The sequence below is a fragment of the Drosophila busckii genome, chromosome 2R (assembly GCF_011750605.1).
Source record: "Drosophila busckii strain San Diego stock center, stock number 13000-0081.31 chromosome 2R, ASM1175060v1, whole genome shotgun sequence".
NCBI lineage: Eukaryota > Metazoa > Arthropoda > Insecta > Diptera > Drosophilidae > Drosophila > Drosophila busckii.
The window spans coordinates 23800243-23867187 of record NC_046605.1 but is presented as its reverse complement, the minus strand read 5'-3'; the positions used below and the strand labels follow the sequence as shown (position 1 = coordinate 23867187).

The following is a 66945-nucleotide window of genomic DNA, read 5'->3' as shown; positions in this document are numbered from 1 at the left end:
ATGATAAAGGTTTTAACGCTGAAACAATCTTCAACATCTGAAACAAGGATAAGAAGCCTCAACCGCTCTTCAAGGAAGAACTGGAGCCAGACAACAATTCTCTTAAAAAAATGAAGTATGTACAAACTTCAGTTTCTACCGCATTGTAGAATCACTGTAGAAGAACCACATAAACGCAACGGCCCTGTTCAATGTATGAATTGTCAAGAATTCGGTCACACACAGTTATACTGCACACTCCGCCCGGTGTGCGTAGTTTGTGGACAGCTTCACGACTCCGCACACCGCCCAGCAAGCAAAGACGATTCTTGTACTAAGAGATGCAGCAATTGCGGTGGTAATCACACAGCTAACTAAAGAGGTTGCCAATTATATTAAGGAGTTAAAAAGGCGAATCCACCAGCGAGTCACCACGCCGCGCTCTGCAATGTACGGCTGTACACCATCTAAATCACACCCAGACTCTTCTTCTCGTCGGCAACCAGATCGTCGCTTGGCTCCGGATCCTCAACAAGGAAAAATTTGACATTTCCTGTGCGCTTTAAAATCAGGATTGGAGTCCACTGCGCCAAATATTGCACCCAAAAAGCACCTAACTCTGAGATATATATGGCAAACCATTACCAGCCTATGGAACACCAAAAATAACCTTTGAGGCACTTCTCTAGCCTGCAACAAAGCATTATGGAGTTCATGTCCTTCATGCGGACAACTATGCAAGATTTAATGCGTAATCAGAATCTCTTGATACAAATGTTAGTATCACATCAGTCCAAATAATCAATGGCTACTCTTCGTATATCCACGTGGAATGCTAATGGCGTTTCACAGCATAAACTTGAGTTATCTCAATTCTTGCTCGACAAACACATTTGACGTCATGCTATTGTCAGAAACACATCTGACCAACAAATATAACTTCAATTTAAGAGGCTACACAATTCTATGCAACAAACCATCCCGATGGCAAGGCACACGGTGGACTGGGTATCCTGATCAGAAAACCCGTATCAAGCGATCACCGTTACAAGGAGCTCGCAGAAAATTATTTACAAGCCACAACATAAAGAATAAAACTGGATAGTGGTAAACAACTTACTCTAACCGCAGTATATTGCCCCCCTCGTTTCACCATAACTGAAGGAGAGTCATGCAGTTCTTCGACCCACTAGGAGACCATTTCATGCAGCAGAAGACTACAATGCAAAGCACACACACTGGGGAAAGCAGTGGAAAGGAAATCAGCTCTATAATGCAATTATAAAAGCCAGCAACAAGCTCGACTACGTTTCCCCTGTAGACACATGACTGGTCCAACAGACCCAATAAACGGGACCTTATAGACTTCGCAAGTACCAAAAATATACCTCCAATTTGATCAGTGCGATAGTCTCTCAGATTCTTATCTGGACACTCCCACTCGTCCTATTAATTTACTCAGTATCCGTAACTATAATCAACCGCTTAATGACTTCCACAAACCAATGGGAAATGTTAGGAAATATATAAGCTCACACATTACGCTAAATCCTGTACTTAACGTTAAAGATGATATCGACAGCCTTATCAAAACACTAGAGTCCAAACAAACTCACTGTGGACAACTCTATGCCCACGAACAGAAACTGTGATGCCTATAAGAAACCAACTAAGCGGCTGGGCCCGCAGTGATAAAGACAGAGCCAAAACAGCAGGACACCTTGAAAATGTGTTTCAGCCAAGTCCTGCCACAAATTCATTCACAATACCAACATTAACAAGTGACTCTCAGCTTCAACAAGAGCTAATGGAATTTTGCCCAAACGAAATCGCACACATCCTCAAAAATCAGTTGAACCCAAAAAAACTCTTTGAAAAATGCTTGCTGACTCGGGTAAATCCATATCTAAGAATCCATAACAAAAACTCATCACATAAATTTGGGTTTCGTGAAAAACACGGCTCTATCGAGCAGGTTAATCGCATAACATCTGAAATAAGAAGCGCATTCGAAAACCGAGAATATTGCACTGCAATATTCTTAGATGTATCCCAAGCATTCGATAGAGTCTGGCTAGAAGGACTAACGCATAGATCAGAGCAACGCTTCCTAATATAGCACGCAAATTATTAGAGTACGTACTATATGACAGGAAAGTTGCGAGTGAGATGCTATTCTTGCTAGTCCCAGAGTCTGGAAGTCCATAGGCAGCGTACTTGACCACACTTATAGGTCCTTTACACAGCAGATATTTCCAACAAGGTAGAACGACTAACAAATCTACTTTTGCTGAAGAATACAGCATCTCAGCGTTCGAGGGTTGCCCTATGCAAGAGCAGCGCAACGGTCTTCATTTGTCGAAGTGGAGAAAGGCCTCTGGAACTGGCGAATAAAAAGTAACGAACAAAAAAAGCAACATGTAGATTTACCTAACAGGCAAAATTGTCCACCGTTCACACTAAACAATTCCGCACTCCCGCAAGCCAAACGGAAGTGACGTATCTTGAGACACTCGAAGAAGACTCACATGGCGTAGGCACATCGAAGCAAAGAGAACGAACTAAAACTTAAAGCCAATAGCCTCCACTGGGTTATCAACGCTCGGTCTTCTCTCAGCCTTGAATATCAGGTACCTGCCTCTACATCCCACTTAAGCCCATCTGACCTTTATGGCTCCCAACTATGGGGACGCCAGCAAAGCAATATAGATATGTGTCCAGAGAGTCCATGCAAAAACCTATAGAAACTATTCACCGGGAACCGTGGTACGTTCGAAACGAAAACATACACAAAAGCACTTATTATTCAACCAGTCAGAGATGTAATAGCTGAACACAAGGTAAATTACTACAGCAAGCTTTCTCGCTTCCTAATCACCTCGCGCGACGACTAACAAGGTCTTGTTCTGCCACTCCCGTCTGCGTCGTAACGACCTACCAACCAGCGATAGAATCTAGGAAAGTGCAATCCTAAAACAGTTTAGAGAAACTGTTAGATAATGTTTAGTTATAAGATTTGTATACTTATTGTTAGTCTCAATTTAAGATAAGATTCAATAAAAAGTTAAAAAAAAAAAAAAAAGTTCGTTGCTTGTCTGATCCTTGTCTGATCCTTAGATTCGTAGTGTTCTCATCTTCCGTGCTTGAGGTGCTGAACGGCCAAGTACTTTTCGTTTTGGAGACATTGTTGAATAAAACTGTGTATAAACAATGTAGATACACAATTCTTTATTGTACACAATTTTATTCACCAATTTTAAAATAACGTTGTAAACTGAATTGTAACTGTTCAATGAAAAAGATTTAATAATGGTAAGCTTTCCTCAAATTTTTTTTGCGGCTCATTTTACATTAGAATGGCGGTTGAATGAAGTCTCATTAAAAACCTTTCTTAACTCAGGCACAACAAATTTGCTTTATATCATCACATGCTCAAATGCAGGGGCGTCCAAGCCCTTTGCTCAGTGTGCTCCTTTGTTTTTGTAATTGCCGTTGAGTATAGGAAGAGCAAATGCATGTATATACGTGCTCCGGCCATATGCCAATGCAAAATACACAAACAATTTTTCATATTTTTTCTTGTCTCGTGCGAGCAGAGCGGCAACAATTTCATGTGTTTCTTGTTGTGTCGAAAAATTTTTTGCGAACTTTGTTGCTTTGGCGAAATGTGTGCTCTTAAAAAAAAAAAAACAGCAAAAAGGAAACAGATTGCACTGGATACACGAAATTAGCGTTGCCTGCGCAAACTTTGAAGAAGTAGATGATGCCTAATTTCTTTTCAGTACACTATGGTCCCAAAGTCGATTTTTTTGGGCATAAAGTCGAAATTTCAATTTTTGACTTTTTGCTTATGCAATCTTAAAGTAAATACATGGCTTAAAACAAAAAAAAAAATTATTTTCTTTCACATGATTTTAGGTTTTGTCACAATTAAATATTTTTGCGTCAATTAAAGTAATTTAACAATGTAAAATGAAGATAAAGGTATGTATTATCTATTTTGAATAGTATTTTAATGGGAAGTTCTAGTTTTTTAGTTGTGTATGCGTGTATTGCTTATGTGGTTTTGTGTAAAAAACTTAAATTCGTTCTCTACTTTTCGCAGTGTATAACTAACAAGCTGAGGCTTACTGAGAAAATCTTATAACGTACGTTTGTTCTTATAAGTATCGTATTTCACCGTGCACTAATAGTTTTTCGCCCTTTTCGAGAAAAACTCACATGTAGCAGGTGAATTTTTAACCGAAAATTGTTGAAAATTAGTACTATGTGCGCGGTGAATTGGCGTTTTCCAACAATAGAAATTATAAAAATTTAAATTTAAAAGAAAATACAAAATTCTAAAATATTCTAAATAAAGTCATGCCAAATTTCAAGTCCCTAGCTTTATTAGTAGACTTTATGCCAAAAATAAATCGACTTTGGGACCATAGTGCAGTGTATAAAATAAAATTGAGTTAACGGGATCTATACTTTGTTAGTGTTTTCTTATCAGTGTATTGGTGATATGCTCTTCCCTATCCAGCATTTGGACGGCCCTGCTCGAATGCATAGTTTACAACTCTATAAGTAACTAACAAATAAACAGTCATAAATAAAAAAAATATACATATATATATATATATAAATATATATAAAATCATTTGTTTTGTAAATTAAAACCGTTACAGTCCCTACTAGATCTGTAAGAATATCGATGCGAAAATCCATTAGTCGATGTTCTTATTTTCAATGTATAGTAAATCAATTTCATCCAGAGGGCAGAGACGGGTGTAACTTTTTAAGCACCATAGCACCCACAAATCATGGGTATGAGTATGTACCCTCACACAACACAGGGGCATAAGCGCATACTCACATACACAAGACAAGGCATGTACCAGTAAAATCCCGAAAGTCAAGGCCAAAGTAAAGTGCCGATTGCTCACAAAATACGATCGGCTGTTAAAAACAAAAGCGAGAAATAATCTCGCTTGCTGTCTCGCTCTGTCTGCACTGGCAGCGGCGCCGACGCGACAACAGGTAGTGAAACAGAAGCACAGAAAAATTGTATGACCTTTTTTGCGAATTTCTTCACATCCATTTTTGAAAGTTTGTATATACCAACCAGAGAACGGAAATTGTGGCACTTTTTAATCACAATGGTGGCACACACAAAAATCAAGGTGAGGACCATACAGCGACAATGACAAACTCGGCGAAAAAATACGCGAACTGACACAACAAAAATTGCTTGTGGGCGCACAAAGCAGCGCCACAAACACACGGAGAGATCCGAGAAAAGGGTCCGTTGTGTTTTTAGCCACAACGAAGCAAGCGCAAAGGAAATGTTCGCGAGGTCGATCGGCTGGCATATAAGCATAAGCGAGAAACAATATCGCTTGCTGTCTCGCTCTGTCTGCATTGGCAGCGACGCCGACGCGACAGCAGGTAGCGAAACAGAACCACGCAGAAATATTTTGACATTTTTCTTGTATTTTGCTTCGGGAAAGAATTGCCTGCGCACAAAATGCTGCTGAAATCATTTTTATACGCACAAGTAATTGCATTGTGGTCTGATCCAAATTTCGCTTGTGCTGTGGCAGTACTACCATGGGTGTACGCGTTGTGTTTTTAGTGGTGTGTGCACTCTTGCCGTTCTCTGGTCTGAAACCTAAAAGTGCCAGATCGAAACTAAATTGTTCCGCTGGTATGGTAGCTCTAAACAAGTGTATTGGTATGGTAACTTTCACACGTGTTTCTAAATTTGGCGGTGATTGTGGTGTCTCAAAGTGTGCGAAAATAAATTGTGCAAAATGGACAAGTAAGTAAAGAAATCATGTACATTTACTCTACCAAAGACTTAAAAAAAAACTGAATATGATTGGTCTCAGAATGACTTAAATTACCAAGTAAGCCTTAGCTGTTAAGTTGTTTCATTGAAGAAAAATATTTTGTTATGTTTTTTTATTTTTATATTATTATTTATTATTTTAAAAAAAGTAAAAATCTAAATAAATAATAAATACAAATGTCGGCTCTTTTTATTCAAAATTGCTCATTAAAACTTAGGCAATGATGTGTGCAACCCTGGTTTGATTTCGGCAATTAGTCTTCGGGTCGCGACTTCAGCACGAAACTTCACGAAGTATGCCTGGGGCTCAATCGTACAAAAATTTTATTCAACAAGTTTTTAGTCGATTAGACGCCTCTATGTTATGTAGCATACAACTTGTATGCTTAGTGGTAGTACCACACACCAGACATTTGCGGCACCTAACATTTGCGCTACAATATTAATGTTCATTAAAAAATCCACAGTTAGTGTAAGTGTAATATGGAATTATTTTTTTTTTTTTCTTATTTTGCATATTTGTTACATTACTTAACATCAATATTTTCTTAACTTTTATTGTTCGTCATTTCTTATGAATAAGCATTTTACTATACAAATAAATTTTAAAAGAAATAATCTAAGTTGAAAGAATGAATTTGTCAGAAATCGATTTTCTTCTGCCCAATTATAATAATTCTTCATACAGATCAAAAGATTCATAGACATATGTGTCTGGGCGTAGGGAACTTTTTGGACACTCGACAGGCGGCTTTAAAGGTGCATGCTCTTGAGGCGGGATATTGTATTTATTTGATTCTGTCAGCCGAAGTGTTGCCTTTTTCAAGTGTCGATAGTAAGCTTCATATTCAGTAACAGTGCTCTTTGAATCGGAACTTCTGCTAAAATTATTTATATAAACAAGAAATTCTAAATAAATTAATATACGTTTCTCACCGTAACCCTCCGTTAGGACGTTTGTCATCATCTTTACACACAAAACTTATTCTGGGTGAGTTTGTAGATGGACGCAACAGCTGTTTACTCTTTAGGAGCCAAGTTGGTCGTAGCCAGAGTGCAACGTACATTGTGAACATTCCTAATATTGCAAATAAAAAAATACCGCCTAGGGTAACACTTATAATTAAGAAACAGTTGTCCTTAACCCAACTCAACTGTTTTTGTGTACAGATCCCAGTATAGTATGACGGACAGTTGAATGGCGAAGTATAATCGTTATCTATCATTAAACAAAAAACATAGGCAGTATTACAGTCCAAGTGTTCTATAGGCACTGTTATCTCTCCCTCGGTAGTAGCCGCGATCGTTTCCATGTTGACAAAGTTAATTTTATTTGGATTAGAAAAGTATAGAAGTTGAAAATCTTCGCTTCGAATCTGTGATAGAATTATATAGGTAATTTTCGTATCATTATTATATACAATGCTAATATATGCATCGTAAGATACAGATGAATTCATAAACGTTTCCTTGTCAGAATTAATACAGATTAAATAGTTCTGAAGATTATGATAAATTGATTCTGTCGTTGTTGTAATTGCTGTAGAATTTTCTTCACTTGAACCATATGGGGATCGGGTTGTTAAAGTAATGTCGCTTATTTCGTTTTGAGATGTTGGAGTCGTTTCCGTCGATGTAGTCAAAAATCCAGGTGTGTTAGCTTTTGCCATTTGTGAAGTAATTTGATAATTATTACTTATAAAGTATTTTATTGTAGTGTCAATTATACCATTGTCATGTGTGTTAATTTTGTTTTCAAAATAATGTACATTAAAAAATTTTATTAAGTTTTTCCCAGGCAATATGCTAGCTGATATTTTAAAATTATTAAACTGAGTCGTAAGAGTTTGACTACATTTGCAATTCAATCCAACTAAATACATGCCCTTTCCATTATTTATTAATGTGAAAAGACCTTGTTTACTACACATTTTTGAAATATCTCCGAACGAACGAAATTTATCAAGACTCTTAACAACAAAGTTAGTGTCCATTATCCTTATTTTACAATCTGGAAAATGTTTTTGCTTTAGAACAGTAATATTGCTTTTAACATAGCTTCCTTTGCAAATAATAGTTTTTATTGGATATTCAATAGCAAAAGCGGCATTCGAGTTGCCTTTTTTTTTTTTATGGTTATTGGAAAAATTGTTCTTCTGTAAAGTACAGTAAAGCATCAACCATTGATCAAATGTAAAATAATGATCGTCCCTCAGCTTCAATGTGTTATTTTGAATTGTTAAATTCACTTTATTTTTATCCATGTCATTTGACATTGCCGATCTATTTGAGAAGTTTACATTGCACATTATCAATAGTACGGCGAATCCAATTGTCGTTGGTATAATAATATACTTTACCCACCGAATTCTCCGTGGTTGATAAAGCTTTTCAAATTTTTTTGCATTCTCTTCAGTATTAAGATCGAAAGATTTTGATTGAAACATGTGTGTAATTTTAGCGTTGGCAGTTAAATGTGAACAAATATTATTCAACTTTTCTGATAAGCTTTTTTGTATATACTTTACACTTACAAACAAAAGCTCGTTATGTTCACCTGAACACCTGAATGGAACCTTCCATTCTGTTAATAGTGATATAATTATTTTGAATATCGCTGTGCATTGTAAAAAACACTATTCAAAAAGATCGAAAAAGAAATGTAGAGTAAATTAATTAAATTTTCAAATTTTGAAATTCGTCAATCTTAGTTATTGTTCCTATATTCTGTTGACTAATGTTATTATTGTATAATTAGTCTTATTTATTGTATTTATAACAACATCAGAATAACTCATACCATTCTGCTAAGCTAACGTCATATTTAGGTATATATATGCATTTAGGTGTGAATAAATCTAAAACCCTCTCCGCCCCTCACCTCTCCTTTGTTTTTTATATACCTTACTTTGACTTTTTTGTGTAATACATTATAAATAAGAGGTGGTTGAAAAAACAAAAAAGATGTTATTATCAGAGAGTTGATCAATGTGTTATGTAACAGGAGGAAGGAGGCTTGGGCTCGCAACCTATAAAAAAGATAATACTCAGTATTTCTACTAGGTGCTCTCGGTATACGAGCTGAGTCACTTACGTCAGCTCATGTCGTGTCTGTCCGTTCTAGTACTTGGAGTAGATTGGCTATTATATCACGTAAACATAATACCGCCTTGATAGCCAAATTTTTGGTGTTTGTTAGTGCTTCTAAATCCACGGAACTCTACGCTTCTTATTTTTTAATTTCCTCTCCCCGTCGCCCTGCTCAAATCTAGAACCTAAAACTGATATAAGGCAGTAAATAGCAATCTTTTAAAAGTCTGAAACTAAATCACAATAATTTGCTTAGTACATGATCGACAGATTTTCTCAGAATGATTCAAACAAATACCTTTGGATATGTAACATTTCAATTTTCTCAATATAAACGAGCGGGGTGCACGTACTGAGCCATACAAATCGACGCTGCCGGACGCAGCGGCCCGGTGTCGCTGCTGACCGCTACATCGACCAGGCTGCTGCATACCGCGGTCGCTGTTTTTGTGTGTGTTCATTGAGTGCCATGCGTTATTGGTGCATTCTCGCATGGCCTAGTTACCAAAAATGTGTTTATTCCCTCATCACAAACAAAGTATTCAGAATCACCAATTGACACTAAATTATGATATAACCAAAATCTGCTTGTTTTTTTTCTTGCGCATTCAGTGAAACACATATAAATTAGGAAAAGTTATATATAAAAGTTTTTTGATGTCATGGTATATTGTGATCTAACTTAAATTATTACTGTTAGCACAACATAATGACTTCCCAAAGATGAAAGTGTCACAAAGCTCGTATGAAATAGCCTCGCAATGCAAGAAATGTCTGAAAGTCCCAATGCCATTCGTGTAAAGTGGACAGCGTTTAAAGACTCTCGAGGCGGCTTCACACACCAGACCCGACTCGACTCACGTACACATCCAAGCCAAAACCCAAAATGGGTCAAGGCGTTAACTAAATGCACTTTGAACTAGGTTTCAGATCGCGGGAGTAAAAGCAGCCACACATAGCACTCAAACAAACACATCTAACAAATTACGCTAAGAAACACGCGCTGAACGGACGTCACAGCTACGAGTTATTCGCCCGTAAGGCCGTCCAACACCGTCGGTCTTGTTATGAGTGGGGGCCTGATTGAAGCACAAAGCATTGTTGCTCTCTTTGCTTTGGCTCTCGTCGCTTTGTCAAGCTATCGTGCAGCGCTCTCGGGTGTCTTATATTAAAATTGAAATGTCAATAGATTCCTAAGTTTTTTTATCCGATCGTTCCCTAAAAATTTTCACAATCCCCGGGTTCGCAGAATACTCTTATGATAGTCAATTTTGTAGATTTATTTTTTTTAATGAGATTTCTGTGACTTATCGTTTTTTTCGATTTGCGGGGGAGGGGAGGAAATAAAAAAAATAATAGATAAAGTGCGTAGCTGCTTGTTGACTCAGTAGGCGCCCATGTACTCCACCAAATTTGGGTCTCTAGACGTCGTTCTGTCGTGTAGTTCTGAGAGTGATAACACGCACTCATACTCCGCGAGCAGGCCGGGAGGAGGAAGTTATCGGTACATGCCGACAGACGGACACATGCTGTATATGACGTCGAGGCTCGTCGAGCTGATCAAGTAATATATATACTTGTATAGGGTCTGCCCCCCACCGCCTGCGCTTTCTCTTTTTTTTTCCCTTGTTTACCAATTACATTGCTCAGTAGAGACTACGTTCACTAGATCCCTTTTTCCATTATTTACAAAAATGTCAAAGTGTATAAAAATAATGAAGGCACCATTAAGTTTTACTGAATAAATATTGGTACCGAACGAATTAATAATGGTCAAATAATTTCATGCATAATTATTCAAATAGACTTAAATCAGGTTTATTTATACAAAACATATATAGTGTTATATACCAAAGTGAAGATAAAATAATAACCTTTAATGATGTATATACTTGCATATAAAATTTCCACTATTAAAAATTAGAAGTCATTGAAAATGGCACACTTCAAAATATCGTTACCGTACGAATTAATAGTGGTTTGGGCTCGTATTAAGCCCTCTTCATCTCTTCGTCTCTCTAGCTGTCTGGCGTCCGTGCTAGTTGTTTAGACATTATTACATCATTGCCCAGATACACCAAATTAGGTTTTGTAAATACTTCCTGATTGATAGTATAACGCTTTTAATTTTTAATGTAGAACACCGTCTCTCCCCGCAGTAAAAAATTCTTTTATCAATTTTCCATATTGCTGACTGGCTTCCATAAAAACTTTCCTGTCGACGGTAGAGCGAAAATGTATTGTCACATGTAGGATGTTAAAATTGTAAATATAAACTAAATAGCAAAAGGGAAAGCAACTGGTCTAGGTAGTTTATCCAGACGGGTGACGGATGATCGCTGTACAGCAGAGCCCATATTGTAAGTTACTAGAACAAATTATTAAATAGCGTGAATGATCAACGAGAGATAACTATATTGCATGACGCTGCCGATGCCAGGGCAGACCAACTTCAAAAGCGAAGCAAACATCGCAATATCTTATATTATTCTAACGAAATGCTGCAAACGTTTTATTTTATGACTTTATTACTTAGTAAAGCAATATTTTAATAGTAATAATTATTGACCGCTAACAAACGTGTATACATAAATAATAAATAATTATTTTAGTATTCAATAGCAAAATTACTTTTTTTTCAGTATTCCTCACGATACCTTCCGGAGTTTGTTTGACACCCAAGCAATAACTGTCGGCTGTCCATCAGCAACCCGTGCAAAAATTGTCGGCTGAGATGTGTGTGGGGCTGCCCGCGGTGTGGACGCTGACGCTGTTCATAACTTTTGTCACCTGATTTGTGTGTTTACACTAGCGTTGTTGTCGCTCGCAGTCTCTTTCGACGATCGCCACATCTGTCTTGCCGCGCAGCTCTTTATGCACTTTGACATTTTTGTAAAAAATGGAACAAGGGTATCATAAAGATTTGCAAATGTATGTAACAGGGAGAATGAGGCGTGGCAGACCCCATAAAGATTATATATTCTTGATCAGCAAGACAAACTGAGTCGATATAGCCATGTCCGTCTATTTGGGTGCGTGTTTCTCAGCAACTATAAGAGCTATATATACTATAGAGCAACCAAATTTGGAATGTAGGTGATCCAGGACACTACGCTTTTTTTTTTTTTTTAATTTCCTCCCTTTAGAAAAAAATCTTTAAAAATCTGAAATAAATCACAAAATTGCCTAGTCATGCTTTCGACCGGTTGTGCAAATCGGATCGGATAAATAACATAGGAATTATTTATATTTAAATTTTCAATATATGTAGAGCGGCAAACCTTTATTTGAGGTTGCTCTCATATGTGTGTATTCACGACAAAGGTTAAATGAATGCCTCCCGCAAGCTCACTAACAAGAACAAATGGTCAACGACATGGAGCAATTATGATCTCCTTCTTCGAAGCACTCACTGTGGAGAGCTGTATAGAGTTGGCATAGGCTTACCAACAGAAACCGTGAAGCCTATAAAAAACCCAATAGGTGGCTTGGCCCACTGTGATGAAGACAGAGCCAGAACACTTGCAGAACATGTTGCAAATGTGTTCCTGCCACAAATGGATTTACACTACCAAATTTAACAAATGACTCTTAGCATTCACCAAAGCGAAATCGCCCAGCTCTTCGATGCCATCATCAAGCTTGACCAATTCTCAGAGAGATGGAAAAAGTCAATAATAATAATGATACCCAGAAACCTTTTATCATGTCTATCAAAACTCTTCGAAAAAAAATGTGCAGACGCGGATAAATCCAGAACCATGTCGCATAACATCAATTTGGGTCTCGTGCAAAACATCGAAAATTGCACTGCAATAATTTTAGATGTATCTCAAGCATTCGATAGAGTTTGGTTAGATGGTCTAACGGATAAGATCAGAGCAACGATTCCTATTAATACACACAGGAAATTCTGTCTGACCCGAAAGTGATCGAAGTGACGTATCTTTGAGTACACTTCGAGAGAAGACTCACAGATGTAGGCACATTGAAGCCAAGAGAACACAATTCAAACTAAAAGCCAATTGTCTCCATTGGCTTATCAATGCTCGGTCCGTTTTTAGTCTTCAATATAAAGACCTGTTCTACTATTCCGTACTTAAGCCCAATTTAGGGATAGCTTCACATTCTTTTACGTTTATTATAAACTCTTCAACGTCCTTACCGTCAGCAACCTACTCCTCGAATAGCCGACGTATTGACAATGCTACATGGATCTCGCTGGTTCACCACCATTTATTTACAAAGTACCTACTGGAAAATAGAAATGGAGGCAGGACGTCAACAAAAGTTAGCGTTCGCTGTCCGATTACTGTCACTTGCGCGATCGTCTACGACCCAAAAACGGGGGTGATGCTCATCAATAAAATGGGGAAGCCCATGACGTTAGCGAAAGTTAGAAAAACGATAGAGAAACCAAAGGCCCGTTACTACTGGATTTGACAAAGCGCTGACGTGTTGCGCGGTGTCGAGTATGTTGTGCTCGCAAAGAAAAACTCAAGGCATATAAAAGCTTCAGTAACCATTAGGTACGTAGGTACCTTCGCATTTATTTTTTGATTTTCTACCTCTTTTAAAAATTTGAAAATACCGATTTAAAAATAAAACAAACGTTTTACTTCCACAATATGTAACGGTAAAATTTAAAGTTCACTATACACAATACCAAATTTATGAATCTAGTTTTTATAGTCTCCGAGCTCTTGTTGCTCATACAAACAGACGGATAGACATAGCTCTCTTGCTGATCAAGAATAGCAAAGGCGTAAAACTCGCAGTCACAGATACGACCATCAACAAAGGTATCGTGTTGGCATTATACGAGGTGGGTTTTTAGTGGATGTAACCCCATATAACTAATAGGAGGAATCTCGGAACTTGTTCCGCCTTTTTGTATCTTTTTCAAGATTTTCAACCCTCCTGCGAACAAAAAAAAAAAAGTAAATAATCTGCCACTCTTCCGTCTTCCTGTTACATACACATTTGCACAACATCATGATTCCCATTTTCAATGTCCTACAATTGCGTAGTGTTACTTTGTATCCATGAGCAAAAAAGCTTTGATATTTTTATTGGAGCGTGATGCGAATTTTGTGAATGGTAAAGAAAACGTGCCGCATTTGCACGTAAAGCAAAAATTTCTAAAACATTAAAAAGCTTAGACGCCCCAACGTCTTTTCCCTCTTATTAGCTCTAAAAGCTTTGTCGAGCTTGAGTGCCTGTTTGAGCTTAAGCTCTTGGTTGAGCTCTTATTGTCATTGGTGAACTGGTCTTGACTGCAATCACTTCTTGCGCTCTTTTACTATCGCATGATTCATTTGGCCATTCCCCGTTTGAGATCGGTTCAGCTCAGCCTCGGTTGCTTGCACTGTCTTTTCTGTGCGATTGAATGAATTCATATACATATACCCATGCATGTCCACCGAGTGTTTCAGTTTGGTGCTTAAACGTGTTGCGCGTGCTTCGAATCGTTGTGCAGCGCATTCGTGAAATCGCAATTCGGCCAAGTTGTCAAATCTGACCGCATAATACACATACAGTCAAATACTATAATTAAAACCAATCATTCAAAGTCCTTCTGCAGAAAAATACTCTAGGTTAATTTAGACAATCGCGCCTTAATAAAAACATTAATTTAAAAAGTGCGTGCCCCCCGTCGCATATACATATGTACATAGAAAAATTGTTTTAAGGCAAAATATAAATCTTCAAAAAGTAGTCAAAATGTTAGCCAAATGGACCATATCGAATTGGGAGTTTAATCGTCTAATTGGAGTTATTGTTGTTGCATTTATTTTGGACTCAACAGTAGTTCAAGCTGTGCGCATAGGTGCTCCACAACAAAAGCAACGTATTAAAGGTAAGCACTTGCTATATTGACATTAATTTAAGTTATTTGTGAAAACGATCATAAATGGTGAAAATTTTATTTTTGATAAAAATAATATTAATAACACACGGTAATTTTGTTTTATTTGTGCAACATAAAATGTTCTGTGTGTGTGTGTTTTTTTTTAATTATAACCATGGCAGAATGGCCTTGTGTATGGTCCAAAGACCACTTTCATTTTTCAGGTAGGGAAATCAAAGGTATACACACAATATGCATGAATCGGATTTAAATGTACATACATGTACATATATACAACAAAATAATACACATCTATACATACATCGGTGCGTTGTTTAAACATATTTACTTTTTAGTACTCTTTATATAAAATGCAAGCTAACGAGTATAACAAGTTATTAATTGTTCAACACGCATGCTCCAAGTGTTAATAACACGATTTATTTGAGTATTTCAAGCACTGCATTTATCCGCTACTTTCCATTTATTATAGTAGGATTGACATGGAATTCCATGGAAATTGAAAAAACTACAGTATCAAGGCTTAAAACGTTTATAGAATACATCGAATAAATACATACATACATTTCAAGTAAGAAGCAATACCAATTATACACAAAAGAAAATAAACCTAAAATTTTTATTAATCCATAATTTGATTTCACATCGACTTAATTTTTCTTGCATAATTGAAATCTTAGCTGATATATTTACTTTTAATATTGTTTAATATTGTAATGAAAAACATATATGTACATATAAAAACTAAAATGAATGTAAATATTAGTTTTTATCAAATGATCTTGGTAACTAACTAGCACAAAAAGAACAATTGAAATGTAGTAATATTCGTGCTTGTACGAATATAATATGTATAAATTTAAATATTTTCAATAAATGCACAGATTATATAGAGTGTTACTTGTCGTGGTAGATTAAAGTAAGTTAGCTAAAAAATCATTGTATGCATACATAATGTACATATGTATGTATGTAGATTATTTTTCATATACAAGTATCTTGTCCATAAACGACATAGTTTTTGCGGTTGTACTGGACACACCCCAAAATCACATTGCAACGTCGACCGAACTAAAACTAAAACTGCATGTTTGGCGATGGCGGTGCAACAAAATCCCAACCAAAGCAATATGGATATAATTGCTATAAAACAAAAATAAAACCCAAATAGTAAAAGCAATTTACTCGAATTTCCTGTATGGCGACACACTAGAAAACATTCGAAATACGGATATCTGTAGTTAAGCACTTAATATCTCCTATGTAAAGCTGCAATACACATATGTACATACATGCATATACATCCATATTTACATAAATTTGTATTTGTTTAATACAGATTAAAATATAGGAAGAAGGAAGAAAATATTATATATGTTATATATGTTTTAAGCTGATTTTCATTGAATGATATAATATACATATAGAACAAAAATCGAATCTATAATCTTTGGCTTAATTAATTGAAAAATCTGAATGAATTGGATCAATATTTAATGCATGTAATTTAAATTTGTATTATACGGTTGATAAAAATGGAAAATAATGTCAATAATGTAATAATGTTAGTATATATAGTTTAATGTTGTCCAAAAGCGAGTTTTAATACTAGTTACGTTTTGTTTAATGATGGTAATTAAATATAAATTAGGACAAAAGGTTTTCATAAGATTATAGCGACTGATCAGTAGCTTCTATTAACATTGGATATAACATATATGCTTAATTACATTAAAAAAAAAACCTACATATATTAAGTAACTAAAATAATTGCATATATACTACGTATATATGTATGTATCTGTTCGTCTATATATACATATATATTTTGTATGTGCTTGTACTATTTGTGACTATATTTGCCCAATTCAAATTCCAATGGCAAACCCGTTGAACCCGTTGCAAAATCACAATCTGTATCTTGCGCTCGGATATGCAGAGATACATATTTCAATTTTGTGCACAAGCAAACACAAATGTCACGTTCGAAGATTGCGAATATTTTGTGAGCGAATTTTGCGAAAATATGTAAATATGTTTTTATGTGTTTGAATAATGCTAAAATTTAAATTTGCACACACCATTTGTAATCCAAATCACCATCACCATCACCACCATCAAGACAACAAAGTAAAACTCACTTCAATGTTATAAAACTTTGCATTTGTATTTGATTTTCGTAATTCCGATTATTCTTAGTCTAATTTTTTATAAATCGAATTAAGATCCTTTACTAAGCATAAGATAGTTTGTGCCTGTAAAGATTTTAGGGAATGTTTGTTAAGCACAAAACAATGTTACCATTCCATCAATATAATGGCGTTATCAAAAGCATTGCCTTTTCATGTAGGTTTTAATGTAGGTCAAAAATTTGTAAATTTATTTTTTTCTATTTTGAAAAAAAAACACCAATTTTTACCTTTTTCATAAATAATGAATTCATTTTATGCAAACAGATACATATATATGTATTTTAATTTGCCAGTGTCAATTTAATTAGCATTGCAAAGCGTTTGCGAATTTCTTTGCAAAAATCAAACGTAAATTAGTTGCTCTTGCCGCCACCTTATTTTACTGGTGAAGCAACTCTCTTGTGTTTCAAATCTAACCAATAAATTGTGTCAAGACAGCTTAATATGCTTTGCAAAAAGTCGCTCTTAACCTTGATAGATGTCTAAATGATGCAAAAATGCAACCTTAAATAAAAGTTTCTTCTTATGATTATTTTTATTTTCGGAAGGCGGTAGCTACAGTCACAATAACTTATGAATATATGTACATAAATTGATGTATTTAGCGTGATTAAATTTCACCTGCCTTTATAAGAGTCCGTTAGAGGGAAGTTCACACAAATCCATTTATGTAAGTGACAGACGTTCAATGTGTCAAGCTACATTTAATTCTTGGCAACGCAAATAATTTGGGTCAAATATAATACTACGACAATCGCGTTAAAAATATAACCCACAAAACATACATATGTACAATCACATAGATTTGAAGTTGTGTACTCACTGGTTTTGCTATGTGCATGGTCTTAAATTTGTATGTAGTTAATGCTATGTATCTTTGTAGACATGTTTTTAGCTTGTATGTAAGTGTTCAAGCAAAATGGAACAGAAAACTTGTTGAGGCAACAAGCAAAAGCGGCAACCAAATAATGTTTGTATTGGCAAAAACTTTGTTGCAAACAAGCTTTGGCTATAAAGTCGACCGCAACCGTCGTGGCGAGTTCGCAAATAAAACACAGCAGAGATCCAAGTAACCGTAATCACAATTCACTTTGCCTTTGTATCTACTTATACCCATGTACATAGCGATATACGTGAGTTTGTTAGTACATATACATACATACATACAAACATAAATACATTACTACTATTACTAGTACATGAGAGATTCGCTAAAAATACTAGACTCGAAATGCAATTTTTTCATTGCTTTCACAGAGTATAGTGTGCAGATCTGTATAGTACGATGGAAATGGTTTTAAACTGGAAACATTAATAAAAAGTGCAAGTATATTCAACGTGTAGTAATCGCTACCGCTACCGCTATCGTAATATATATATATATATATATATATATATATATATATATATACATTTTTTGCAATTCGTTATAATAGTTAATAGCTTACAAATTTGAACTTTCTGAAATTAATTGTAGGATTTGCCTATATATATATATTTTATGGCTCATACGCAAATTGGAAAGTAACAGCTTTCATATTTATATAGTCATACTAGTCAAATAACCGTCGTGTTCCGTGTACCCATACGGCTAAAGTTGTATGAAATTTTTACAATTAAATAATATCATAAAATAGAGTGAGGCCAAGCACATAAAACATCAGAAAAATTTTAGAAATTGACACTATATCTACTATACTTACAATCAATCCTCAGATTACACTCGTACTACGTACTTGGAGCTGTGAGACAATTTCTTTAAGCAAAATATACAATTTAATGAATTTTTGTTTATTATGAACAAAATTTATCTTTTATATCTACTAAACATGTTTGACTTTGTACATTTTGTCATCGAGCTTGTGCACTTAAGATCATTTCAGTTTATTTAATTCTTACATCATGATGTGTGGCATCGTATTTGGGTGATACTCACCATTGTCTCGCGTACGTGTATTCATCTAATTGAATTGAATGGAAGGGCATTTTAAGCAATTTATAGCAAATGGAACACCTGCCAGCTGCCAACAAGGCGATAGAACCAGTTTCTGCTGGTGATAGTTTTCGAGTTACTGTTGCAGCCATAATTGATCTCGTTACCAAGAGCTGCAACCCAGATTGATTCGTATGCTCATTCTGATGTCTTTTGGAAAGACCTAACCTGGCTTTGTAGCGTAATCGTTAATCAAGGTTTGCTTCAAAATGATTTAAAGATATGAACATGCGTAGATTGCTGTTTGGTCTAAATCGATAAAGACCAAGTCATTCAACGGGTTCATTTGTCTTATTTCTATTTAATTTATTATTGTTGCTTAACAAGAAAACTGCTTTAACTGGATTTCTGAAGTCGAATGTCAATTGAAAGATACATACAAGCATTGCTTCTTACCGACATGTCTATATGACGCTTGTATGCAGGCACGTCTGTTCATTTCATTTGGTCGGTTAGTGGCCAGAATCACAAATACGTGTCGTTGGCACCGGCACCGTATTTAGGCCATAGTATTAATCTTAGTTTTTAACTTGTTTTAATGAAAAGTTCGACTACTAGAAGTTGGTTTCGTCACAAGACTTGAATGCAATTGCAATTGAAATTTTTATTTTCAGTATTAAATATGAGTATAAATTAAAATGTTCACAAAAAACATAATATTTAGACATTTAAGGCATGTCTTAGTAAAAAGAAAAATTTTTGCATTTGCCTACCATATATCTATGGCTATGCACACTTCTATTTGGGCACTTAGTTCAAACCAGTTAAGTAACATATTGCTAAATGATTGATTGTCCTGAACATACATGTATGTAGATACATACGCACACACATTCATACATACATACTGTCTACACAGTACTCTTTTAATTAAACATGGCACCATGACACTTAAGTAAACGCTTGTTAGCCGTATCTTGACAAAGTAAATTGAGATTCTTCAACTTAAATGCGAACTAACTTAAATGCCACTAAAGGATGTGAAAAAATCTATGAAGCTTTGGGTGAAAAGCTGATGAAATTGATGCATGTGGAATTTTATCCATTGAACTTTTTTGCACTATAGGAAACTATATTTAATTTTTGGACACTAAAATTATGATTTGTGTTTTTGCGCTTATACAGACATACGGGCATGGTTCAATCGAATCCGTTTGTACTATTTATTAAGAATAAATATATTAACATTATAAAGTCGCCGTCTCCTGTTTATGCTGCAGATCTTAAGAATAGCTCATATACTATATACTTCATTTTATAACCAATGCCTACCAACTAATAGCCTTCAATAATTTGAAAATAAACTTGAGTTCAGTGAAAGGTAAAGTTGACTTACTTTTATTTGCATTTAAGCAGTTACAAAATTTTATGAACGAGAAAAAGAAATCAGAAAGTTTCTATTTACTATCTATTGATATAATGAAACGCAAAAAAAATCTATCCTTTCCCTTTCACTCTGCGGGTTATACCATATGTGTCTTGTTACTTGAAAATATAATCCGTATATTCTGTTTATTTTATAAATATGCAGTAAAAGTAGTAGTAAATATAAAATAAACTATATGCATATTATGTAACGAAAAAGAGCGAATAATGCGAAAATTATTAAAGAGAGCGGTGCTATTAGTGAAGCGCACCAGCATGGATCAGCATCAGCAATATGGAAAATAATAAAATCAAAATTAAAGAATGTACACTTTGACTAGGACAGCACTCACAAGCACAAAACAGTTAAAGTGTCACAGCTCGTTTTCGCTGTAGCTTTAGCAGCAACGATTGTACGGCGCGTTAGCAAGCACACCCCGCTGTTCATATTGAAAGTTGAAATGTGAATAATTGAAACAAAAAGTTTGTTGCTTTAGCTCTTTTAGTTGCTGAGTTTCTGTTGCTCATACATACATGCAGCTGGAATAGACATCTAATTACTGAACCATGCGTCGACACAGTTATCGAGTTTTATTATTTATTTACAGTACTTGAAATACTTGTTTAATTTTGGTATACAAACATTTTTGGTGCAACTTTGTGCATATGAACGGAACACCAGCTACCATTGACATAATCGTTCCATAAAATTGTTAACTACATGCTTAGGTAGTACAAAGTGTAAAAAAATAACAACAATAACAGACAAACGAAAACAATGAATTGCATTTCAGTCTTGTAATGCGGAAGGCAACCAGCAATATTCCTAAAGGCATTTGGTCACTTAGTGAAAGGTATATCACATCCATACATAATATTACATTACATTACAATTACATATCATTTTAACAGTAAAATCATATATATGTATGTTTGAAATACTTATATTGAATCATCATAAGCTGTTGCTCCCTCTATATTGAAGCTATGTCAAATTTTCAAGCCCTGAACTTGACTTGTTGAGCGCTGCAATATAATGGATATACATACATACAATATGAAAACATACATAAGTATGTAAATTTCTTGTTATGATCTGCATTGTGTCTGGTTTTGATGATTTATTCAGCTTAAGGCAAAAAACAGACCAAGAAACTAAGAGAAAGCCCCAATCTAACATACAAAATAATTTCGCTTTGATCACGCAACGCTATATGATTATACAATTTTTTGACATAAATTCGTACAATTCAATTCATTCATATTGAGCGCTCTGTACCTCGTCCAAACTATAGTTTTTCCAACATACATATAATGAACAAGTGGACAAATTAAAGTTGGTCGCCACCAACTTTTAGATACACTTTGACTAGGGCGTCGCAGCAAACACACTCATGCACTCATGAACACATATACACAAAACAGTGGACGCGTCACAGCTGCATCGGCAGCGACGATTGTATGGCGCGTCAGCACGTGCACCTCGCTGTCTATATTGAAAATTGAAAATGTAAATAATGCCTAAGTATTTATCCTATCATTCTGAAAATTTTATCCGATCGGTCGAAAACATGAAACATTAATATGAGGTCTGCCACGTCTCCTTCTCCCGTTACAACATTTGCCAACTCATATACCTTTTCCATTTACAAAAATGTCAAAGTGTATAAAAATACTTGCCTAAGCCCAAATTTTGGAATATTATTTGTACGAATTTTAAAGAGAGCAATTAATTCGAGAGTAAATTATATCCATAAGATAATTACATACTTTTATATTTATCTATATCTATATCTATATCTATATCTATATCTATATCTATATCATATCATATCATATCATATCATATCATACTTGAATATATAATATCTATATCTATATCTAATATCTATATCTATATCTATATCTATATCTATATCTATATCTATATCTATATCTAAATCTTTATGTCCACAAAATGTTGTATTTATGTACATATGTACATATACCACACCCACAATAAGGTAAACTCACATACTTTCACATAAACAGTGAATGCATAAATATTTAAAATGGCAATTGTATCAAATCCTTCTCAGTATTCAAATAGAAGGCATTCAATCAACTTTGGTTGTCGCTGAAGTGAGACAGAAGGTCGTGACTTTCAATTATTAAAGCATTTGCTTTAGTAACCAGAAATTGCCTCCTGCTCACATTGCCCTTCTAATTTACAATTGATCATAATTTTAGGCAAATTTGCATAATAATTTAAATAAAGTTTGTAGATACAAATATTATTGTTATGTTATATTATTGTTTTTTTTTTTTTTTAACTTATTATATCTTTGTACTCAACAAGATATTTATAATTCTAATTACAAAAGTTTAATAAAAACATTTACCAAAAAAATTTATTTTCATAAGAATTATTAGAATTTATTGCATTGAATAATTTTTAAAAATAATAATACCTAGTTATCAGCATATGTCGCTTTATTTCAATAGTACTAAGTAAAATATTAGATAGCGACTTGTCTGCGTTTTAACAACTGTGAATAGTATTCATACATACAGTCATATTCATACAATAATACACATACATGTATGTATGTGCGAAAGCTTTAAAACGAAGTGAAAGTGAAACTCAATCAAACACCGCGGTAAAGTCACAACAAGCTTTAAGCCAGAGTTTAAGTGTGAGAGCGAACGCAACTATCTTAACGTCGATTGACCTTGCCGCTGCTACGACATTAGACGAAGTTTTCAACAGTATATACATACGAATAAAATATGCTCGTAGTAATAGTAAAATAAATAACTGTAAAATTTCCTAAAAAGGCAGTTAATAGGCAACACTATTGCCAACCATTGTGCAACACACAGCGGAATTATGAGCACAATTATACTACAACTTTAGTCTATATCGCCGCCAATTGACTGGAACATGAACGGATTTCTCTTGATGAAAACTAAGTGACCGTAACCCAAACTGGCGAGGACTAAGCTTAACCCACCGCATATTATTTTAAATTAATCAAAAATTAAGTATAATATGTATAACGAATGCCTAACTCCTAGACGGCATAAAACAAAGTAAATCAAATAACACGAAATAAAAAAAATAGACGATTGTCTAATTAACTTTCACTTTGCCAGTTTACAAATCTATTAAAATCTATGAAAGATTAAAATTAAAGCCTTTCTTAGAGTCGGAATTAATGCCAGTCACAACATAAACTACATAGCTTTGTACACACGTGACCTGAAATAAGGAGCAGCAAAATTAATTTAAGTGCTTAATTGAAGCAAAATCCAAATTTATGAATTTTCAGTACATCAGACTATACAAATTGTATGTGAAACTGACGCACGTAACATGTACTTGCATACTTTCTACGCAAGATATCTATAATATTTTACCCAACAACATCTGAAAAGAAAACAAAAACGAAACTGAAAAAAATAGTACAACGCCATGATACTCACGATAGTTAAACTTAATATGAAAATCTGCTGCCAACAAAGTCAGTGCAAAAAGTAATGGAAACAGTTAATTAAAAATAAAAGCATGTAAGCATTTTTATGCATACAAAACAAGCATATATGAACTAGTGGAGTATATGACAATTGAGGTATGTGCATTGACGAGATCTGACTAGATGATAACATCGAACACCATTTGATTAACTTATAAGACCCTCTTTATATTTATAATATGTACTGCGTATCAAAATGTAATTAAACCCCATAACTCAGAACAAGTTGAAAGTATCCACTGTATTTTACAGTTTTCTTGAATTGTTTATAGTTGGCGGTATAGTCAATTAATTTATTGCTCCATTTGCTTAACATGTTGGTTCAGTGTCGCTAATTATCCGGCTGGTAAATTTTTTTGTTTTTTTGTGAAAGTGACTCAGATTAAAAATCTGAGGGAAACTAGTCGACTAAGCTATGTAAGTGTTTTTATTTTATAGTATGTATGCCAAATATACCATTGCACACACGTGCAGCTGTTACGAAATTATTTTATTTTCTATTTCTTCTGTAGTTACTGTTTTATTTTATTTTTGTTTGCTGTTGTTGCCTGTATTTCAACTGGCGCCGCTCTATTAGCGCATCGTAAATATGTTTGAAATTAAAGTTTTGTTAATGCATACGAAATTTTCATATTCGTTATGCACCTATCATTGAAATTAATTGCTTGTACTATTGTAAAGAGACCAACGAATAAGAAGTGGTTAAGCTACTAAAATCTGGTTTAGATGGCAGGCAGAAATAAGTTGGAGATAACGTCTCTAGCCTACATACATACTTATCAATAACAAGTGGACAAATTAAAGTTGGGCGTTACCAACTTTTAGATACACTTTGACAAGGGCATCGCAGCAAACACATGCATGCACTCATGAACTCATACGCACAAAACAGCGGACACGTCACAGCTGGTCTCTGTAGCGTCAGCAGCGACGTTTGCGCCATACAAACCAGAGAACGGCAGGGGTGGCACTTTTTTGACACCATGGTGGCATTCGCAAATCATGGGTGTGGGTAAATACGCGCGCAAGCAAAACAGATGCATAAGCCTTTTACTCATATACACCAGACAAGCCTGGGTACTTGCAAGTGCCGAAAAATAAGGGCAAAAGAAAAATGTGCGCGCTCACAAAATACGATCGGCAGGAATATAAGAATAGCGAGAAAAAATCTCGCTTGCTGTCTCGCTCTGTCTGCTCTGGGAGCCGCGCCGACGCAACAGCAGGTAGCGAAAGAGTCGCGCATATTAGGTAAGCAAAAAATTGTATGACCTCTTTTTTGTGTTTCCTCACATTCATTTTCGAGCCCACGCAAAAGGCTTGTAAAGGCTTACGAAATATTGTCGGGCAGCAACAGCCGCAAATTCGGCTGCTTGTGTGGGTAACACCTGTGTGGGGTGGTTGCACTCATTGGGTTGGGTACACTCATGCCGTTCTCTCATACAAACGTCAGCACGTGCACCTCGCTGTCTATATTGAAAATTTAAATGTAAATAATTCCTAAGCTATTTATGCAATCGTTCTGAATTTTTTTTACAATCGGTCGAGAGCATGACTAGGCAATTTTGTGACTTTTAAAGATTTGCGGGGGAGGGGGGAGGAAATAAAAAGCGTAGTGTTCTGGATATAGGAGCACCTACATACCAAATTGGTTGCTCTAGCTCTTATAGTCTGGCTGGAAAACACGCACTCATACAGACGGACAGACGGACATGGCTATATCGAATCAGCTTGTCGATCTGATCAAGAATATATATACTTTATGGGGTCTGCTACGCCTTCTTCTCCCTGTTACATACATTTGCAAAACTTCATGATACCCTTTTTCCATTTTTTAAAAGAATGTCAAAGTGTATAAAAATGTATCGATCCGCTCTAGATTTGTTTGAGTACGAAAAAAGCGCCCAGGAAAATAAGATAATAAGAACTAATGAAAAGGATTGGAGACAAAAAATATAAACTAGAAAATTTTAGAATATATATAGGAGCTCCTAGATACAAAATTTGGTTCCTCTAGCTTTTATAGTTTCTGAGAAACAGGCACTCATAGAGACGGACGGACAGGCGGACATGGCTATAACGAGTCAGAGACGGTAGCGAGGATGATGGCCGCATGAAAAGGTGTCAAGCTAGACGTAGTGGACATAATAATGATGCCGTTCTTGCTGAAGGTGATGGTAGTCATCCTTAGGGTCATGCAGACGGAGCACGCAATAAAGCCGACTGGAAAGTCCTGCATGTTGCCAAGTAAGAGTGTTAGGGGCAGCATATGGTAATCCAAATCAACAAAGGGGCCGCTAATCTGTTGTATCAAAGATCCGGAAAAATTGCGTTGACGCCTTTTTGCATTTGTGTGTTGGAATAAATTATGTTATGTTCCTTTTTTCAGGGGCTAAACCCGTCGGATAGGGTTGTAGTTTTTTCTTCGTCAGTTATTTTACACAATAGCTCAATGATAAATGCACTATTCGTAATATTAGCAGTGTGTATCGGAATACTTAAACAAAAGGAAACTGTAAATTTTGAATAGTAGTATTTTTTATGCATTACATTATAAATTACATAGGTATTGCTGAAAATAAATAGGTTTTTAGCCATAATGTGAATGATTTGATAAGCAGATCGACCTGTGGTATGTGTAGCTTAATCAGCTCTAAGAGGGTTTATGTTTCCCCTAATTACTGGTGAATTTAGTTCGATATATAATATATTGTTTGATTCAGATATAAACTATTGTTTCGTTTTTATACATTTTGTCATTTTTATAAGAGATGGAAAAGATATCAATTCATGGAGATTAAAATATATATAGAAGAAAACGTGGCTGGCTCCAAAAAGTATAAATATTAGGGATTAGCAAGACAAATTGTTTTAATTTAACTGCTGGATTTCGCGATGTTGTGGGCAGCGTTGATATATTAAATATATTATACAAGAGGTTCTTTCGTGAAATCTCACGAAAGAACCTCTTGTATAATATATAATCCATCCCAATTTCTTTCCGTCTTACATTAGTTTTAGTCATTGCATTAAATCCATTAAGTTACAAAATAATAATTGGAAATGGAAGTGGAAATGTGTATTTACTTGAATTCATAGATAATGTATTGATATATTGATGATTGTTAATTTCCTTACGAGATTTTTTGGCTATTCGTTATCTTTTGAAATTTCGATAACTTTAATTTTCGATCATTTTACAATAATTAAATAAAATAATGAATACTTACTACTCATTTAGTAATCATATGGAATCAAAATAGAATTTATTTCACTTATTCAATTATTATTGCATTATCGCATATCGCATGTTCAGCACACGTGCAGTGAAAGCAACATACTTACTATGTGCATACATACATGTATGTATGTATGTATGCATGTATGTATGTATATATCCAATTAAATGTAATTTGGCTTTACAGCTTCACCAACTCTATCACTAAGCATACAACATGTATGCTTAGTGACTCTATACAACAATATTGCATGCATCAGGATATGTATGAATATGTTGAGCATACGTACATTAATACTTGGCAACTAAAATGCCAATTAAAACGAAACGGTAATTTTTTATGTACAAATTTCATTAAGTTCTAGTTAAAGCATATACAAATAAGAGCTTTGCACTTAATTAGTTATTCTACATAAGCAACTTTACGGATTGCGTCATTTTGGATCTGATTGAACTTTTGCGATTGTAAAAACACGAGCGCAACCCCAAACACAAAAAGAAAAACTAATAACACACATAGAGTCATGAATATGTATGTATGTATTTTATATATATGCATATGTACCACATTTAAACATACATACATAGATATGTATTTAGCACAATAAATAAAACCGTCCAATTTGGACTTCATTTTAAACTGAGCTGTGCACGTTTTTTTTTTTTTTTTTATTATTATTTTTATGAAGGGGTTATACCCCAACAGAGTCTAAAAATTAATTGAAAACCTTTAAGCTCGAACATGAACACAATGCAAACAATACTTACGAATTTATTGTTATTATTTCTGATGTTTGTTGTCGATTATTCTCTTTGCAGACAAGCAACCGGATCAAACGTCCGCCGGGTCTTACTGGCAACAGCACGTTGCCGCTCCCAGCAGTTCGACGCCCTTCGACTCACCCTTTTACTCAGCAACGCATGGCCTTGTGCAGACATACCCATCGCTTGCGGCAGGCATTCCACGCCCAGTACCCCTCAACACCAATAGTTTAGGTAGCGGAACACCCGTCAACAGCAACCCGTCACTGACCGCTGGAAGCGGTTATCTTAACTCTCGTGGAACTCTGCCCAGTTCCGCTCGATACCCAGCTAATAAAATTAGCGGTACTGTAGTCGAACCTAATCCCAAGTCACCCTTTCGCCACTTGGACTTTTCCACAAGCGCAACCGCTGAGCTGCGTCGCAATCCTGCACTATCCGCACCCGATGAGTGTGCACGTGCCTGCCGAGAGGGCGAACCTCCTAGGATCTGTTATTACCACTTCACCTTGGAGTACTATACTGTGCTAGGGGCGTAAGTATAATCGCATAAATAGGCATCCTTAAAATAGACTTCCATCTGTACATCAGATAAAGAAAACGATCATTAACCTTAACATGTAGTGCATCGAAAATCATCTATTCCAATGAGGATATGTTTCATATACCAGTATGTATATAATTCAATTTACAGACTATTGAACGCCCACTTAAGCTGAGTTTCTACGATCTGAGAAAAAATTAAAAATAATATATGTATAATTTCCAATTGCAAAATTAACAAATACCCCATAGAGTATATTAATTCTTGATCAGTAAGACAAACTGAGTCGATATCCATGGTCGTCTAACATGTACATACATATGTTTGAGCAACTGATTCTCTGCAACTATAGGAGCTGAAAAAAAAAAACATGAATAAAATCAAAGCAAAGCAAAAAAAAAAAAATTGCTTCCCTTCCCTGTAATGGTTTATTCATTTGTATGCATGCAGTACGTACCAGAGAACGGCAATTGTGGCACTTTTTAAGCACAATGGTGGCACACACAAAAAACAAGTGCGAGACCATACGCGAACAATGACAACTCGGGAGAATATACGCACACGGACACAACAAAAAATTGCTTGTGCGGCGGCGCACAAGCAGCGCACAAAACACCCAGAGAGATCCGAGAAAGAGCCTCACTTGATTCACTTGATCTAAAGAAGAAATACAGCACATCGTGAAATTGCAATTTTGTTTTGCCAAGCTCCCACGTTCAGAATTACTCTGACTTTTAGTCAAACTGTCAGGCATTGGCAGCGACGGCGACGCGACAGCAGGTAGCGAAACAGAAGCACGCAGAAATATTTTGACCCTTTTCTTGTGTTTTGCTTCGGGTAAGAATTGCCTGCGCACAAAATGCTGCTGAAATCATTTTTTATACGCACAAGTAATTGCATTGTGGTCTGATCCACAATTTTGCTTGTGTGTGGCAGTACTACCATGGTGTACGTAAAGGCATCCTTTTTAGTGGTGTGTGCACTCTTGCCGTTCTCTGGTACGTACTATACAAGTACATACACATTTATATACATACATATATGTTTTTATTTATACACTATTCCCACGCTTTAATTGCTGTCATGTAAGCAAAAAACGTTATAAAATATAAGTGAAAAATACAAGAAATACATCGAATTTCAGTAACTTCGGAGCTGTGTGCCGCTCTAGTTTAAGCTCCAGTTATAAGGCTCGAATTTGACCTTACAATCATCAATGCAGTTTAGAGCTTTAGACTACCACACGTTATCTTATTCAATGCATAAAGTATATAAAACAGTTTGACATATTCATACAAAATTAAAAAGAATATCATGAAGTTGTGCAAATATGGCGAGGCAAACTCCATAAAGAATATAAAGGAAATATATATTCTTTATCAGCAAGACAAGCTTAATCGACATACATAGCTACATGCATACGTGTTACAAAAATAAAAGCTTGTTCCGGTCAGGGGTTTACACAAGATCCATGACGTTTAAGCGAAAAGCGACGCTTAAAAAGGGATCGTCTGACGGAACCTTTACAGCAACTAATTTTCATTAAATAAAAATAATTTTGTATTGAACTTTGCCTGCTCCGTCAAATCCTGTAAAATTTGTTTTGTAGGTTAATTTACAATTTATTGTAAATTTTTTTTTATTATTAGATATAGAATCGATGATCACACACAAACAATGTTGTAATTTTCAATAAATTTGGCCTCTTTGTAACTTTCTTAATTATCGATTTTGCAATAACTTTCGATAAATTCGATAATGTTTCCACTTTTCTACAACTTAAATTTTTCAATAACTTAAATTTTTCTATACAATTTAGAATTTACATTTTCCATAACTTAAAAAAAAATTTATTTATTGATACCATTCGAGCTTGTGGGATTCTTCTTGAATTTATCGATAATTATTAATCTGCATTCACATAGATGATTTTAGTGAAAATATCAGATCTCTTGCCACTGTTGTAATTCCTTTTACTGAGTTTCTCTTTAGTTTTCTTGGTATTTCCGGTGTCACTTTCCAAATGTTATATATATGAGCATGCCAAACGCAATAAATGTTTTTCTAAGATTTTTAGTGAAACTTTCAGATTTTTATCGCTAGACATTTCAGATTCTCAGAAAATTTAGTTTTTTTTTTCGGATTTCCCGTTGGAAAATAAAAATGTGCTCCTATGAAGTACGTTAGATATTTTTGATAGAATATTGGGTTCAGCTGTACGGCGATCATCCGTTATTATCACCCAATACTATCTATAATATAGCTATATAAGTCTGTTCAACTAAATGACTTTTATCAATTAAAAAATGTTTAACTAGCACGCACGGGATCAAATTCTTAGCCACAAAAAACTCACATATGCTATAGCTAACACGACATAATACATTGTTCAGTAGCGCTACCTAACAGTAAGCGGTAGCTTTATTGCGGCACAATTGCCACTTGCCCGCTGCTTTATACAGTGATATATATGTACATACTGGGGTGCCACAGAAATCAACACTAATTGTCAGGGGCTATAATTGTGTATACCAATTATAATCTGTATTTTGTTTCACAAAATTACTTCGAATCTATTTGAGATACATATCCGTAAACAATCATAATAAACAACTCCCGGCAATTTTAAGTTGCAAGAGTTTTTTTTATAGACAAATTAAATAAGATTGTTATTTATAACAAAAGCGCATTCAAGTTTGAAAGGGTATCTCAGCAAACCAACACACTAAAAACACATACAGACAAAGCAGTAAACGCGTCACAGCTCGTTTAGCGTCAGCAACGACGTTTGTATGGCGCTTCATTAAGCGCACCCCAAATATAGATTCAAAATTAAAATAACATATCATTTATCCGATCGTTCTGAAATTTTCGGTATCGCTCTTTAAACGTTTGTTTTAATATATTTTTAGATTTTTCCATTAAATATTGTGGCCTTAAATTGATTATTTGATTTTCTTTGGAGGGGGGAGGAAAGAGCACCTATATACAATATTCAGTTGGTCGATGTTCCTATAGTTAGTTATATATAGACAGACGTACGGACAGACGGATAGCGCTATATCGACTCAGTTTGTCTTGCTGATCAAGAATATGTATACTTTATGAGGAGTGCTTCCCCTCGCCATATAACATACATTTGGACAACTTCATAATGCGCATTTTAATTTTTTATAAAAATGTCAAGATGTATAAAAAAACGTTCTGTTTTAAAATATTTTTTAAGTGTAGAAATAGTACTATTTTTTATGAATAATTTATTTAAAATTATATAATGCATAACACATACTTGATTCAGAAATACTATTTAATTTAAATACTTTTCAATATTATAAATGTTTTATTTCGTGATTTTCAATTACACAAAATCTCTAAAAACTTACACTTACACTTACATTCGCTGTCAGATTTCAAAATCATGTCGAATTCTGATTCTCTCTGAGAAGCCACATAGTTTTTACACTATTTTATATTATTTAATTTTTTTTTGTTTTTTTTTTTTTTTTTTTTTGGTATTCCACAAGCAAATGAACACAAACTGCTTTTGACGGCCACAAAATTTAAAAAAATTCCGTTATTTTCCGCTCTATGAAGGATAAAAAAAAATACAAAATGAAAATAAATTTTATTGTATTAATGGTCCTTATAGTCAATCTTGTTGTGTAGGTTTACTGGGACTTAATACACCCAGATATCTCTTTAAGTTTGGTCTCACCTACGGACTTGTTTTAGAGCTTTCATAATCTGCTTGAGCCAAAATCTACCGAGATTTATTTTAATTTTGAATTAAAAAAATGGTTAGTTTTTATACATATGACCATAAAAAAATTAATCAACCATATTTCGTGTTTGTCCACTTTTAATTTACATTTAAAATTTTTTTTTTTTTGAGAATAAATGTTCTGAAATTATTCTTAAAAGAAGTGCAAGTTTTTAGAAGGAATAAGTTTGCTTATAGTTACATATTCTTGACCGAACCAGCAGAAGTTCGAGGGGTAACAGGCTTAGTACCAATTTTTTTTATCTCTTTAAATTAGAGTGAATGCGCACAATTATAGATGCAAAACTAATAGTTTAAGCAAGATTGAATAATTATTCGCAATAACTGCCTGAAACCACGAGCTGAAAGCGGAGGTTGCGCTTTGGTAAATCACATCAGCGAGCATACAATTTTCAGTCTCACACACTGAAAGCGTAAGCGGAAGGTGATGTAATTTAAAAAAGTGAGAGATTCATTGAATTTTACCCAATATGGTTTAAAAGCGGATGCAGTGTTCAGTGAATTACACTAAAATATATATTACAATTAACTTAGAATTAGAACATTTTAAGACAATAATAAATAGAAACAACAGAAAATAAAGAATAACAATTAAATTAATTAATTAATTGAAGCTGGGAGTGTCAAATTTATTTATATGATTTGATTAGGGCATCGCAATAAACGCATTAAATCTAAAAATTACACATCACAGCACGTTTTATTTGCAATTTCTGTAGAGACACTCGAATAGTGCGTCAGAAGTAAAATATAAATAAATAAAAATTGACCAATGCGTATTTCAGATAAATAACTTAGGTGTTAATCAAATTTAAATTTTCAATAGATATTTGATCGAAAGCGAGCTGTAACACCCGAGTCAAAGCATATATAAAAGTTGGTTCCGCATAACTTTAATTCGCTAACTTGTTAAATAATTCTTTTATACACTTTGACATTTTTGTAAAAAATGGAAAAAGGGTCTTGAAGTTGTGCAAATGTATGTCACAGGGAGAAGGCGTGGCAGACCCCATAAGTATATATATTCTTGATCAGCTCGACGAGCTGAGTCAATATTGCATGTCCGTCCGTCCGTCCGTGCTGGTATGAAGTGCGTGTTTCTCACAACTATAAGAGGCTTAGAGCAACCAAAATTTGGTATGTAGGTCTCCTATCCAGGACACTGCGCGTATTGGTAATTGTTTTTTATTTCCTCCCCCCTCCCCAGCAAATAGAAAAAAAAAAACAATATATAAGAGCGTACAAAAATCTTAGAAAATCTGAAATAAATCACAAAAGTGCACAGACATGCTTTCGACTGATTGTGCAAATTTCAGAACGATCGGATAACTTAGCAATTATTTACATTTAAATTTTCAGCATAGACAGCTGGGCGCACGTGCTGACGCTACAGCAACGCGTTAGCTGTTTTGAGTGCATTGCTGTGTTTGCTGCGATGCCCTAGTCAAAGTGTATCTAAAAGTTGGTGGCGCCCAACTTTAATTTGTCCACTTGTTTTATTTAAAAGTTTAGAGGTATTTAAAAGTTATTTTGCACTTCTCTACATTTATTTTCACTTTATACTCTCGTAGAAATACTCCTATTCCGAATTATGTTTATTATCGTCAGGGGTACAAATACATAAATTTTAATTTCACTGAAAGTTTCCCAGTATTAGCATAAACTCCAGGTCATGTAATTACGTAATTGAATTATATACTCGCACTTACAGAGCCTGTCAAGTATGCACTCCCAATGCCACAAATACAGTTTGGAGTCATTGCCAATGCGTCCTGGCGGATGGCGTAGAGCGAGGCATTCTCACAGCCAATCGAATGATTCCGGGCCCCAGCATTCAAGTGTGCGAGAATGACAAGGTTGTTATTGATGTGGAAAACCATATGGAGGGAATGGAAGTAACCATTCACTGGCATGGAATTTGGCAACGTGGATCGCAATACTACGATGGTGTGCCTTTCGTTACACAGTGTCCCATTCAGCAGGGTAATACATTCCGATATCAGTGGACAGGCAATGCCGGAACGCATTTTTGGCATGCACACACTGGTCTCCAGAAACTTGACGGCTTATATGGCAGTGTTATAGTACGCCAACCACCGTCCCGTGATCCCAACTCGCATTTGTACGACTTTGACCTTACCACTCACATTATGCTAATCAGCGACTGGTTGCATGAGGATGCTGCTGAAAGATATCCAGGGCGTCTCGCGGTTAACACAGGTCAAGATCCTGAATCCATGCTAATAAACGGCAAAGGGCAATTCCGCGATCCAAATACAGGGTTTATGACTAATACTCCGCTCGAAATATTCACTATCACGCCTGGTAGACGCTATCGTTTCCGGATGATTAATGCATTCGCCTCGGTTTGCCCAGCACAAGTGACTATTGAGGGACATGGCATGACGGTGATATCAACTGATGGTGAACCCGTGCATCCGGTTAATGTCAACACAATTATTTCATTCTCAGGTTTGAGTTTACACTACTTAGTACCCATATTTAAAATGACATTACTAAATAATTGTTTATTTTTTAGGTGAGCGTTACGACTTTATCATCACTGCCGATCAACCTGTGGGTGCTTATTGGATTCAACTGCGAGGTCTTGGAGAGTGTGGCATTCGGCGAGCACAACAGCTTGCTATTCTCCGTTACGCAAGAGGTCCTTACCAGCCATCCTCATCACCGCCGACCTATGATGTCGGCATTCCCCAGGGAGTGGTAAGCTAATTTTGTTCAACTACATATCTATGTTAACATCAAAGAGGAGTACACAATTTCGCAATCTGTATGTTGGAGCTAGTTTGTTTACTTATTTCAAGTGGCAATTATATTTTGTTATGAAATGTCATAGCGATAACAAACTTGTTTTCAAAAATATGACTAAAGAAATTAGTCACGCAGCAGGAGTATAAATAATTTCAAGGCATCTTAAAAAAAGGAAACAAAAAGGAAAACCAAATTTCGTTTCATGGTATCATTCGTATCATTTTATGTATAGAAAACGCTGTAAGTATAAATATATATTATTATATAATAATATTATATAATATATATATAATATATATATATATATACTATATATAAATATGTATATATAGTTAGATGAGTTAAATTTATGAATATAATTTTGATTTGTAAATATTTGTATATATCAAATAGATCAGCAGGTACATATTTAAAAAAAAAGCTATCTCAAAAATTTGTTGTATATCTTTAAAATATAATCAGCACAAAAATGTACCATATCACTACTTGTATTTTTCTGCCCATGTATATATATATAAATATGCTGACTGACGTAAAAACACTAAACAAAAAACAAAAAGGTTATGAACCCTCTGGACGCTCAATGTAATCGAGAACGCAACGACGCAATCTGTGTTAGTCAATTGAAAAACGCCCTTGAAATAGATCGTGGAATACTAGCGGAGAAACCAGATGTGAAGATATTTCTTCCATTCCGTTTTTTTGTCTACCGTGCGGAAGACCTATTCCAGCCTAATACTTACAATCGATTTTTGGGTAATTTTTCAATTAGCAATTTCTCGTAAATAAAATTCAAAAATGACATGATTTTAGTGGCACCAACGGGAGATCATGTAATTTCTCTAATCGATGAAATATCGTATTTGTCTGCGCCGGCTCCCCTCACATCCCAGTTTAATGAAATTAATCCAGAACAGTTTTGCAACGGAGACAATCGCCCAGCTGATTGTGGACCTAATTGTATGTGCACCCATAAAATTGACATACCTCTAAATGCAATTGTTGAAGTGGTTTTGGTGGATGAAGGTCAGTAATTGGTTAAAAGATTTTTATAACTAAAAAGGTTTCACAAGGTATTACATGATTTTTACAGTACAACAACCTAACTTGTCGCATCCTTTCCATTTGCATGGCTATGGATTCAGCGTAATTGGAATTGGCCGATCGCCAGATTCCACAGTCAAGAAGATTAACCTGAAGCATGCACTTGATCTAGATAGGCGCGGTCTGCTGCATAGACAATATAATCTGCCACCTACTAAAGACACTATTGCTGTACCTAACAATGGATACGTTGTTCTCCGCTTCAGAGCTGATAATCCCGGTAATTTCTTTTCAGACATTGTCCGTAAAAATAATATTCTAATAGATATTTTTATTTACAGGCTTTTGGCTCTTCCACTGCCATTTCCTATTTCACATCGTAATTGGCATGAACCTAATACTACAAGTTGGCACCAATGCCGATCTACCTCCCGTGCCCCCAGGGTTTCCTACGTGTGGCGATCACACTCCCCCCATTCCAATAAACTAAGACTATGCCCAGAATTTGTCAGCTCTACACCACACAGAAAAACACATAATCAAAACGTAAAAGACCTGCCTACAAATGACCAGATTGTACAAAGAGTTAATAGTACAGCCTATAATGTATGTATGTATGTATGTATTTGTTGTAATACTTTCTTTAAACACAGCATCCTCCAAATGAAATCACACTGTATAATACCGTTCACACTCCGCATAAGCTTGCCATAAGGTGCATGCATGTTTGCACTTTATATGAAAATTGCATCGGGCATTATATATATATATATATATATATATATATATATATATAGCTGACAGTGCACTGCAATTTCTTTCTCTCCTCACAAACATCGCATTCAGACTATCACATGCTCTATTAGCATCTACAAATATGTTTGTAATCTTGTTTTATTGACAATGTTGCTCCACTACTTTGCACTATTAACTAAAATATAACATCCGTAATAAGCGTATGAGAAAATTTCTAATAATATTTTTTTATTTTAAGAAAATTCGCAACGACCGAGCTTGTAACTTAATTTTTGCATACTTCTATTATTACAGTTTGGCTTCCCAGTCAAATTCTTAATCAGATTTAATTTTATGCGAAACATTTTTTTGTACCGACACAAAAAGAATGTATAAATCAATTACTTAAAGGATATCTGAAATTATTATAACATAAACTTGTACATAAAAATATGTTTTATGCATAACTACTTACTTAAATAATGCCTAGGGTCTAATAGTAAAACTACACTCTAATTGGCTTGTCACAGTCATAACATACATTAGCTGTAAACCCACAATTGACAACAAAAACAACATGCAAGTATAAATGAATTTGTACATTGAGTGAAAAAAAGAATTTGAAGATTTGGAAAGCATTAACTATTGTTTGACAACCCCAATTAACTGCCGTTAAATGTATATTTATTGTTTAAATAAATTTTAATAAAATGTGAAATATTAAAAAGTCGTACCGTTTCATTTTCACTTCCCCTTAAAAAAGACAATTCTTGTTTGCACCAACTTAATTTTCCAAAATAACTATGTAAGTCCATAAATGAATATTATCATCTACTACTTTAGGTAAATGTTTATATGTAAGTATGCATATTGATGTACATAAATGTTTCATTTCAAACTCCGAGATTAAATTTCTATAGATGGGCGTTTTCAGAGAAATAATAGGTTTTTTATTGCTCAATTATAAACAAGTTGTCTCCCAAATTTTTTAATTTTTCCCAGATACTTAACCCATTAGATGCTATTTGTGATCGCAAACGGCAAGATGCAATTTGCGTGTCGAATTTAAAGAATGCCAAAAAAGTGGATAAGAGCGTTCTAGTCGAAAGGCCAGATGTGAAAATCTTTTTACCTTTCAGATTCTACGTATATGAACCGAAAGCATTGTTTATTCCAAATACGTACAACAGATTTTTAGGTGCGTATGTATGCAATATGTTAATGCTTTTAGGTTTAAGCTATGCTAACTAACAAACATAATTTTTTATACTAATCTCACATACATCCAAAATGGTCAACCCAACAAACTAACCGTTGACAATGCACAAAAATTTAAAGTCGTGCCCAGCGGTGACCACCTTACCTCACTCGTTGATGAAATTTCTTATATATCACCGCCGGCACCACCTTTATCACAAATCGATGACATTCCATCAGAGTATTTCTGCAATGGGGACAATAGACCACCAAATTGCGGTCCTAACTGTGAATGCACGCATATGGTGGATATACCTCTTGGAGCGATAGTGGAAGTTGTTCTCGTAGATGAAGTTCAGCAAGTTAACCTTAGTCATCCGTTCCACTTGCACGGCACTGCTTTCTACGTTGTGGGCCTTGGTCGATCGCCAGACAAGTCGATCAAGAAAATAAATCTAAAGCATGCATTGGATTTAGACCGCAAGGGAATGCTAGAACGTGACTTTTCCAAGCCGCCTCTCAAGGACACAATTGCAGTACCCAACAATGGATATGTCGTAATGCGATTTCGAGCCGACAACCCAGGCTACTGGCTTTTTCATTGCCATTTCCTATTTCATATTGTTATTGGCATGAATTTGGTATTTCACATAGGCACACATGCTGACTTGCCTCCTGTGCCACCTAAATTTCCTCGCTGTGGCGATCACGTACCCCCTGTAACTTGGTACTGACCTAATACTAACATACTACTTTAAGCAGTTAGAGGGTATATTTAAAATGTGTATAATTTAATGTATGTACATCAATGTTTTTATTTTTATTTATTGACGAGTATTAACCTATTGCTTTTGCCGAAAATATCAATTACATGTGCAGGGCATAATCACTACTTAACTTAGTACTTAACAGTAACAATAAGTCATGGCTAAGACATATTTTTGTGCGTAGGGCAATATATTTATAACTACGATTAGCTTGAAAAATAATTATATAGCTTATCCTAAAAATAATTTTATACTTGTATGAATGAGTACATTTTATATAAATCAAATCTTTGTGAACAGAAGCAGAGTGTTCTTGTCTTACTTAGAATTGAAACAACATGGCCCAATAGCTGTTTTATTACCAGTTTTATTGCAAAAAATATTGATTGCACTAATGCATTCCATTTTATAGTGGCCTCCGATGCAGACCACCTCATTTCTCTCATTGATGAGATCTCTTATGTGTCACCGCCATCACCAATGCTGTCACAATACAATGACATACCTGACGAGTATTACTGCAATGGCGACAACAGACCCGAAGACTGTGGAGAAAATTGTCAGTGCACTCATAAGATAGACATACCCCTAAACGCGATCGTTGAGGTTGTTTTAGTGGACGAAGTTCAGCAAATAAATATAAGTCATCCATTTCACTTACACGGCACTTCGTTCTACGTACTAGGCCTAGGCCGCTCACCAGATACGAATATTAAGCGCATGAACTTGAAGCACGCTCTGGACTTGGATCAACGAGGAATGCTTGAGCGACAATTTCTTAAACCGGCACTGAAAGATACAGTTGCTGTGCCTAATAACGGATACGCTATTTTGCGATTCCGAGCAGACAATCCTGGTTTCTGGTTATTTCATTGCCATTTCCAATACCACATAGTAATAGGCATGAACTTAGTATTTCAAATTGGCACTCTTACGGATATGCCACCTGTACCACCAAACTTTCCTCGATGTGGCAATCATCTTCCATCCATTATTCCAACTATCTTATGGTAGAACCAATTTTTTTTAGGCATTTTACTGTATAGACTTGAGCCAAAATCGAATAACCAGATATGTAAATATATATAAATGTCTTATTATTCTTTGGTTTATTAAATTTTTTCAACATAATTTTTGGGCAATTCTGCTGACAATTTATGGTGCTTGATTTAACTTCAATCTTGCTGGTTGGTCTGCATTCTTGTTGTCATCGTTTCTCTCAGGTGTGCACTTTTTATGTGGTACTACTTCGGACACTATGTCATATTTTTACCGTATCAATGATTGGAATCACTGGATTAATAATTTATTGCAAACACCTCTGTCTGAATTCTGCGGCAGTCGGCAAGGCCCTTAAACTTACAAAAAATATAATTTTTATATACTTTGAAATTTTTATAAAAAATGGAAAAGGATATTAAGAAGTTGTGCAAATGTATGTAACAGGTCGATGGAGGCGTGGCAGACCACATAAATTATATATTTTATTGATCAGCAAAACAAACTGAGTTGATATAGCCATGTCCGTCATTGTGAGTGCATGTTTCTTAGCAACGAAATTTGGTATGTATGTGCTCCTAAGTCCAAAACAAAAATTTTCTTCCCCCTTCCCCGAAAAACCAAAAAAAAAAAAAAAACGATTTACTTCCACAAAAAATCTAAAATAAATCACACATAAGCTTTGTCATATTTTTGGGCGATACCATTAATTTCATATGCAAAAAATGGCCATTAATTTCATATGCAAAAAATGGATGCTTAGGTGGGCCACAAGAGCAGACCTTGACATCAATGCAGAGAAATCTGAGCTGGGTCTTTTCACTATGAAGTATAAAGAGTCCAGATGGATTCCAACCAAAATAACTATGTAACACCGCGAATACTGGTGAAATATCTAGGGATGATATTGGACTGAAAACTCACATGGAGGACCAATGTAGAGGACAGAGCTTGCACTCTATATATAACAAAGGTAGGCCTCCTATCACATCGACTTATGCATTGGATCTACATATCAGGACTGAGATCAATGCTACTCCACAATATGCTAGTCTAATAGAAAGCCTCACAAAATAATAAGGTGGGGTCGCTAAGATCAACTCCCCGGCAGTCTACTGCGCTCAGCCAGAAATAAGGCTCTCACATAAACTACCTGACTACTGCGGAATATTCCAAGCGGAGATCTTCGGTATAAGCAAGGCCGCTGGTGCGAAGGTCCGGTACTCGAAATGGCTTTGATCAAAAAGGCCATAAATTCTGTTTTACAAATTACTTTAGCTTTATTCAAAGTACAAAATGTGTAAAAATAAGACACGATTTAGAATCAATACACATTTTCTCGATGTAACCACATTTTGCGAGGACTATTACTTGAAAAGAGAATGAATGTAACTTGCAGGCTTACTCGCGGAATTAGGAGAAAATAATTTTCCAAACTGTATGTGAGACTGCTTCAAGGCAACCTGCTGGCTCAAGCAAACCTAGCCTAGGTACAACAAATTTAATAAAAATTATATTTATTTTCCGAAAATATATTAAAAATGTTTTGTTTTCGATATTTTATGGCAACGGTATTATTCAACACATCGACATAATAAGACACAATATTAAATTAAAAAGTAATGCAAACAAAACCATTTTTATAACATTTTTGGTGTTTTTTCTATATTTCATATTTGAAAAAGGGGGGAATTATTTCTTTTCTAGTTTGGTGCCTTATTACCGGCAAACATGTTTTTCTGGAAGATTTTAAGTCTCAAATTTGATTTCAAGTCAATTTTAAAATACCGTCAAGTACGCCCCCGCGTAGACTTATTTTCGATGTTGAATATTATCTAAACCATTTGATCTGCAACTTTAAAATTTTTATTTATTATATGACAAGGATTTCTCATTAAAATAAAACAACAAAGGCTGCAATAACATTCAAGATAATATTTTTATATTAATCTAAAATAATTTTTTTAGAAAAAGCAGGTTAGCGCCAATTACAATAAATTTAATTTAATTATTTTGTTGAGCAATAGTGACACTTTTTAACATTTTATATATATTTTAATAATATTTAAATAAAATTTGTTATAGGCATTTGAAATGATTTTAAACATTTTTGTTGTGAATTGATTTGAACAGTTGTTCAATGTAAGTTAATGAAATGGTTGACCAATCGTCTTTGACACCTTCGACTAACTCTGTTTATGTACTATATTGTTTTCCGGCCTCCTCTTTCTTGGCCAATCATCCCCATATGTACTCAATGATGTTTAGGCCGCGCCAGTAAGGTTGCCACTCGAGGAGATAAGTTTTTTGGTCGTGAATTCATGACTACAGATCGGACAGTGTGGATTGTAGCATTGTCGTACTGGAACTGCCACTGCAGGTTTTGAAATAAGTTTTGGATATGAGAAAAGCACTTTATAGCACGCTTCTAAAGTTCTCAGCGTTCATGCGCGGTGTCTCATACTAGTCCAAAAAGTAATACAGATCCGTACCCAACAACTCCCTCACCTGGCTGTGCAAGCGGTCCAATTATTGCTTATCTTTGCGTAGACCAAGTCATGTGTTTTCTAACAGAATCAAGGTGCATTTCTTTTTTAGGCTATTGAGCGGTGGTTTTTTTTGTTTTTTAATTTTTGGTTCTTTAGGACTTCAGCTTTCTTAATGATTTTTTGTTTCATTGATAAGTTCGCCTTAACACCGTTTTTTTTTTTATCTTGGAGGACGAGTCGTGTGAATTTGAAGTTTCCATTAATAATGCTCTTCACTAGATTGTTGCCGCCTTTTTAGTTTTTTCCGTATGTTAATTTTTTTTTTTTTTTTTAGAAAATTGGCTATCGTTTTCTGTGTTTTCCTGTTTTTTTTGGGCAATATTATGGTAGGAGAGACCTGATTTGAAGTATGCTTCAATCTTGAACGTTTTGATAATTTGGCCTCTTTTCCCATAATACGGTATATAGATTATTAGCACAATAAAGTTGTCAAAAAATTTGGTGACCGCACTTAGCAAAACTAGTGAAATAAATAAAGTTCAGTTTGGAGCCACTAATCTGATGACCCAAGATAAGTGCATGCTTTCTAGGCGAAAGTAAAACAAAAAAGAAAGGAAAATATAACAGTATGAAGAAGATCTTATACCATAAAAGTAATTAAGTTTTTTGCAAGTAAATTTAAGTATGTTACTCACTGCATTTGAAACATACTTTAATTTTGGACATATTGCAATACAACTTGGTAAAGGCTTTTCAAAATCCCTTTTTATACACTTTGACATTTTATGTAAAACAATGGAAAAAGGGTATTCATGAAGTTGCTGCAAATGTATGTAACAGGGAGAAGGAGGCGTGGCAGACCCCATAAAGTATAATATATTCTTGATCTGCTCGACGAGTTAAGTCGATATAGTCATGTCCGTCTGTCGGTCTGTCCGTCTCTATGAGTGCGTGTTTCTCAGCAGCTATAAGAGCTAAAGCAACCAAATTTTGTATGTAGGTGCTCCTATATCCAGGACACTACGCTTTTATTTTATTTTTTTTTATTTCCTGCCCCCTCCTCCGCAAATCGAAAAAAAACGATATATAAGGCAGTACAAAAATCTTTAAAATACTGAAATAAATCGCAAAATTGCCCAGTTATGTTTTCGACTGATTGTGATTTCAAAACGATCGGATAAATAACTTATAAATTATTCACATTTTAATTTTTAATATAGACAGCGAGGTGCACTTGCTGACGAGCCATACAAAAGTCGCTGCCGACGCAGCGGCGGCGTCGCTGCTGACGCTACAGCGAAAAACAGCGTTGTGACGCGTTAGCTGTTTTGTGGGTATGTGTTTGTGAGTGCATGCGTGTGTTTGCTGCGATACCCTAGCCAAAGTGTATTTAAATGTTGGTGGCGCCCAACTTTAACCTGTCCACTTGTTAATATACAGAATTTGTCTTAGCCCATTAAGTACGCATTGAAAAATTGATATCTTTTGTAAAATACAAAACTAAGGTCACCGGCGAGCAACCTGTTACATATATTGTTATTAATTAATAATTACAAATAAATAAAATATATCAAAAAACTAAAAAGATGAATCATAACGACATTCGTAAGCAAAGACAGCGCGAGCAAGACGAACGCCGGCTTTCGCTTCAGCGAAACAACGCGAACTTCTCTTTCGTGGGCGAGCCAACTCAAAATACTGCTGATGCAGTACTTTTCGAACGGTCAATTACCCGACACCTAACACTGGACCACTTGTACTCTCTCTCTACCGTCTCAGAGCACCGAGTGCATTGAGCAAACATCGAACAAGCAAATGCTGGCATGCAATGGGCCGAGAGACATGCTCACACCTACGGTGACTAGCACAACGATATCGGCCGGCCGCTCAAGTCCATCGTTGGCAACACTCGCTCCTTATGTGTCATCGGCTGCAAGAAAAGCCCCGTATGAATCAACAATCAAAACAAAAGGCAACCAATACCAAGCTCCTCGAACTAAACAACGCAAGCGATGCCGCTAGTGCCAGACTGGAATGGATCGTATATATTTCAAAATTAACGGAAGTTAAGGCCCCTAATGCCAAAGACCGAAAATGACCCGCAGCAATATTAAAGCAGCTTTCAAGCGAAAAACTTAACACCACCAATAGATTTAAAATTCTAGCAGACAACTCAGATGATCAGCAGCCCGAAGAAGGCGTTAAAAAGAAGCCAAAGCCACCTCCGATATATATATACGGGAGAAAAGTTCCAATGCCCTTGTGAGCAAAATCATAGAACTCATTAGACAAGACAACTTTCACATAGTTTCTCTTGTACGGGGTAATATTCATGAAAAAAGATGATTTAAACGAAGTCGGCAGCTATAGAAAATTATCCAAGCATGTAAACGACAATATTAATTAAAAAACAGCAATGTAACACCTGCAGAAAAAAAATCAGGAGCTACAAGATAAAGGTTTTAACGCTAAAACCGTCTTCAACATCTTAAACAAGGATATGAAGCCTCAACCGCTCTTCAAGGTAGAACTGGGGCCAGACAACAATACTTTAAAAAAAAAAACGAGGGGTACCCTAAATACAAACTTCAGTTTCTACTGCATCGTAGAATCACTGTAGAAGAACCACATAAACGCGGCCCTGTACAATGTATAAATTGTCAAGAAAATGGCCACACACGGTCATACTGCACACTCCGCCCGATGTGCGTAGTTTGTGGACAGCTTCACGACTCCGCACACTGCCTAGCAAGCAAAGACGACTCTAGTACCAAAAGGTGCAGCAACTGCGGTGGTAATCACACAGCTAACTATAGATGTTGCCCAATAAATCGCACACATCATCAAAAATTAGTTGAACCCGAAAATATCACCGGTATTCGACCAAATAACGCCAAAAATGATTATTGAGCTCCAATACTGTGCAGTTTGCACCCTCGCGCAACTCTTCAATGCCATCACCAAGCTTTGTTACTTCCCAGAGAGATGGAAAAAAGCTCAATAATAATAATTTTTTGATACCAAAGCCAGGCAAAGATCACACAAATCCATCGTCATACAGACCCATAAGCCTACTATCATGCCTGTTAAAACTCTTTGAAAAATGCTTGCTGACTCGGATAAATCCATATCTAAGAATCCATAACAAAATTCCATCACATCAATTTGGGTTTCGTGAAAAACACGGCACTATCGAGCAGGTTAATCGCATAACATCTGAAATAAGAAGTGCATTCGAAAACCGAGAATATTGCTCTGCAATATCCCAAGCATTCGATAGAGTCTGGCTAGAAGGACTAACGCATAAGATCAGAGCAACGCTTACGCATAAGATCAGAGCAACGCTTCCTAATAATACACACAAATTATTAGAGTCGTATCTATATGACAAGAAATTTGCAGTGAGATGCAATTCTGCTATGTCTGGTGACTATTTGATCAGAGCTGGAGTCCCATAGGGCAGCGTACTTGGATCGACACAATATGTCCTTTACACTGCAGATATTCCAACAAGTAGACGACTAACAACAACCACCTTTTCTGACGATACAGCTATTCTCAGCCGTTCGAGGTGCCCTATGCAAGCTGAAGCGCAACTGGCTCTTCATATGGTCGAGAAGTGGAGAAATGGCTCTCTGACTAGCAAATAAAAGTCAACGAACAAAAAAGCAAACATGTTACGTGTACCCTAAACAGGCAAAATGTCCACCGCTCACACTAAACAATTCCGCCTCCCGCAAGCAACGACCAGGACGTATCTTGAGAGTGTATCACCTCGACAGAGGACTCACATGCGTAGCACATCGAAGCTAGACCGAACGCAACTAAAAACTAAATCAATTAGCCGTCCTGGGCTTACAACGCTCGGTCCTCTCTCAGCCTTGAATATAAGGTCCTTCTCTACAATTCCGTACTTAAGCCCATCAGGACCTATGGCTCCCAACTATGGGTGAACGCCAGTAGTAGCAATAATGATATTGTCTAGAGAGTCCAGTCAAAAATCCTAAGAACTATCATCGGGGCACCGTGGTACGTTCGGAACGAAAACATACAGAATATTCAACGAGTCAGACAGAGCTGTAATAACTAAGCACAAGGAAAAATATTACAGCAAGCTCTAATCGCATCCTAATCTCCACGCACTAGGGCTGACAAGGATGGGCACTTATAAGTGGGTTATTTTTCCGGTTTAATATGTGTCAGGAGGTTTAAATTAATAGGAAACTTATCTTTGGTTTAGGGTTTCACCAGCATATCACTCAACGGGTAACAGAGGCTTTCGCAGTGGTTGAGGATCAGGGGGCTAGTAACGTTAGACCAAATATGGCTCAGCAAGCGAATACAGGCAAGCCAACGCCGAGTCCAGGTCAGCCAGGTGGTTCCTGAGACGCACTTAAGCAAGGACTAATTACTGCCGGCCGCAAATGGTACAATAGGTACCTGGAGAAAGTCATGAAATAGGAGAAGGTGCGTCCCGAAGGCTACCAAAGAGGCCCAAGAGTAGGGGTGACAGTTGCACGACGGACGGGCCAGTACTGTCCCAGAATGTAAAGAGACAGAGGGTATCCTATGGCTTCAGACTACACTCGGGAAAGGAGGAGTTGACCAGCGTTGAGGCCCGGACTAATTGTTGTGGAATGCAGGGACTGGGTGGTTTTCGCCACCCCAAAGTTGACCGCGATAGAGGGTGTGCAGCTCACAACCTGCATCGGGGATGAGATCCCGGAACTGCAAGTGATCACATTTCACCTACCTCGGTCGTCCGGTATCGAGTAGCAGACGTCTGTGGACTTTCTCAAGGGCCAGAATACAGACCTCCTGCGATACACAGGGACAGTGCTGAAGTGCACGGAGACGGGGCAAGCTGGTGACTCTGTGAGTAGACCATCCCACTCTATTGCTACTCCAGCAGAACCCTTGCTCATGAGCTACCGTTTTGAAGAGCGCAGAAGCACCCGCAACAGATGGGAGGTGAGGACGCGGTAGCGGATCTCGATGCCGAGGTTGAGAGACCTATCAGGGCTTCAGGTGGGCGATGAGAACAGCAAATCTGAAGACGAGCGGACGCTCGCTAGCAAAAGCGTAGACTATGCGTTAGGGCTCTCGGAGGAGGAGCCGGACTCATAAGATGGAGAGCACCAGCGAGGCACAGGTCAACCTGCATTACGCGAGGGCAGCTTCGGCTGTAATCGCCAGGTTAACCACCAGACTGGGCCTGGGCCCAAGAGCAATAAACCGTCAGAGGACGAACTGTAAATACACACAGGTAATTGGTGACTGTCGGGAGACCAAAGCAAGAGCTTGTATCTTGATAAACAATAACATAAATTTCTTATGTCTCTCCCAATTCCTTAGTAAACCCTTTTATCAGTGCTAATCACTATTGCGTCGAACACTAGGAAAGTGGTGGTAGCCTACTTCCCGGGAGAAGATGCTGAGGCACCGCACCTGAGGTGCATACTCTGGAGGACCACTGCAGCAGCAGAAATCTGCCACTATTCCTGGGGTGTGATACCAACGCACACAGTACAACGCGGGGCAGCATAGATAACAACAGCAGGGGTGAGTACCTACTCAACTACTACCTAGAAAAAGATTCAAGTGTTTTCAACGTCGGGTCTGAACCGACGTTTGTCACCAATAGAAGGACAGAGGTTCTGGACATAATGATCGGAAAAAAGGGATTCGCTGGGCTCATTCCGAACAGGATTTCCTTATAGAATTATTCTATTCGACATAAAAGAGGGCGTAGACTCAGTCAAAGCTCAGACTTCAAGAGGCTGCCCGCAAGGGAGGTGTGCTATCACCACTGCATTGTAGTGGACGAGTTGATCGTAACACGTACAGAAAACGGGTTTGAATGTCAAGGCTTCGCCGATTACATTACCATTATCTGTAAGGGAAAGTATGAGCATATCCTATGTGAGAGGATCATGGTGGGACTAAGCGCGAGGTGGTGCATTCAGAAATAGATACAAACTAAACTCGCTGAAGCCAATTAAAATTGGGGATGTGACAGTACAGCTTTCCAGCACCAGTACCTTGGTGTAATACTAGATAGTAGGCTGAAGTGGAAACGCCAATTAGAAAACTCCATCAGGAAGGAAACTAAGGCTCTGATGAGCTGCAAAGCACTTTGTGTTCAGAGCTAGGTTTTATATCCAAAGATACTCATGAGTATGTATATAGCGATGATACGATCGGTCATCATGATGTCAATATCATCAACGTATGCAAGGAGCTGAACTCGTACTGGTCCTATACACTGCGTTTCCGTAACCAGATTTCCATTTGTATCACGGCAGTTGTTGTTCCGGTCTTGTAACCTTGCGACAGAAAGTTGACTTTTCGATAGATTTTTCAAACATTATCCTGTCCCGTAACACCTCGAATTCCTCGTGCCTTTCTAGCTCTAGTTTTTTCCGTCTGTAAAGGCACCTCTCTTTATTCCTCTTCTCTCTATAATGTTCCTACATAGCTCGCAAGGGTTGAAGTCCCAGAGGAACTTCCAATATAATAGGACAGCAAATATGAGTACGTTAGAATAGAAATAGACCAAATAGTATTACACGAGTTTAAATCACATTTCACGAGCCATTTAACCACGTTTTTCTATAATTGTTCAAATGAATTTACGAAAAAAATCTATTTTTAAAAGAAACAAAAAATAAAGAAATGCATTAGAATGACCCGTCAATTGGTTTGTAATTTTAACCCCTTATACTTTGTTTTATAATTGTTTATATGGCAAACATGTGTACTACTTATACTGAAAGGTTTTAAAGATACGCACTGTCTAGAAAATTAGTGCTGTGTGTTATATTTGAAAAAGTAAATTTTTGAAATATGTAATAAAAATATAAATACTAGTTGGATGAATTGAACTCTAACATTAATAAAAGCTCCGTTTGACCATTTAAAAAGGTCAATGCCTCTCTTTTAATAGACCAAAGGTATTGAAATGAAAAATGCATTGTTTGTTTATACAATTGCTTGTGGTAGTAGTCGGTTGTTTATTATAAATGCAGTTATTTATATGCGATATGTTGCAGCTTTTTAAAAATATACCACGCTTAAAATAGATAAAGTGTAATTGTTTGCTTTTCATAAGCAACCATATACAAAGAAATACGCTATTATTTATTTATTATATATTTAAAAGTTATAAGCTTTTAGGATAACCTGAAGGATAACAGCTGAACCCATAAAAAGCAAGAGTGCTGAAATTTGCACCAAAATCCTACTAAAAATATCTAACGTGCTTTGCAAGAGAATTTTAAATTTTGAGCTTTTAATAATAATTAAGAAACATACGCCCCTTGTTATTACTGGTTAAGAATACACAATTAGGATAATGTTAACTTCAATGCAGTCAACGTTTTTCCAGAGAATATTACCACTTTATTTGGCATTTATTATTATTAAGCCAAAGAGATTTTTAACTCTGGTAGTTAAACACTTCGAGATTTTTGTAAAAAATGGTAAAAGACAAACTGAGTCTATATAGTCTGTCTGTGTGAGTGCTTCTCACCAACTATAAGAGCAAGAGCAACCAAATTTGGTATGTAGGTGCTCCTAAATCCAGGACAAATCGGCTTAAATTTTTTTTTTGTATTTCCTTCCCCATCTCCCGCAAATCCAAAAAAAAAGGATTTGCCCACACAAAAAAAATCTGGAAAAATCTTAAATAAATCATATATAACCTTTGTCATGTTTTTGGCCAATACCGTTTCAGAACGACCGGATTTATTATTATTCGCATTTCATTTTGAAACATAGGCGCCATATAAGCCTAGCTGCCTACAGAGTCGACAGCGAAAACGAGCAGTGACGCCTTAGCTGTTCTGTGTGTGTGTGTATGTTTGCGAGTGCGAGTGCGAGTGATGCCCTAGTCAAAGTGTATATAAAAGTTGTTTCCGCCCAACTCTAATGCGTCCACTAGTTTTTTATAAAACTAAAATGCTATTTTAGAAAAATGGGTCAAAACGTGTCAACGCTCCTTCCGCACATAAAATCGCCACGGTCCCTACTGCCCCCAAAATAATGAAAAGTCAATTTCTTACTCATTTATTTTCTTAATTTTCCAACTCAGCTGTCTTGAAAGCTTTTCCCTTGGGAAAATAGGCTATATTCTTCAATTCAACTTCTGAACTTGTTCTGATTTAATGCTGTTGCTTCATCTTTGGACGCACTTATAGGCTGATCAATGGGATTTGTCAATCCTTCCCTAACTTGCTTGGCTTTTCCGGGGTATTTCATGACCTGATTTTCTTCTAATTGTGCTGCCATCAAAAGTATTAAAAACAAAACTCAATGAAAAAATTTACAAATTTTAGCGCACGTTTTTTCGGTTGCAACCGCTGACTTAACAGCTTTTATTCTCACAGCTTGGACAAAACAGTCTGATGTTTTGTTAATACGTTAACAGTAAACTTTAAAAAAAATGCAAATGCCAGATAAATTGGTCATTGTGCGATGGAATCACAGCCACAGCATTAAAATTGGGCGCACTCACAAACACATAGACACAAAATAGCTAATGCGTTGCAGCTTGTTTTCGCTGAACTGTCAGCACCGACGATGACGATTTGAATAACTTCATAATACCTTTCTCCATTTTGTATAAAAATGTCAACATGTATACATGTACTTAAAAGATTTGTATACTTATTGTTAGTCTCAATTTAAGAGAAGATTCAATAAAAACAGCAAAGTTTAAAAAAAAAAAAAAAAAACATGTATGTATAAGAATTCATGGCTTTTTATACACTTTGACATTTTTATACAAAAGCTTATAGTATTCAGTAAAGCAAGTGGACAAATTAAAGTTGGGCACAACCAACATTGCTCAATCATTCAGACAGACGGACATGGCTATATCGACTCAATTCGTTTTGCTGATCAAGAATATATATACTTTGTGGGGTCTGCCACGTTTCCAATTCCCTGTTGCATTGCAGTTTCACTGTCACTTACACGCTAGAGCAAAGAAGCTTTGTTCAACGCTCACATGATGGAAGCATAGTTGTTTCCACTGATTCGACACTGCCGACGATTTTACGCACTTAAACGAAGCCTGGCCAAAATGCTTGACCACAAGTCAAGCTCATGCAGAAGTTTGAATCATTAAACATATGCATTGTGGAAAATCCACAGCTATACACACCACATTATTATATGCCGCATCATTGCGCTCTGAAGCCAATTAGTACATCAACGAAATTGAGAGTCGTCTTTGATGCCTCATTATCTAAATAACTTCAAGCCTTTGAACTGAACACTGTGACTAATGGAACAGATGCTAAAAACAAACTATTAGATTGGCAAACAGGCATTCAAGAATTTCCCAAATCAAAAACGAAGTGATTGCCGTTTTCAATAAGGCCACTTTGAACTAGCAAAATGGCATTCCAATCACTTGTATTTTGTAGATGATTATATAATAAAGGTGTTGGAATTATGTGTAATTGCAACGTATATGTAAGCAATACAAGTACGATATGTTTGAAGCAACTTATACAAGCTTTTTTATAGAACAAGCAAGCTGTCTGTGTTAGCGAACTTTAATTGCTCGCCAAAATATTATTAATGCATTCTATCGAGAAGTTAGATTATGAGAAGAAGAGTTCTGATGAGCGAGCTAATTCATGCTGATCTGTGGTCGGTCGTTTGCGGACATATTATAAAACAAGAAACCGACAACGACAAGTCAAGGCTAACTTTGACACAAAAGATGAGAAGGCGATCGCAAACATTATACTGTCTATCAAGAGTACACAAATAAATAATGTGAAACATTATACGACATCGGCACAGGGCTGGAATCTTTTGAAAGAGATTCAAATACCAAGAGGATCAGCACGGCGTGTAACACTGCTGAAACAATTGTTAACCACAAAAATTAAAGAGAGTGACACCGAGTACATTAGTAGCTTCTTTAACGTAGTGGAAAAACTCTACGAGATTGAGGTTGTGTTGGCCCACGAGCTATTGTCCATATTTCTGGTATCCCTGTACCCTTGCTTACTGCATTGAAGGTTCAATTTTAAAAAAAAGGGGACAGGCGCAAGACAGAAGAATTCGCAGAGGAAGAGCAGAAATGCTCGCAATGCTTGCGAAAAAGCAGTGATACAAAAATCAAGTAGAGAACAAGTGGACAAATTAAAGTTGGGCGCCACCAACTTTTAGATACAGCTTGACTAGGGCATCGCAGCAAACACACGCATGCACTCACAAACACATACACACAAAACAGCTAACGCGTCACAGCTCGCTTTTCGCTGTAGCGTCAGCAGCGACGCCGCCGCTGCGTCGGCAGCGACGTTTGTATGGCGCGTTAGCACGTGCACCCCGCTGTCTATATTTGTAAAATTGAAATGAAATATCCTAAGTTATTTATCCGATCGTTCTGATTTTCACAATCGGTCGAAAACATGATTAGGCAATTTTGTGATTTACCCCGCTGTCTATAAGATTTTTGTACTGCCTTATATATCGTTTTTTTCAATTGCGGGGGAGGGGGGGAGAAATAAAAAAAATAAAATAAAAGCGTGTTGTCCTGGTTATAGGAGCACCTACATACCAAATTCGTACTTACTTACTTACCTTTTTCCATTTTTTACAAAAATGTCAAAGTGTATAAAAAACACGATTAAAGACAAGAGATGAAATTTTTGAATAGTTTAAGTAATTAAAAAATTACCCAGAAAATCAAACTGGAAGGACCATAACAGCACTCAGAAGCGATAATGGACGCGAGTATCTTAGCGATGTTTTTGAAAATTACTTGAAGAGCAATGGGATCAAGAGGCAACTTACAGTCCCGCACACTCCGCAGCAAAACTCCGGAAATGGGCCGCAGCATGCTGGTGCAACGTTATCCGAAATCGCAAAGGATAGTCTCTGGGTCGCAAATTATTCTCAACTGATTCGACAGCATTCAGCCATATAATTTACATTTGTTGCATTTATACCAGATGAGTTCAGCTGTATACTGGTTGTTGACTGTATAATACGATTTACACCGCATACATGAAAATTACCGTCGTTTGTCAAGACTTCACTAGCCCCATTTAAGATGCAGCGCGCTACACATTGCATAATCTAGTTTATATAAGGCAATCATTTTGGCGAAGAATTGTCACTGCTGCAAAAATGTCAGCCCGTGTGCAATAAACTAAAAATGCATTTAGCCTCTTTCTACCGGTTTTTCAGACGCCCTAGAAGCATACGTTCCACATTCGTTTGCCAAACTACCTCTCAGGACCTAAGGCACTTGTATATTTGCTATTTTGGATAGTCAATTCTCGTGACTTGGTACGTGATCGGGTGATCGCATGTACTATAGCTCATAAGAAGTAGATAGATTAACTTTACACCAACATTCTATTAAATATGTCTAAGCAGCTTCACAGGACGAAGCTTTTAAATTTCCACCAGCAAATTGGGAAAAACTCTATTTTTCTATCAATAAAAATTGCTTTTACGAACGGCAAGAGATAAAAAAATCTGTCAATATTTATCGGAAGATCCAGTAGCTGTAATAAAGTTATCAAGAATTCAAAGAAATATCAAAAAATTTAAAATTTGTCTTGCTGATCACGAATATATATACTTCCTTCTCGCTATTATACACATTTGCATAACTTTATAATACCCGTTTCTATTTTGTATATAAAATTTCAAAGTCTATTAAAATTGTAATTAATATCGGATATATTTTAACATGAGCCTACTCCGCGTGTGTATATATGAAGGGTTGCAAAAAAAAATGTACCCAGAACATGAAGATTTAATAATATAAGTACAACCTCGATGTATATACATATACTCTTTAATTAAATGCATATGTGTTTCTGTTTTTGCCATATGATCTGCCAGCTCTGTCATTTCCACATGACCTGGGATTCTGAGTAGTCTAATTTTATTTGATATTTTTGTAATCAGCGATCTAATTATTGTTGCCTAGTGATCATTATTACTTAGATTGGGTATGGAGTCGAGACCGGACATTGAATCTGAGCACAGTCAAAATTCTCGGACTGCGTCGGCAGTGATACTTGTATCGCGCGTCAACAAGTGCAGATCGCTACATGTACATGCTTTGATAATTCTGAGAATTCGAGTTTCGATAACTTTTTAGCTTTTCGATTGTAAATGTATTTTTTCTAATAAGAAAGAGGGGGACCGTACGGCTGATTCGCAGAAGCTTGGTATTGTCGAATGTATACACCTGTCTGCTCTTCTATGTGTATTACAATAAACAAATAAACAACATGTGGATAGTTTATATACATAAGTCCAAACTTACACTTCGAATAGGTAGTAATATACTGCAATGCAATGAAAGATATAAGCTCCAATCAGATTATTCGTGGATGTATGTTACATACGCACTTAAGATTATTGACTACAACGGACAAACATAAATTTCAAAACAATCGCTATATCCTTTTAATAGCCGATACCTAATTACTTAATTTTTGGATTATTAGTTAATAGACTATCATATAAAATACTTTTAAAAAAATGTTTATTTATTTTAGAGACTACCTGTACAGCTGGTTAATTTTTTTAAGGGAAAAACTGGGAATTGAAAGAGTATAGCGGTTAGAAGGGGCAGAAACTAATTAAATTATAGTAACCACGTAATTTTGCACTAAGAATCGATTCGAAATTTTTTCCAAAACTGTCCGAAGATTAGGGATAATTGGTTAGGGTAAATGGATATCACTGCTTTTGTGGATACATTTTTAGAATGCCTTTTTAGTGTACTTCCATACTAAGATTTATAGTTGGTTTCCATAAGTGAAAAGTATTTTAGATGCTTGACGACGTCATAAAGTATTTCCAAGTGGCCAACCGATTCGGTTTTTTGCTCTTGTACTTACATATATAATGCATGCATAAATTTATTTATGCATATGAATGTCGACGACCATATATTGCACTGTGTGACAATTCTGTATGAATAGTTCCGTTCGGTTGTCCACCAACATTTACAACTTGGTCCAGTTGGTTCACGTCTGTCATTGAGATCAAACACTATATTTTCGGCTTTTCAAAATTTGGTTTGATCACTGCATAGGCAATACATAAAATCTGTTAAAGTTGAGTGGCTGCTTATATACAAACCAAAATATATGGGCAATTTAACAATGGTAAGTAAATGTTTTATCATTAATTTTTTCATTACTTTGCTTCGTACTTAGCTTTCGCTGTGAACGGACATATTTTTTGTTACTCTCATTTAAACTAGCATATTAGTAGTGATATTCACGGTAAAAGAGTGCATATTAAGATTGGTAAAAGTATTCTATGTTTACGTTTATTCAGTGCATAAAAAAACAGACAATTTGTTTCGCCGTTTAAATGCCTGGTTGTTTTTGGGTTTGATATCTTTGTATACGCTCTCTTCCAGTCTCCTGTTTCTTGTGCTTTCTATTTTTAGGAACGTGCTGCAATAGTTTGTTGTGCATTTTTCGTAGAGCTCACACAAAACTTAACTAACGCTCTCATTACGTACTCTCTTCAGTGTGGCGCTATATCGTTCATTACTGTTAATCATTTTTGTTTACCTATCGTTCCACATACCCTTTCGTAGAGCATATACATTTAGTTAAAATATTCGCTTGCTGCATTAAAAATTGCAAAGTGCAAAGCGAGCAACTGCTGATGCATCGGATGCGCTGCGATAAATTATACATTAAATGTCAGCTACGATTAAAATAAGATTCCATTATGACCCAGACCGCTTAAATGGTCATGTGAATCTTGTCGTGAAGCTGAGGCCGACATGTCTAGGTTTGTGACCATACTAAGCTAATTTTAATGCTCTTCGAAAGAGTTTTAATAAACTCAATGATCAGTTTATAAGCTATGGAAACTAGTTTAAAGCTCTAAAGTTTTAGACGAATCCCAGTTGGCACCAGCAGTAACACTTAAAAAACTAATGAAGTAACATTGGTAAACTGTCCAGTAACTGTTACTGCAGTTTGCCCTAGTATTGTTATAAATGATAATGAGCTGGTCCGTCATCTAAAAATTGTTATAAAAGAAGTGTAATACCTGTGATAGTTTCCATATCTTCGCGCCCTTCTCCTAAACTTATACTGTTCTTACGAAACAATTTTGTTTCTAGGCTTCACCCGGATACTTTGGCTCTTCATGTAATTGCTTACATTCAATCAAAGATTCCTAACTCTATAATCAATGTAGAAAAATTTAAATTTAAATATTCTAGAGAGATATCTTCATTTAACTTGAATTGCCACAAATTATATCTGATTTGCAACTAAACCATTGTAGTTCTTTCTGACACAAGACTTGCTGTTAAAGAATTTACAATTTAAACTAAATAAGCAGACCAAAATTTAAAATTTCATCTTAGCACTAGAATCTATCTATGTATTATGGCTAGAATCAAAAACACACTAACTTCTCTCTTCTTATTTGTTTTTCTATGTCAGTGACCCAAGTATGAGATTGTTAGTAGGTCGTGATCGAATACGCCATCAAAACAATATCTTGCTACGAGTATGATATATGTAAGTCACTGCTTTAAGAATTATATACGTGTGTCTGCGTGTCTGCTTTCTACTTAGGAGGAGCGTGAGTGGGCGAAGCGCGCGGAGTGTGTGAGAGTCCAACATTTACTATGAGAGAACTATAAAATATACTCGATTTCACACAGATTTCACTGCTACTTTCCAGCAAGTGACGGCTCGTCTCATAGTCTGAGATAGCCCTTGAACCTCTCTCTCAACCGAGCTCATTATCTATTGGAATTAATCTTTTTCCTCTGCACTAAACCATACTGAATTCTAGAGTCATATTGCAAGCACCAAACATGATAATTAAGTTGAGTATCTACGAATTTTAACCGTAATAGAGTCACTAATACCAATACTAAGCACTATATAAACGTCTAATTACAAAATGAACTTAGGTATCCTCACATTGAGAATATATCATATACCTAACCTGAAATCCATGAGGTCTAACTTTTTTGCCCCACAATAACCTTAGAAATGGCTTTAATCCTAACTATGTTTAATGACACAGTCCTTAAACTACACGTTGTATCGTGTTTCTACATATAGATATTCTGAAATCCGCGCGTAGTATTTCGATAATTAGAAGTGGCACTAACAAAGAATCGTTCGAGATCAACACATTGAGGTCAACATCTATAATTTCTGAAGTTTTCCTAAGTTCTTATGAGTACCTAAATAGCCTAATATATATAATATTTTTTCCGTTTAAATGCACTCTTACAACTCACAAACCACACATTAATTACACTGATCGGATCGCTCAAGGTTGCCCAGGATCCAACAATTTAGGACATAAATGATACTCATAAACGTAAGCCTCTCGTATGCCTCTCATGATTAACCTTAACACACAAAATGCTGTATATAGCAGAGACATAAATACACGATATATCATGACAGCAACGCTTTGTAGTACCTAAATAGGACATTTATAAAAAACACACCTATACATCATAACCCCTCCACAGACATTTTATACATTGGCAGCCTACCTGCTTTATTGATACATCTCACTCATAGTTGTTGCGGAGCCAGCGTATTATACGAAGACCATATGCGTGCACTAAATGTAATAGAAATCCTAGCGATTCTCCCTCACAGAACCTAAGACTTGGTGTACAGTTTTCGACTTAACCACATAATACCACTCTGCAAGCAGGATTCAGCTTTGTAAGATCTCTTCTTATCTTTATATCACACACGACATTTAACTCTCAGCACTCTCTGTATAAATAAGTTCGCTTATTTTGCTTGCAATCTGGAAGAGAATCTTTTATTAATTCCGCGAATACCATAAACAAAAAAGCACACCTACAATTTTGATAAAATAAACATATAATGGTGTATAATCAAATGTCGTCTAATCGCCTTAAACTTTTAGACTAAATTTCTTTGTGTCTATCTCTCAAATAATTCGCATCTCACATTCTCAATTGTTCACACCATATCCATCGACTGTACATAGTCTGAATACATGGAGGTTTTGTGAAAAACATATAGTCTATACTATACAACAAAATACATTGAAGTTTTATATCAGTTATACATTGTAATTCTAGTACGATTCACTCACAAAGCGAAAAGCACTATCGTGATTATTACGATATCTGCACTGCGACTACAGAAGTAAAGACAGTAATGATCATCGCGCGTAATTCCACGCTTCTAAAGTGAATAAATAAGCCATCTTAATAGACTCCCTAAAACAATTTTCTGAATGCATTCCATTAACGAACTAACAAACCCACTAGGATATTTTCAAAGTGACTCTCGTAATGGTGAGCGATGAGAGTTTCAGGAGCTTTTAGAAGCAATATCTTTCGTACACACGTACTGATCGCTCATAAGGCTAGTATCAGTTGCGTGTGTGTCAATTTGCTCTTTTAACCCTGATTTATAACGAAAATCTATACCCTCAAAGTCTGTACATTCCAATACTTTTGATGTTATCGCTGATGATGTGAAGCTTGTCTAATCATTTCCACGAGACTGTCATGCAGTACTTTATGCAGACCGATCTAGATTGCTTTTTAATTGTACACAAATATAATTTTATTGAAAACTTATTGCCGAGCTGAAGAGTATATGTATCATTCCAATATAAAGACACTGGCGCGCGAGCGATCGCCAACTACTTACAAATGCATCAATTCCTCTCACTTCGAGAGTGAGCAGAGTGTAATGACTGGGTATATACTCCTTGATAGTAAGCTGAGCAGTTTAGACAAACAATTGTTTCCCTGAACTGCATAAGCGATCAAAGCTCTCGGCTTATCAAACCACTGGCTAAAGAATTTGAGACGCGCTTACACAACTAAACTAAACTTAATATCTTCTTGTTACGACCGATTCTGGTAATATGCATCTTGTATTTGGTCCCACAATACTCGAACACACCAAATAGTATTGAAACTTCAAGGAAAAAATTTGTATTATTTGCCTGCGCGCCGTGCTTAACTGGTTCCAGGTTTGATCTAACATCTTACTGCTATAGACACTTTTAATTAATCTTCCATCTTTAACTAATCGACGAATCAGCTTGGCGTCATGTTCATGATTAAATTAATAAAGGTCAAACTTGATTCTTCTGATTTGTGGTCACGTAAATTTTCTCGGTTCCTTTATGGTATCGTCGAAATTTGTTCCCTTAACCTAAAACTTTTCCAACATTAACTATTCACTGCATAGCCCCTTCGAGTTCTCTGGCTGATTAATAAATAAACTTATCTGTTATAACACAGAGCTCATAGTTTAAATTACTAGCGTATCTTTAACCTTCCTTAAATATTAACACATTAACTTAATCCAACTGATTGTTCTCTGGTTTTCCCCAATCCTTCAACAAATTTGTCTGTTTAACACTTCCAAATATTAAGGTTTAAAAATGTATAATAAAATTACCTTTAAATTTAATTTACATATTTTGTATATAAATACTATAATGTAATTTTTTCTCTTTAGCAAAACACTATGACATTTAAATAAATAAATAAATAAATAAATAAATAAAAAATTACGCATATTTAATTACATTATTATTATTATTATTGTTGCATAAATATCAGGCCAGTGCAAGGGACAGAACAGTGGTAGTTGCTAGTAGTATGCTAGTAGTCCTGTACTCAAAAATTTTATAATTATTATTATTATTATTAATATTTTACCTAAAATACGAATCCTATTTCATTTTTATACATTTTGGAAATTTTATAAAAAAAAAATTGTAAATTGCAAATGTATTTAACATGGAGAAGGAGGCGTGGCAGACCCTAAAATATTTATGATCACCAAGACAAACTGAGTAATATATAGTCATGACATTCTGTCCGTCCGTTCATCTATGAGCAACTGATTCTCAAGAACTATTAGAGCTCGAACAACAAAATGTTGTATATACATAGGTGCTCCTATACCCGAGCCAAATTGTTTTTATTTCCGCCCCCTCGCTGCCAAATCAAAAATAAAAACATTTACGGACACAATATTTTTCGGAAAAACTAACTTACTTATGTGTTATTAACGTTTTAATAAAATTAGTAAAAAAAAAAAAAATAAAAAAAGGGCCTAAGGCTCGGAAAAAATCAAGCTGTCCTGGATTAAGTTTTGGCTTTTAAGTAATGGACATCACCCTTAATCCTACAAGAAACGTCACGTTGGTCTATTACCCTTAGCACCATTAACACCACGCTTAGTAAAAATAACAAAAATAAAACTCCACTGGAAGTCTAAAGAAAAAAGTTCTAACAATGCCAATCAGAGTAACACCTCTCAACAACATTCATAACGTAGATGGCTCCTAACATCACATAAGTGGACTTGATTTATTCAACAGAGCCGATCCATATACAAGCTATATGTTTGATGATCGATGAGTGGACTGCAATTATTTGACACTCATTATATCTTAGTATGTGCTTGTGTAAATATTCGAGGAGACTATGTAATTAATTAACAATTTTTCACAGCCGCGTAGCAAAAAAGGATTTTGGAAACATTGGATATATAGGCCATATAAAATCATTATTAGAACTATTTCTAATACATAGATACATACATTCAATAAGAAACCTTAATCGGATCAATAAACAGGCAAGTTGAAATAGATACATGAGTAAAAAAACAAGAGAACGCATTAAAGTTGGGCGCAACCAACTTTTATATACACTTTGACTCGATCATTTTCGAACATTTTTTTGAATGGGCTAGCTAGCTAAGCTTTTAACAGCCGCTCGCATGATGTTATGTAGGATTGCTTTTAGCAGAGTAATCATATGCTGACGGCCGGTAGATTTAATCCCATAAACCGTTTAGTGTTTTTGGGGCCCTTTATTAACAAACCACACATACAGAATAAAACCAATATGTATATCAACTTAACTCGAGCGCAGATACTGCCCCTCTCATTACGCACAGAGCTGCAATTGCAAAGCACATCTGTGATCTCGCCTGACTCCAAAAAGGAAATCAGCTCTATAAATCCAATATAAAACGCCCGCAACAACCGACCACGTTCACTCCGGTAGATCAACATACTGCCAACAGACCCAAAAAACTCCGACTTAATAGACTCGCAATTAACCACAAATATACCTCGAAAATCGATCAGTTCGAAATCCTCAGATTTTCTCATCTGACCACAACCCGTCCCTATTAATTTACTCAGGTCATTCCATAATGAATGATCAACCAGCCGCTTAGATGCCACTCACACAAAACAAATGATTGCTATATTAAATAATAACTCAAACATTACCTAATCCTGAACTCAACGCTAAAGATGATATCGACAGCCTTATTAAAACACTAGAGTCCAATTTTGTCCCCTCACAGGTCGGTATATGCACGTCAAAGGCTTAAAGACGCCACCCGCAAGCTCACCAAAGCGTTAAAGCAACAAAAAGCAAATATCAACATCGCTACATCCACACTATCATCCTCTTACTACAAAAAATCTACAACTGTGTAAAGCTCATCCACCACCAACAGAAACCGTGATGCCTATAAGAAACCAACTACACTTACCAAATTTTATTGCTCTTGCTCATATATATGTATATATATATATACTTATGTATACTCACATATCACAATTATTATTCAAAACTATGTCTAATTGGTTTGCACTTCTAGCAAACGAAATAATTTTTATAATGGCTTGGATATCCATAATGACACAGTAACTTGAAAGTTCATGTTAATTATATCTGAGGTTTGAAAAAAAGTCGTATAAATTATATTATTGTTATTATCGTAAGATACAATTACTCAGTCTAGATTAGACGTCTAGTAGTCGGCTGCAATCTACATTAAACCAATGCCTGATTGGTATAGGGCATGCGTATAGCATTTTAAAGTTAAAAAATTAATTATATGTTATAATTGCTTGACATTCGTGGATGGCTGAAACGCTATTGATAGAATTTCGCTAACTTAAATATAAGTACATAACTCATAATCGGCTGTAATTTGGTCTATAAGGCATGCGTCCACATAATTATTTTGCAATCATTTTAGTAGCTTAAAAATACAAACAATATTTTTAGACCCATATATATTTATATAAATGTATCGACATAAGAACTCATGTACTTGAAAACTATATTGTTTACATATAAATGAACATATAGTTTTATTTGTATTGTATTTCTGCAATAATAAAATACGCTTTTACTCACAAATGAGAGCAAACGTTTGTAAAACTTAACCCATCCAACTATTTAATACACTTAGACTTGAATGCAGCAACTCACATACATACTCATATCAACATTGGACAGTCAACACGTACGTACGGAATTTCTGCTTCAGTATCGTTGCTTGCTTGCTGTTATCTATTTAAAAATTAAAAATTTAGGATTCCCTAAGCTATTTATCCGATTGATCTGCTTAGATACGGTGACTCTATCTACCTATATAAATATATATATAGGTAGATAGAGTCATATATATATATATATATATAAAATTAGACCATTATTTAGAAGCGTTTAAAAAAAAATTAATGCAGGAGTGTGCATTTCGCGTATTAATTTAAATTACAAGTCAATGCAAACAACTATTGGATCATTTCATTATCCAGTCCTTTTCATTCTGTACTACAAGTTGATTTGCAGATATTTGCCTGCCTAAAAAAATTTACCTGCTGCTGGGTGGCCACTTTAATGTCTCATAATTGCGTTTGCGCATTCGTGATTTTAATTTTTCGCTTTCATGTAGTCAAAAATAGATGAAGATTTTGTTTCTGGTCAGCAGTGACAGTTCAACAGCAGCATTTGTAGTGTTCCGATTCTAGCAGCAGTGATATTATACCAATCAAATCATCAAAACTACTTATAAGTATAATTAGAGATAATTCAAAAGTTGCTGTGGACTATACAACATCTTATCGGCCTTTTTAATTTTAATTGTGAATTAGTACTAAAAATGAGTGTAAGTTTAATATTATAAAAAAATTGTAGGCAGTATTAAAGAAAAAGTTGTTCTGCAAGCTTTAAGTTTTCCTCTGCAAATAATTTCAAATGATTCGCGCTGATTACGGGGGTTCAAGGACTTGAACCTCAAAAATAGTTTTCTAAGGTCTTAAAAAAGGCCCCATGTCAAATACACCCTTGGAGTAGTGGCCGTGTTTATGTGTAGGTGTGCAAAAAGTAATGCACACAAAACATAAAAATTTAAAATATAATATAATTCAATAAAAAGTGCCTTTATATTTTTACGGTCCCTTATTACGATTCTGAGGAATACAAGACATGATGGCAACCGTTTGACCTGTATTCGTGATAAGCTCATCAAATCCATTCGGAAACAATAAGTCGTATTTTATTTTTTAAGTCCATATTGATGATATTGGTGAATAGTATGCATAGTCACATTTGTAATATAAATAGCGGGACACGTGAGCTGTTTTCTGTGTATGTGTTTGTCAGTGAGCGTGTGTTCCTGCGATACGCTAGTCAAAGTGTATAAAGAGGTAGGTTGCGCTCAACTTTAATGCGCCCGCATTATATAATTTGTAACAAATAATAAAAAAAAGAGGCATTAGCATTGCATTTAATTGAATGCAAAATAAAAGTTGAAAATTTTCGTTTATTATACACTGTTTCCGGGGACGGACAGGGATACAAATAAAATATTCACAAAAGTACTCGCGAGCTATACAATCAGTGCCAGTAACCGAAGTAGAAAAATTATGATAAAATTAAATACATACATAAGTGCAAGAGTTGCATTTTTCAGCGATCAAATCATAATACACACAACAAATGGTGCAAATTCTTTTGCGTACTTGCCTTGGTTTGAATACCTGGCATTCCGTCACTCAAGCCTTTTTACTGCATGTTCCTAAGGAGTGGCGAAATTGACGGACGTTTTCAATACAATGTAAAAAATGGGACTAGCCTTTTTCTTCAGACGGATATGTAAAGCACGTACTGCCAGTGTAAATTCGATTTCTACAAGTTCCTCAATTATGACCGTTAACTTGCCTAGGGAGACTACCATTTTATTCGTACAATTTCATATACAGTAAATGCTAATAGAACTAAACGACGTCCAGGTTCCTTAGTCATATGAATTTTATTTAGTTTACTCCAACTAACTTGCCACTAATAAAGATAGACAGATTAGTCACTATTAGCTATTTATCACAGGAAATTAAAATTTAAAAATTTATTGTCATAATTAAATAAGCTTACCGAACTTATTCTATTATAGGAAGAACTGACAAAAGAGCAAACAGCTTGTAAGTGTTTTGATTGCTATTGCTATGCATTATCAATCATATAATATAAACTTATGTGCTTTAGTGCTGCGAAATGCCTTCAATGCATTCGACCCAGAAAAAAATGGATACATTAACACTGCTATGGTGGGTACTATACTTAGCATGCTTGGTCACCAATTAGATGATGCCACTTTGGGCGAAATTATTGCTGAGGTGGATGAAGATGGCTCTGGTCAGATTGAATTCGAAGAATTCACAACTTTGGCGGCGCGTTTCCTAGTTGAAGAGGATGCTGAAGCGATGATGGCGGAGTTAAAGGAAGCTTTTCGATTGTATGATAAGGAGGGAAATGGATATATAACAACAGGCGTGTTACGCGAAATTCTTCGAGAATTAGATGACAAACTTACAAATGATGATTTAGATATGATGATTGAAGAAATTGACTCGGATGGATCGGGTACTGTGGACTTTGATGGTAAAAATCATTTTTTTGTTGTTATTGAATTTTTGTTGCATTCTTCATCAACTATTCATATTGTTCATTCACAGAATTTATGGAAGTTATGACTGGTGGCGATGATTAATTTATCAACGTATACATTAATATCAATAAATATTGTTTTCAGTTTCGAAACTATAAAATTTCCTATATAAATTGAAATAATATTAAAGAAAATTAGTGAAAATGTAGTCAACGAAACTTATTTTATTTATTTATTATTTCTGATTTAAAATGTTTGTAGTAGTTCAGGGTAGGTTTAGACCTGAGGAAAAGAGGAAAAATTGCGAGTAAAATAGGTTAAAACGACAATTCCATTTTCCCCATAAAAAAGTTGATTCACTATGCATGTGTTGTGTAACTTAAAAGTTTCAGTGTGAATTTTGAAAGCTGTTAGTGTTGGTTAATTCTAATATCTTTGGCGGGAAAAAAGGTAGTTTTACAACACCGGCCAAATGTAAACAAAAGAGCTTCGTCAATTTGAATTAATTTCAATTAAAAATCAAGTTAAAAAAAAATACTGGCTAAAAGTGATTTTCTTCTTTCTGCTTACGATGCCGAGGAAAATAAATCGACCTGACATAGGTCGTCAAAGTCGTATAAATGTGCAAAATGTGTATAAATGTGGAATTGCCCTTTGATTGCAATCAAAACCAAAGTCATAATAATAACAATTCAGCACATTTAAATCATCGCTTGCAAATTGCGAATACAACAATCACAGCTACAACGAGAGAAGCAGCAACTAAGTTTATTCTAATTTATTATTATATATTCTGACCAATAAGAACTAATTGCTAATTTACTTCATATTAGCTTCAGATGAGAAAATTTTGAAAATTACGTCGGAAAGCACAATAGTAGCACATAAAAAAAAAAACAAGCGCGAGAAAACACGTGTCAATATACGCATACAGACACAAAAAAAAATTGTGTGCGCGGCGCACAAGCAACGCACAAAACACACAGGAAAGACACAAGAAAAGGTCTGTTTGCTTTCAGCCACAACGAAGCAAATGTTCGCAAAGGAAAATGTTCGGAAACCCAAAATGCAATCGGCTGGCATAAGCTAAAGCGAGAAACAATGTCGCTTGCTGTCTCGCTTTGTCTGCATTCGCAGCGACGCCGACACGAAAGTAGGTAGCGAAACAGAAGCACACGGAGAACATACAACAAAACAAACACCAAAAAATAAAAATCTGAAATGTTTACCAAAATCTATAATACATGTTATTTAATATGCTTTGGATGCGCAGGATACGCAAAATGCAGTTAGGCCATCGGAAAAATTAAATTTTTCATCATACTGGTTTCTAGCCATTTCTTTAACATGTTGATACACTGAACTATCTCCAGCATACTCAGTTCGTCCGTACCTGTCAGGTATCGTAATACATATTTAGCGCCTGCTTCAGGCTCCTGGTGTATATCTGCCTTTTCCTATGCAAGCAAAATCACAGTGAGAAACATCCCAGAACCCATCAGCGTTTGATAGCCAATCTTGTAATTATAATCTAGTATTTATTTTTCAATTTCACATTTAACTTGGAATCCCGCTTCAAATGGTATTTCATTTGGCTTACAGTTTTGCAACCTATACTCACTTAATAACTATTCTATGTATTGCCACTTTTAATAATATCTCTCCCCTTTCTCTGCCTAGTAAATGCTTTAGCTTTCCATCGTCGACAACATCAAAGTCTCAGCTTTTTACGACTTTACTGCTTCGCGGTCATCCTTATGCTGGCTACAATAAAGTCATCTCGTAAATTACTATGTTTCCAGTGTGCGACTTATTTGCCGGGTGTACACACACGGCTCAATAAGGCAGGAAATAAAGCAAGTCTTAATGTGTACCAGAGATCGGCATGAGTGCACCCACCCCTAAGAACACAATGTGTACCATTGTGGCGCTGCCACACATAAGCGAAATTGTGGCTGATATCACACGACATCAGCTTCCCGAAAAGTATGTGAGCAATGCACACAAAAAAGGTAATA

General features: G+C 35.7%; 3 protein-coding genes and 1 long non-coding RNA gene across 7 annotated transcripts in view; 2 read left to right on the top strand and 2 right to left on the bottom strand.

Moving 5' to 3' along the window:
- Positions 1-6460: 6460 nt before the first annotated feature.
- On the bottom strand, positions 6461-7528 carry LOC108602567. 2 transcript variants are annotated; one of them, XM_017990701.2, is made up of 2 exons: positions 6749-7528; positions 6461-6693 (listed from the first exon to the last, which is right to left on the bottom strand). In XM_017990701.2, the coding sequence occupies exons 1-2, from the start codon at positions 7480-7482 to the stop codon at positions 6480-6482; spliced, it is 948 nt and encodes a 315-aa protein (XP_017846190.1). In that variant the 5' UTR covers positions 7483-7528; the 3' UTR covers positions 6461-6479. The 2 variants fall into 2 exon arrangements, with proteins under 2 accessions (XP_017846190.1, XP_017846191.1); XM_017990702.1 differs by having other exon boundaries at positions 6461-6690; positions 6749-7524.
- A 6801-nt stretch (positions 7529-14329) lies between these two features.
- Positions 14330-36728, top strand: LOC108594618 (laccase2). The gene is made up of 8 exons (XM_033293363.1): positions 14330-14762; positions 27894-28371; positions 33873-34633; positions 34701-34885; positions 35494-35689; positions 35747-35959; positions 36027-36257; positions 36319-36728. Exons 1-8 carry the CDS (start codon positions 14627-14629, stop codon positions 36465-36467), a joined length of 2349 nt encoding a protein of 782 aa, XP_033149254.1. The 5' UTR covers positions 14330-14626; the 3' UTR covers positions 36468-36728.
- Positions 36729-55291: 18563 nt separating this feature from the next.
- Positions 55292-65079, top strand: LOC117135084 (troponin C). Of its 3 annotated transcripts, none has more exons than XM_033295016.1 (4): positions 55292-55324; positions 64433-64460; positions 64525-64920; positions 64995-65079. In XM_033295016.1, the coding sequence occupies exons 1-4, from the start codon at positions 55307-55309 to the stop codon at positions 65027-65029; spliced, it is 477 nt and encodes a 158-aa protein (XP_033150907.1). In that variant the 5' UTR covers positions 55292-55306; the 3' UTR covers positions 65030-65079. The 3 variants fall into 3 exon arrangements, with proteins under 3 accessions (XP_033150907.1, XP_033150908.1, XP_033150906.1); XM_033295017.1 differs by lacking the exon at positions 55292-55324 and adding an exon at positions 62980-63148; XM_033295015.1 differs by lacking the exon at positions 55292-55324 and adding an exon at positions 63618-63689.
- The window catches only part of LOC117135086, a 15204-nt gene continuing 5171 nt past the window's right edge, over positions 56913-66945 (bottom strand). Inside the window, exons 3-4 of the long non-coding RNA XR_004458990.1 lie at positions 61273-61277; positions 56913-56923 (exon numbers count right to left, since the gene is read on the bottom strand). This is a non-coding gene — a long non-coding RNA (uncharacterized LOC117135086). The remainder of the gene's footprint in view (positions 56924-61272; positions 61278-66945) is intronic.

Excerpts from the sequence above, each read along its gene's own strand:
- LOC108594618 (XM_033293363.1), top strand. The coding sequence starts at position 14,627 with ATGTTAGCCAAATGGACCATATCGAATTGGGAGTTTAATCGTCTAATT. Across the intron at positions 34,634-34,700 it reads CACAATTATTTCATTCTCAG|GTGAGCGTTACGACTTTATC; the intron begins GTTTGAGTTTAC and ends TTTATTTTTTAG. Across the intron at positions 35,690-35,746 it reads TACTTACAATCGATTTTTGG|TGGCACCAACGGGAGATCAT; the intron begins GTAATTTTTCAA and ends ACATGATTTTAG.
- LOC108602567 (XM_017990701.2), bottom strand. The coding sequence starts at position 7,482 with ATGGCAAAAGCTAACACACCTGGATTTTTGACTACATCGACGGAAACG. Across the intron at positions 6,694-6,748 it reads CGTCCTAACGGAGGGTTACG|CAGAAGTTCCGATTCAAAGA; the intron begins GTGAGAAACGTA and ends AAATAATTTTAG.
- LOC117135084 (XM_033295015.1), top strand. The coding sequence starts at position 63,633 with ATGTGTTTGTCAGTGAGCGTGTGTTCCTGCGATACGCTAGTCAAAGTG. Across the intron at positions 63,690-64,432 it reads TAGTCAAAGTGTATAAAGAG|GAAGAACTGACAAAAGAGCA; the intron begins GTAGGTTGCGCT and ends ATTCTATTATAG. Across the intron at positions 64,921-64,994 it reads GGGTACTGTGGACTTTGATG|AATTTATGGAAGTTATGACT; the intron begins GTAAAAATCATT and ends GTTCATTCACAG.